Source organism: Archocentrus centrarchus, unplaced genomic scaffold (genome assembly GCF_007364275.1).
Source record: "Archocentrus centrarchus isolate MPI-CPG fArcCen1 unplaced genomic scaffold, fArcCen1 scaffold_29_ctg1, whole genome shotgun sequence".
Lineage (NCBI taxonomy): Eukaryota > Metazoa > Chordata > Actinopteri > Cichliformes > Cichlidae > Archocentrus > Archocentrus centrarchus.
In genome coordinates, this window is record NW_022060258.1 from 2,200,441 (window position 1) to 2,259,381 (window position 58,941).

A 58,941-nucleotide genomic window follows, 5' to 3' on the forward strand; every position below is an offset into this window, starting at 1 on the left:
CATCTCATTAATAACATTCAGAGAATTTTTGTACTATTTTTAGCTCCATTTGTGTGTCCACCTGTTTTGTGGGTCGTCTCATTGTTGCCCTTAGTGCGCTTGTTGTTAATTTCATGAACACCAAAGCAGCTGAACTCGATTAACAGCCCCCTCTGATACTCACCTGACCACATCAATATCACAGGACTTTAACTGACTTGATGCTACATTGTGATTAAAAAGTGTTCCTTTTATTTTTAGTTTTATTATAGATTTATTGTATATATTATTCTTATATAAATATAATATATACTTTTTAATTTATTTGATTTCTATTTTCACCAGTATATATGTCAGGACTCTGTAGGATTCCACGATTTCTTCAAAAAAAATCAAATTTCTATTTGTTCCTTTTTTTTCTCTATGCTCTGGGAAAATAGAAATTATAAATATACTGAAAATAAGTTTTATTTTATGCAAAATAAAAGTATCTGACTTGCCATGTGTTGGGGAAACAAAAACATTTTGAACATTTAAATAACGTGACATTCATCGGGGTTCCAGTTTCACACTCACGGCAGGAATTTCAGAGATCACGGGTCCTAAAGTGATTAAAGTGAGATAAAATATCACCACGTATGATACTTTGAGCGCTCTAGCAAACACACATGAAGACCAGTGTCTGTTACACACAAAGATCATCACAGATCCTGCAAACGGGAAGTAAAGTGAAAACGTGTGATGCAACAGGTCCTAAAAAAACCACCACAGACAAAGGAGAAAAAGAAAACAATGATTAATCCTGTACTGGTTTCCAGCACGGAGTGAAATCATCTGTGTTTCAAGCCTCGAGAGACCGCTGGAAAGAAAGTGAAAGGGGAATGGAAAGGAGGGAGGGAGGAGCTTTACCAGAAGATGTCGTCATTCGAAGAATTTCCATGAAGCAGCAGAAATCTCCCCCACACACACACACACACACACACACACACACTGGAAACATGTAAAACAAAATGCTGAAGAGTGACGTTCTGAACTTTTTAAATAAGATCTCCAAAAGTATTTGGACACAAATATATGGCGTGCTCTCTCATGTGCCATTTGGATAGTCCAAGTGCCGCATCTAAGCCCCCTTTGACATGCAAATTTTAAAGGGCTGTAACTCCTCAATGCTTCAACATACAGTCATCAATGAGGGCTCTAATCAAAGATACTGTCCTGAGGAATCCTGTACTACACACAAAATTACTGAATAAATCATAAATAAAGCCATATTAATCCAATAAAATATGAATGACACTATTGTACATTGTAAAAAAAAAAATAGTCACAAAACAAATCACCATTTCTGTAAATGCTATTTTATTTTTCAGAGTAATGTAAAAAAAAAAACACAGCACAGCAAACTGCAACTATTTACAATTATTCTGCTCTACCCCCACCCCCCCTCACATGGAATTTTCAATGTGCCACTGGTTATTAGCAGTCTCTGTTTGGGACAAAGCACAATGGCTTGTCACATGTGGTGCACTGGCCCTTCTGGCCTGTGCTGTAACAGGCATTAGATCCTCTTCATCAGATGAAGAAGCCTCTTCCACCATCTTCTCTTTGGCTGGCTGCCACTCATGATCAGAGGTTCCCCTAATTTGTAAAAGAAGGAAAATGTCAGGCCTTCATGCACCAAAAACCCAGTCATTTTTCAGTGATTCCCTTACACACACAAATAAATACATTGTATATCAAAAAAAGTTACAGTAAATGCAGACAGTGCATACACACATAAAATAAAACCACACAATCCTCCCAGTAGTCCTTGTCTGATACAAAATGTACAACCTCCTCCCATACAATAACCCCCACCCCCAACTTGTAAAACTTTAGACACTTACTGGTCATCTCCATCGGAAAACAAATCTTCTTCTGATGTTGGATCATCAGTTGAACCCAAAAAGTCTGATGCTGAAATGTCGCTCTCTCTCCGTGTGAGCAATTCCACAACCTCCTGAGCGCTGAACTTGGTCTTGCCGGCGGCCCGCTGTGCCATTTCGCAAAACTCCAAAACAACGATGCGATCACGACGAATCTCAAATGAAGCTCTGAGACGTTGTCCACCTCACCTTGCCCTTTTATCGGGTGATGCTGACGTAATAGAGAAGCCCACGAAACCCCCAATCGATACTTACAGTACACCTTTCCCTACCCCCAAACACCTGGCACATTTCAATACGTAAATCACACCACTATACAGCGCCCACGCAAACACACAATATAAGTGGCGCCACAGCGGCGCACGGTTATATTTTCTGTGTAATGGTGCATGCCAAGCTCAGCATTACATACATATTTACATCAGAACGGCATATAATACGAGGACGAGCTGAGAAAAAAACTTACCTTCTGCCTTCTGAGTAACAGGTGTTCATTTGCAGCGATAAAACTGGTCAAATCAGCGACGACATTCTCTAATACAAAATAATCCACTCTCGTGAGTCATTTAGTCACTTCGTTGAATAAATGTAGTCTGTTTTTGATGCATTCTGACAATCCATTGCCGAGAGAAAACATTGTAAATACTGTTTATGCACGTCAGCGCATAGACTCCTACTTCCTGTTTGGTTTACGCATGGAGGACGCAGCAAATACGCACTGAATACGCAGGGAGTTTATGCCTTCATGTGAAAACACACCCCATAGTGCCATATACCCACGTGTCGGGAATTTTATTGGCTATCCATCTGTGGTTTTAGATTTCAGGTTAGAGTTGACCAATAAGAACGATTGGAGAACATTTGGGGGCATGTCCTTAAATGTCACATGACGCTCTCTGGATATTATTGGCTCTGGAAAATCCATTTCATAACATGATTGGCTAAATGAGGTGTCAATCGAATTCTGAGGGTCTAGTCTGTCATATAAAAGCATCGTGAGGGCGAACGGCAGCGTTACTGTGACGCTATGAGGCTTCAAAGTCGGAAATCGCTACAGAGGGCCCGGGGGCGGGCCCTTGCCAGTTAACAGGTTAAAAAATCAGGCCTTTTGAGTCTCTGTGGCCTCAGCACACTGAGTCAGATAAGATAGGACCCTGTGGTTTTCTGCTGGTGATAAAAGGAGCCATCATTAGCTTCTTAGCATGGAATTAATGAAACCCTTTTTTGATTGATTCAGCACACAGAGATTAATGTTGATTCTCTAAATCTTTTAATGGTGTACTGCAAGGGCCCCAAATGTTTTGTGGTTTTACATTAGAAAGGCTTTTTTAACCTCACAGAGTGGTGACCCCTCCCCATATGTATTTCTGAGAGACTCTGTGATGCTGTTTTTTATTATCAGTGCAGCAGATAACTGGAACAGAAGTGGATAAAAGCAACAGGATGTGTGTATTTCTCCCCTTGGAACCATTAAAAATCCCATTTGCCACTTGAATTTTCAGTATGAACACCAGCTGACGTTTTCTCTTTGGCATCTTTACTTCAAACTTCTGGGCTGTTTCAGAGGTTTAACTTGTGATTCCTCTGTTTGTGACTATGAGGGAGTCACATTAAAACCTTCTTCAGAGCCTCTTTGTGTCATTTTTTAACAACAAATGTTAACAAAAAACACTGGATAACTGCAATGAAACACTTATTAGGGCAATCTACGAACACTGAAGGGACTTAAAAGTTAGTTCCATGATTTATAGATGCACAGTTGATAAATATGAACCTTTATTTCATTTATTTTTACCACATGTAGAAACAGAAAGTTTAGAATACAGTATATGTACAGTTTAGTGGCACCCCGTGAAAAAGATGGTGGTCAGTTAGTATGCAACCCGAGGAACTGAGGAATCCACACAGAAACTCCAGCACACCGTCTTCATTGTAACTGATCACACACTCTTAAATATACTTCTTCAATATGTAAACGTACAAGAAAAAAAGCAGTATTTATAAATCTTATGAAGTTTACTATAAAAATATTTATGTATTTTGCTACGTACTTTATCTCTTTGTTGTTTTTATAATATATTTTTTAAAGTTGTTTTTAATGAAGTTTATCGCGTTCGGGAGCTCTGGGAGGAAAGGGGCGTGGCCAATGCTGAATTTCCAGACGTCACGCCCTGGTGGCTGGTCGCTGATTGGTGGACAGAGTCGGTCCGGATGAACTATAGAGTGGCAGATGAGCCGGTAGAGCTTCATTAAACGAACCAGCAGCGGCGGAGAGAAGCTTTACAGGAGACGATAAAGGTGTCGAAAGGTGGACAACTTTACGGTACATTTGTTGGACTATACTGGAACACAACGACGAGACACTGAAAACGCGTACCGCGCAGTTTTAAAGCTATAAATCACCGTTAAACTACCTGTTAGGGCAATTTTGATCCGTTGTTGTGAAGTACCAAGAAGAACAGCCATGCTCAGCCTGTGCCTCGTGTTGATGTTGTCTGCCGCCTCCGTGCTCTCAGAGTCGGTAAGTAGTTTCACCTGTGAGTGGGCGAAGTTTAAAAACTTATTGCTCTGTTTTGGCAGCGCCAGCTCGCTGAGGTTCACTCTAATTGTGTTTTAGCAGCAGGACCCAGAAAGCTGTGATTTACGCGTCCTATCCCTGTTTAACCCAAATAAGAATTGTTAGCCACTTAGCTTCTCCTGGGATACGGGTGCTATTATCTCGAATGGGGCCCCGGTGGGGGTCGCTTTTTCAGGGTGAATCCCACAGACACTCGGGCTCTTTGATCAAAGAGACAGTTTCCCTGATAATAAAACGGATGCATTTCAGACTGTCTTTTGGTGGCTTTGTAGAGTTTTTATTGTCTTTAACATCGTAAAGTAAGAGTGCAGACTCCTTTGACCTGAGACCTGAATGGGGACTTGTTGTGTTATTAGCACAAAGGTTGACTTTAATTAGTAGGATTTGTGTGTTGTGAGGAGACTCGCTGGGCTGGAAGACGCTAAATCCCCGTTTGTGTGGGATTTTCCATGTCACGCCCCTTCCACGCTGATGATGAGTTCTTATTAACTATCTATGAAATGCCTTCACCAGGGGAGCTGGGACTGGATTATATTTTGCGACAGGTAAACTGACCTGTTGCAAGCGTTTTAAGAAAGCTCCGCAGTGTCTATAGATCTGTATTTACTGGTGATTGATGTTTCCTGCTGTTGCAAACAGAACAGTCCCAACTGGATTTGGGACTGTTAGGCAACGCAAGACATTGTGAAAGTTACAGAGACATTGGATTGAAAGGCTTTTCTTTTTCTGGTAGTTTACTGTTCACAAGCAGTTGTTTTTGGCATAAATTGGAGCAAAGAAGTTATTATATTTTTTTTTTATGTTTTTTCACCCGCACACATTGCTCTTTCAGCTCAGTAACAGAAGACTAAAAGGAGACGATGCGTTGCTTCTGTTTTGTTGCTCTAAGTCATCAATTTTAGTGTCATTAACATCCGCGGCCCACTTGATGCCACCCACATACAAAAACATGCACCCTGCCCCCCTCCAGTCAGCCCAGTTGGCCCATACAAATGGTGAGAATGAGTGAAAAGCAGTAAGAGCAGGTTTAACTACATGCCTGACATACGGCACAGTTTTTTGAAGAAGTGAGGTCCGGGATGCTAATCCAGGACCAGATTGTTATCAACACAGTCTAACTTTAGATTGTGAAATATATCGATTCATGTTTTTGGACATGTAATTAATATTTCACACTTTTAAAGTCCACATTTGTCAGCTGGAGTGGTTTTTGGTTGAGGCTCTGAAAGCTGCTCGGTTGCGGCTGTAGGTGTTGCTGGAGTACATTTTGCTGTGAGGCTGAGCTGGAATGAGACATGGCAGTCTGATTGGGTTTTACAGTCTGTTACATTCCTCAAAGTATCTTCTCTTCTTCTTCCTCCTCCTCCTCCTCTTCTTTCTTTTGGATCCCCTCTGGTATGTGACCTTTGGTGACCTTGACCGGCCCTCTTGGGGATTTTGCACACTTGGAGGGGTCTCAATGGGGCCCCAGGGCCTTTTTATAAGTGACACTCCACTTCTTGAACACAGCTAGCATAGTGTAGTGGCTACACCTTGAGTTTTCCCACCAAAATATTCCCCCTTCCTTCCTGAAACAAACTCCAAATATTTACCTCTTTTCTCCCTCTTGTTTTTTTCTTTTTCTCTTTTGCTGCTCTTTCCTTTAATGCATACTTGGCCTCTGAGCTATCACAGTTCTTCCCTCCTTGTGGCCTTTTCTCTCTACCCACCGAGGTCATTATTGGTATGTGGGTTTGGCGTTCCCCACTAATCAATAACAATGTTCTTCTACCTGACAATAGAACATGCTCTGAATGCAGAAAAGGGTTTTTTGAGAGCCACAGGCATGACAGGAATGTTTTTATCATGGGATTGAGTTGGATTTCATATCAACTGGATGCCAGCAGGAACTGGTTGCCATTTTGCTTTGGTCAGCTTGTCCATTTTTATCAGTTTGTTCAAGATAGAGTGGCATGCCAAACAAATCCTGTTCTCCATGCTTTTTATTTTCCATTGACCTCAGCGTTTTCAGCCCATGTATGGTCCTTCACAGCTGAGGGCGAAGGTGAAAATGATAGGAAAGAAGACCGCGCAGTGTTTGAGCTGGTGTGCAGGGTGTTTCTCTGAAATGTTGAGAAAACTCCAAACACATGACTTTAATTATGATACAAAACAGAGAAAAATAACATCTTGTTTAAGAGGCAGAAAAAAATAGTTTGTTTTACCAAACAATAAAAATGATAGAAAACAGGGTTAACTTTTTCATCGCTTTGTGGCTTTATGCAATTAACAACACCATTTTTATGCTGTAATTTACCAAATGTCCTTAAAGTCATAACTGTGGTTAATCAGGGTAAAAAAAGAAATCATCTTTGCCCTGGAATAATCCTTGTTGCCCCACGAACCCTCAGCTTGTTGCCTTTGAGTCCATTTGTTTTATAGCTTGTTGGAATGAGGCTGGTTTTGCATTTGCCCCCCTTCCCAGTCATTTGCACCAGAATGAAGCAGGTTTTTAAGGCTAGTTTTTTGTCTCCTTTGCATGACTGGGTGTGGGGAGGGAGCATGATAAATACTATGACTAGGATGTAATAATGGTTCCTGCTTTGCTGCCCGCTGGTCTATAAAATCCCCTTGGGCCCAGGAATGTTGGCACACAGAGAGAGGAGGTTTTTGTCCTTCCTGCCCACGATGGAGTGCAGTCGAATCCGATCCCCCGGACTCCCTCCACCCCTTTTCAACCGCTGCATACTCTGGCAGTTGTAACGGGAACTATTTGAATGCATTCAGGGCAGAAGTCGACCATAAAACCCCCTCCTATTCTGCTTATATCACTTTCAGCTGACTCTTAGTTAAGCACAATACAGAAATGGGCAGTTTAAAGATGGCGAGGAGTCTCATATTATAAGCACAAAGGTCTGCTGTGTGCTGTATTGTTACTCTAAAAAAGGTTTTCTTGCAATTAAGCAAAAATCTCACAGGAAAAGTTTCACTGCTTTAATAGAAGTGTTTTTTAAAAAAAAAGTGGTACACTTCATCTCGTTGTCTGGCTTGAGGTTTCAGAGCTGGACTTCACTGTGGCTATGTCAGTCTTTTATACACAGTCCAGGGTTTCCCACAGAATTAGACTGTGGCAGTGCTTTTTAAATTAAATAAGTAATCCCCTGCTTTTTGTCACTAAGTAACAGCGAAGCTGCCTTTCCAGTAAGTTCCTTATCCTGCCAACGAACTCTGACTCCATCATCTTGGACTACAACTGGCAACAGCGTTCCTCGTTCTGTTCTGGAGATTTTGCTACAAACTGCGTGGAAAAGGAATATTGTTACTGTCTGTGGTCCCAAATGGTGGAGTAGGAGTCTGTCCGCCACAACTGCAAGAGACGGGAAGGAGCAAATCTAGCTGGCTGGCTGTAACTTTCAAAATAAGAGTAAGGGTCTATAAGTTGATTCTATTGCTGGGGAGGATGAAAGTGTCTGTGCGGACAACGCTCCAGTCTGGAGCGCTTTTTTGTGTCTTGTTTTGTTTTTTAATATAGAAGTGCAGGGGAATGTGAGCCTCACTGTGGTTCCTCTGGGAAACACATCAGTGTGAGGTTGGAGGGCAGCTCTTTGTCAGCCTCTGCTGTCCCAGTCTGCTTGTCATCCTCTTGCAGATGTTTGTTTCAGGCTTGAAGCCAGACTGTTTGCAGCTATCAGCACCTGTCCACAGCACATGTATTGGGCATGAGAAATGATAAAGCACACCACCCAAAGGCAGAGAGGCAGGCAGTCGGACATCCAGTATCGACCCAGTATTTTTAATGTATCTGTAATGGGGCTGTTTCAGAGATTCACTTGTGGCTGGTTGTAACCATTATTTTCACTATTGATTAGTTTGCCCGTTGTTAGAAAATAGTCATAAATGCCTAAAGCCTGAGGGAACGTCATCGAAATCCAACACAATTGGGTAGTAAAGGCAAATGTGCCAGGTGATCCTGTCAAACAGCTGGATCCATGTTACATTTGGTGTTTTGACAGAAATATATCAAACTGTTTGTATAAACATTACACTGAAGTGTAACTTTGAATTCGCCCTTCATTCACAGGATGATGGGGATTTCTGCAGATTCTCATCTGGAAATTTACTTCCCACAAAAGAAACCCAGTTGATCTAATTTGTGTCCCGTACTCTGTAAACAGTACCTACTCACTCAGCAGAGATCACAGGCTGCTTTAGGGTGCTGTGAGGGTTTTTCCTTCTTCGCATGCATTTCAGCAGTACAGCATCTTTTTGATGTGGTGTGTGTGTGTCTCAGAATTGTGTGTGTGTGAGGTTTACCTCTCGACTGTAGACCGCAACCGTCACATTAACCTTTTAACTGCACAGGATATTACATTTATTTCTAATCCATTAAGTTCAGTAATGATTAACTTTGGAAGTTTTGGTCATTGGAAAGTGTTTTTTAATGAAGCCACAGACCTGAGAAGACCTTTAAGAGAATTTTGTCCATTGTGGGTTTTAGCAAAGTGACTCTGTTGTACAAGTGAAGCGTAAAATAAAAGCAGAGCACTCCCACAGACATTACTAGCATTTCATTTAATTTTTACATATAATTGATACCATCTCTGTGAGAACTAACATAAAATGTGGGCTTTTTTGTCTGGAAACAGGCATAAACTCCTAAAAGTTTTACTTTCAGTCAGTTGGTGTTGTCCTCCTGTGAATAAAGACAAATATTAGTCTGTGAAGTGAGTCATATTGTAGCATTTCATTGTGATGAAGAACCTGTTTTCTCTTAGACTTCCTGGATAAGACAGTGGCTGTACAGTCAGCCAGCTGTGCAACAGACGGGCCGATTTATTCTCAGCCGACAGGCCTAATTGAGCTTTGATGAGCACCTCCTGAGGGTTTGTGGCGATGTTATCTGCACAGATTTTATTGGTCATTTCCTGCCGCCGCCGAGCCCAACCTGTCGTGTTTGTGATTGAATCCTCGACTTCTGGACAAATAAGGCGAACGCCTGCAGCGAGTCGAACTCTTACTGAAGCCCTACGTGCTCCATCTTCCAGCACTTTAATGTCACTCCCTCAGGCAGCGCATCGCCGCCGTGGATCAGAGACATTACAGGCCAGTAGACTACAAGGAAAGGTCATATCTGCTTAAAGATCAGTCTACGAGCAGGAAATAAGAAGAAAACAGGAAATATCAACATTCTATTTATGCACAACGAATATGTCATCTAAGTAAACAACTGGGCTGTTTTTACTTAAGTATGTACAAAACTGTCCTTTTGGCTAAATTTGGACATAAACCTGACCTCAGATTTTGTTTATCATACAGCTCAGTCAAATTAAGCCTCCCTCCCACACCCATTAGCACAGTGTCAACATACAGTCACAGTTGATCAACAGATCTGCTTCCAGTCTCCAGCTTCATCGGTCACCCTGAGTCACAGTATGAATAACGAGAACACAAACGTTAACAAAGCGTGTAGCTCTGTAGCTGATTATTATTAACTCGCAGACAGGGAGCGGCTGTGTACTCTGTCTAAACTACATTTGATTTAAAGCAAGGAGGTAGGCTTAAATGAGACATTTAAGCAAACAGAAAGATGCTTTTACTTTAGACTTTTCTTTGCTTTTATTGTTTTAATAGAAGCAGCAGATTTTTATAAACCCCTGAGAACTCAGGGAAGGACCCAAAGATGTTTACTTGAACATCAAAAAATAGATTTGCAACCCAACCAAAAAAAATTCATCATTTTAAAGCAGCTAAAACAAGGCAAATGGTGACGGACCTTTATGACGGGGGTGTGTGTGTGTGTGTGTGTGTGTGTGTGTGTGTGTGTGTGTGTGTGTGGTGCACTGAGGAATGTATTCCTCCATGTGGGTCGGCTCGGCAGCCAAAACCTCGGCGACTCAGCCACCACATTCCTGCCGTGTCTACAATGAAGCCTAAGTACTCTAAGCACACACAGACGCTCGAATACGAGCTCAGGACAAACTGCTCAGGCCTGCTATCGTGCTTCTTCTAGGTTCATGGGCTTCAGCTGAAGCGGTCTGCAACCAAAAGCAGCAGGTTGCTGTTTCTAACATGTATGCTAACAGGAGTCTGGGTTTTAGAGAGCTTCACAGAAGACGCACAGACAGGGTTAGCAGTGCTTATGGAGATAAAGGGCTAAAGTAATTATTGTGAAAAGGGCTTCTTCCCGTCCCCTCCTTTCCTTCCTTCATATTTTTGGGAAGCGGTGGAATGGAAGTTCTTAGGTATTTCCAGACTTTTAAGCCATGTCTTTGAAAGGATGTGACACTCATCTCAAAGTGCGTTTGTCAGGATGGAGCCTCTGAGTTCAGTGGAGCTGGTAGGTGGAAACGCCGCTATAGATAGATCAGGCGTAGATGGGAAGAATCTGGAGCTCGGCTGTCAAAGCAGAAAGCAAAAGGTAGGTGTGTGTTCGAGGACGACTGAGGATTTTGAAAGACTGCGTTCAGGCCTAAAACTCGAGGACCAGACTTGTTGAAATGGATCAACTTTACGATTTTAATAAAACAGTAACCCCATAATTGTTACTCCTTTGGATTCCTGTAAACTCTCTCCTTTGGCAGTTGCCTCAGGGGTCCGAAGGGCATCTTACCAGCAGATGAGGTGACACAATGCTGGTGCAAATCCTGCTGGCCCAAGTGTCACCAGGCAGTGAGGGGGGGCGAGCTGGAAAACAGGGTGGGAAATGGAGACATGAAGGACGACTAACACTGTTTTGGCCTCCAAGGGGGAAGACTCACTTCTCTGGACAAAGCTCAGGCGAGGCTGGACATGACGAAGAATAAGGAAGCACATTCCTATCCTTTCACGCGTTGTACCTCCATCATTCGGCCGTGTGAATGGACCAGATGCCCCTCTCTTTATTGGCAGATGGAGGAATTGTTTCCAGAGTTTAATGAAGGGAGGCTTAGCCCCAGTTACCTTAGTCATTGATATGCTCACTGGCATTGTTTGGCATCAATAGAAGGGACGGGCCCTAAAGCTGGTTGGCGGGTCTCTTGACAGACTGTCTGTTTTAGTGAATGTGGACAGTCAGAAAGTTTGAGGACCTCCATGCTGGGCAGGATAAACAAGGGTGAGATGAGACCAGAGCTGGGATGGAGGTGTGAGAGAAACAGAGTCTTCACCAGTTACAGGGAGGGGGCGATGGCATGCCGTCCCTCCTTTCATAGGCAAATCTGAAAAAGCGGATGGCTCCAGTCGTTCTGGAGTGATTATCACATTTAAAGCTTTGTCTGTTCTAATAGTGAAGCTTCTTTTTTTATCTTGGGTTTGTTTGTTGTGTGTGATGACGTCTGGGTCACATGGGTGACGTTTCAGGCTGTCACCACGTGGTGAAACGAGCTCTCAATTCAGTTTTATTAAACAAAGGACAGCTCTGTTTTGCTGCTGGATGACTCTGACCTTTGACCTTTGTTTATTTGAGTGATGAGGAAGTTGGAGTTGTAACAGGATGAAGCTGAGGGCGGAGTTTGTTTTTGTTTTTTGTTTTTTTAGTGACTCAAGCTTTGGTGCTGTGGGATGAACAGTGGAGCCTCAAACAGAAATCTTAGCTCATATTTCTTTCCTTTGAATCCATTTGGTTGATTGGTTTGGCTGCCATCCACATCCGGCTGCTTATCAGCTGTTGCACATTAGGCCGAAACATACGAGGCTGTGAATCACTGATGGAGGTCAAAATGGGGATCTGTTAACAGGCTTTAAAATGGCTGGTTGTGATTTTATTTCAGTAAACAGTCTTACAAAACTTCCAGGATTTCTGCTCTTTGGCTTTTACTGAGTTTTCCCGTCTGTGTGCAGATTTTGCAACCTCCGTCTGAACCACAGTGAGCTCTGCGGTGCGGCACGTAGCCGGATTTTGTGTTGCTGAGCCCATTCAGGCTGTTTGTAATGAACACATTCAGCCTAATGTGAAGGAACAATGATAATCTGTCCACTGAGGCTGTTTGTGGCAGAGGTTCCAGGCAGATAAAGTTTTGGTTTAAATTAATTTTTAACTTGAGCTGAAGTGGAGAAAAGGGAAAGTAAAGAGTTTCATACACAAAGACAGGGCAGCCTTCAGCTTTGGTTAGTGCAGTAAACTATCAGTTAATGAAAAGTGTATTTGGGTCGTAATTTTGAACAGCTAATGTGTTTAATTTTAGTCATCCAAAAACAAAAGCAGGCAGGCTTCATCCTCGTCAGGTTGGGGCTCACTTAGATTCACTACATTTTCACATAGTCTATTCATAAAGTACACTATACAGTACTTAAAAACACCATGGCTATACTGTGTAAACTTTTTTGTTTTGAGGTTCTCAAACAGTTTTTTCTTGCATACTGTCTGTGTGCAGTCAGCCCGCACATTACTAATAAACTGCTCTATTCTTACAGATTAGCCTATAAAGTGATTCAGCTGGCTTTTTGTGGGCCAGTAAAAGTCTGATAAAATACAAAGTTAGAAGTAATATTAAACTAATGGGTACTCCTCCTTCCCGAGGGTATGACTGGTGGGTTTAGGAGATCGTGATAATTTTATTATTTTTATTTTAATCATTGCTCCTCAGAACAGCAGCTGCGGCCGTGACAGAGGATCACTCAGTAAAATGAGTGAGAGCTGATTTTCATGTCGACTTTGTTATGTAACCTTAGCTCAGGCGCTCTTCTGTCCTCTCTTTGCCGGTCCCTGCTGCTTTAGAAGATGTTCACACACACACACACACACACACACACACATGTTCCCTGCTGAGCTGTTTCCAGGCTGACGTTGGACAGTTTTTGCAGAAACTGAGACTTCTGGAGGTCGGTCTTGGCTCTGTTGTTGTTTGTTTTTCCTGGATTTGGAACAGTGTGGTTGTTTTTGTTGAGACTCGGCCTGAATCACGTCGCAGCTCCGAAACTATAGTAAAACTGGAATACGTCGCACATGTAATGGTGCGGTGTTAAATTCAGAGGCCTTACATAACGAATCCACAAGCTTTTGATCTTTTCTCCTCTGCTGAATAGATCGGGCCTGCTGGGACAGGCCTCAGTCAGCCTGTGAGACGTATACTTCTAGCTCTCCGGGGACACAAACATCCACGTTTCACCACAGAGGGGTTAAAGGTCAGAGGGACCATGAAGAGGAGCTTTTTATAACTTCCCAGGACACGGAAGGACATGACATACTTTCACCTTTTTGTCTGTGTGGAAATCAAATCTGCAAGAAAAATACTTCCTGCAAAGAGAAACGGTTGCTGCCCGCCCCCAAAAAGACTAAAGTTCAGACCATTAAGGTTCCTGAAGTCTGAGGGGTGGAATATCATTGATGAAACACATAAAACTTGCCAATAAATCACAACAACCCCCCAAGTAAACCAGCAAACTGCTTTTGTAGTAAGAAGCTGAAAAATCATGTTTCCAGGGCTTTTAAAACCATCTGTAACCACAAACTGAAGGAAAATGAGCCTCAGGGGAATGATGTCAAATCCAACAAACATGAAGGGCTGTGAGTCATGCTGGTACACCTGATTGAATCACCCTGACTCATACGAGTCCACACTGAGGTCTGAATGAGCGTAATTCCTCTAATGTGACTCAGAGGACGTGTTCCAGCAGGACTCTGAATGGCTGCGAGGAAATGAAGAGCCAGCAGTCACCACTTTACAGCTCAGGATTACTGACAAAGGCAGGCAGGCATGAATGCACACATACAGGATCACGGCTCCCTGCTGCTCATGTATGGGCTTTAAATGAGAACATAATAGAGCAGTGATCCTCGGCCGGGATACTTTACTCCTGCGCCTCTCAGCACTCGCACAAAAAAGACATGAAAAGAAAAACTAAAGTTTGTGTTGAAATAGATATGCAACACAAACGTCTAATTGCAGTTTCCATTCAAGCCGTTTTCATCAGTTATAAATAATCTTATAATCTAGTTGTTGGTCAAATGTAATGGATTAAAGACAGTAAAACTTAGCTTATACAAAACTAAAGTTTCATTCTGTTCAGATTAAGTTTTATGGCTCATTTCTTCAAAGTCTTTTTCAACCAACAGTCTTCAAAAGATGAAGTTTAAAAACACAAAAATCTGTTCACATTTAAGGAACTGGGAACACCTTAAAATTGGGCTTGTAGCATTTATATTTTACATAAGTGTAAATATTGTAAGTAAAAGCAGGAACGAGGCGCTCAGACATGCAGAGAGAAACAGTAATGAAATGGAACAAAGTGAGAGGGAGTTCAAACACGGGAGGCCCGAGTGTAGGAAACCAGAGTGGAGCCGGGAGTCCTCGTGAGCCCACCTTGTTGCTGAGGAGTCACAGTAAAATGGCTGCCTTTGTTTGAAGCCCCTGTGCAGTCACAATGGGGTCTCCCCTCCCCTTTTTCTCCTCTGCTTTTTAAAGGCAGCGGCTGAGAGGATTACCTTCAAACACATCGTTACCACGCCGAGTATCTGAGAGAACACACACACACAAAGCAGGGAGGCCCCGGGCGTGCTGGGTTAACCCTTAAAACCAAGACTCGGATGGAAGTAATTAAGAACTCATGACGTCAACGCAACTCAATCTGTGTGAGAGACGAGCAGAAAGTGAATGAGGATGTTTGTGGGATATCCGGGAAGGTTTCCAGTGTGATTTGTGGTCAGCTTTTGTTCTCACTAAATGGAAATCTCAATGCAGAGGAAAATAATAGCTTGTTCTTGTTTTCCCCACAACATAATTGTCACTCTTCTTTTCCTGGAAATTCAATTGGCTGCTTCCTATCAGACAAAAACATCACATGGTTTCCTCCCTGTTTGTCGGTTTTCATTATCAGTCAGACATATTTCCTGTGTTCACCTTGCACTGATTTAGAACATAATTTTCAAGCTGTTTTTGAATAATTTCTAAAGTTCAAGTTGGCGTCTTAAAATATCTTGTTTTGTTCAACCAACAGTCCACAGACGCAAATAGGTTCAACTTAAATTATAAAAAGATAACAAAGAAATACGCTTACCCCCGAGGAGCTGGAAACTGGATTTTGACTGTCTTGCTTTTTGGAACATATGTTTGAGCTTTTGTCACCTTGTTTCTCTTGCTCTGCATCTGTTGTTTTAGCCTTAATGCTGATTAACTGTGTGTGTGTGTGTGTGTGTGTGTGTGTGTGTGTGTGCGTGTGCGTGTGCGCACACTTTCATGATAATTAGGCGTGTGTGTGTTAATCCATTCCTGCAGCTTACCGGGCAAATGGTCAATGAAATTAACTCTTGTAATGTGATTAAAGGAGGCTGATGTGCCCTCACCGCGTTAAGCTTCAGTAACTACAGTGACTGCTAGTTGAAGGACGATGGTTGGGCATCCAGCCCCCAGCCCACCCCACCCCCGTACTCTGCACTCCAGTTTCTGTGGAAACGCCTCAGCTGTACTTTTTGTTGATTAGATGAAGTCCCTCTGAGCCTCGTTCTGTGTCTGGTGTCCCAGCAGGTGAGGGAGACGGAGACATGGATGCCCATGAAGACCTCAGAGGCAGTTGGCATGTCGACACGCGGCGGCGACCTGGAGGCGTCCGGACACTCCCCAACCGGCTCAGACTTCGGCTTCACAGATGACGGCGATGACGATTACTTGTATGATGATGATGAAGACTACGAGGAGTTCTCTGGATCTGGTGACAGAGGTCGGTCCTGATGATAAACACTGCAGTGATTTCTAACTTTTTATATAAAATCTGTAAGATTAAAGGAAAGATCTGCTTCTTTCCTCAGAAACGAGCATGCCCACTGAGCCCACGACATCAGTTAAGGTGAGAAGCTTCTACATTTGGAGATTGAAGTCATGCACTTGAATAGTGAGATTTAAACACTTAAACCTGAAATATACAGCAGAAACTTCACTGATGCAGAAAGCATAGCTCATAGCTTTGACCAATATTCCCATGATAGGCATTTTGTTCTTATTCTCGGCCTCCTGTATGCATTTTTATGCTGCTGTGGTCAAATCAGTAGAAACCATTCATTTTCCTGGTTGGTTTATTAACTTTGCTTAGTTCAAATTCTTCTCTCTTCCTTTTCAGCCTGACATAAATGACAATAAGATCCCTGAGCCAGAGCGCCCGGTGCGGCCAACTGTCAACGAGGTGGAAATTGTCAAGAACAGTAACCAGATCCCCCACCTGAGGAATGAGAATCCCGGAGATGACCAGCTATCCAATGTCCTCATGTCCCACACTGGCGAGGATAGCATCTTGAGCAAGACGGAGTTCCTTGCAGGTCAGTACTTGTCTATCTCGTCTTTTAAACATTAATTAACCATAACTGATCTTTTGGTTTTTAAAGAATGCCAAACAATGGATATTGTGCCAGATTTTTAAGACCGGGTGTGATGGCTGCAAATTATGAGATGGATTGCCATTGCAATCTTGACAGCTGCCCGAATGGATGGAGTAGAAGAGTTAAAGGTTTTTGTCACAGTTTAAAAAGTTTCACCTGTTGCTTTCCTTTCTCTCTTCTAGCTCTGATTGCAGCCCTCGCCGTCGGCCTGATGTTTGCTGTTCTTCTCATCCTCTTCCTCATCTACCGCATGAAGAAGAAGGATGAGGGCAGCTACGATTTGTCGAAGAAGCCCATCTACAAGAAGGCCCCCACCACGGAGATCTACGCATAGACCCTGATCTCCTCCCGCTCTTCCACCTCCACTCACAACCACACAAACACACACGTAGTCCCTTAAAAATGCAAGGGTCTGGCCTCACCGTGCCTCATCATACCTCCTCCTCACTTTCCTCCAGTGGAGTGATGTTGGGTAAATCAGGAGAGAAGTCCCAACAATACAATCGATTAACTGATTCCTCCTCCCTGATGTGCATTGATTTACTGGTGCTCTCTGAACCAGTTGGAGACTTTGCTTTGGTCTTCTCAGAAAAAGAAAAGGAGCAACAGGAGTGGACGATCTCAGCTGCCACCAACACGTTTTCTCTCCAACAGAACAGGACTCTTCACCTCTTTCCTTTAAAAACACTAAAACGGTACTTTAATGGTCCAGTTATTTATTCTCTCCTCTGAATCTGCAGCTTCTAAAGACTTTGAAGAGGGTTTTTTTTATTTTTATTTTTTTTTATAATTATTATTTTAAAGAAATGCCATGATCAGAAAAACAAAGTTGAAACTGGTTTTAATCTGAAAGTTGTGCCTCAGTTTTCTGCTGACTTTAACGAATTCAAACCCTGTATAGAAGTGTTGTTTGTGCACTGTACAATGAACCAGTTCATGTTCTGTAAATCTTCAGACGCAACAGAGTTCATTAAAATGACCTTAAAGTACTTTTTTTTTTTTTTTTTTTTTTTTGTCCCCCTCTTTAAACCTCCTGGTATGTTTGGCTTCTCCTCAGCACGTAGCACCAGATAAGTGAGTCAGACTAATCCCTGAAAGGAATTTGTCCATGCTGGATGACCCAGGTCACCTATGAGCACACTGTGCACCTCCGCGGCGAGGAGTTGTTTTACCGCTATAATCCACATTGTGCCTAGAGTCAAAACAGTGAACTCAGTCATTTTGTGATGTTCCCTCATTCGCTTTCCTGCAGAGAGTTCGAGGTTAAGACGTCATATCCGAGCTGTTAATATGAAGCCAGCAGCTTCATGTGGTTAGTTTAGCTTACAACGTGAAAGCAGAGGGAAGCTCACCAGGCTCCAAGCTAACAAAACACACCTGTCACCTTTAAAGACTGTAATGAGACGCGATGTCAAAATGTGGGAAATAAAAGGGCTGCAAACCAACTTTTTAAGCATTGTCAGTTTGACGTTTCCCAGCTAATGTTACACTGATGTTACATTTTGGGATTTTTTTTTTTTTTTTTTTTTTTTTTTGCATGAAAACTGAAATTTCCTCATTGATGGTGAATAGTCTAACAAATTATTTCTTTTTGTTAAATGAAGATTAAGGAGAACTCATGCTCTTCAGTTATTCTGTTAGCTCGGGCTAGCTGCTTCTGCACCTGCCTTTGTGCTAAGCTAGGCTAACTGTAGGCTTATATTTACGAGACATGAGTGGATTATCTGACCTAAAACCACATTTGCCAAGTTCAAACTTTTAATTCCTTCAGTTGTTTCAGCATCGAGGTGCTAATCAGTGTAAACTTTGAGCTCTGCAGAAACTGCTCATTTCCAGTAATTTATATATATAATTTTTTATTTTTTAAAAATCATGGGGTTCATGCTTTTCTCAATAAGCTACACCGACTGTTTGCTGTTTATTTTTTATGTTTTCAATCACAGTTCTCTGAGCAAATGCTGAAGCCGATCTGATGCTCATGTTTCTGGGCTGCAGACGCAGCCTGCAGGCTGGTCTACCAAGGATTTGTACATAGTCATATAAAAATAAAAAAAATGTATATTAACTTGGTACTCAGCTGTGTTCTGGCAACAGAAATATCTACCAAATATTTAAATGCCAAATTGTTATTTTTCTCTTGTTTTCCTCGCAGTAACCTTCATGTGATTTACTGTAAATGTAAGTTTTGATACTACCGATGCTAATACTAACTCCTCTAATGTCCTCCAGTATTTTATTATCCCACCAGTAGATCAGCTTGTTCCCCTCTGTTATGTTTTATTAATTTAACTGTCAAATTATTTTATTGCCTTCTTTCAGGTTTGGGTGTTTTGCCCTTAAGCTGTTGTATATGTGATTTTTTTGAAAAGTTTTATATACACTAGTTTCAGATTTTCAGAGGCAAATAGTTTTGAAACTTTCTGTGTTAATTTTGTAAGAATGTTTATCTTTTAGATTTTTTTTTTTTTTTTGCATTTGTATTTATGGTGTTTTTTTGTGTAGGACTGATTATGTGGTTGTTGTACATCTCGTCATTCAGGGGATGTTGTGTCAATGAGCCATGTTGTTGTCAGCAGACCTCGGGTTGATTATTAGTTACTTATTACTTACATAGTTTGGGACATTTCATGCTTCAAAAATGTTACAGTTACAAAAATGTCTGGATTCTTGTTAAAGGCCTGATAATCAGGAAAATACTGCTGCCCGTGTCCTTCAGTGTGCCGGGACGAGTGAGCTGACCTCAAACCCAGGCGGAGGAATAAATCTGATTAGATTACATGAGAGGAAAAAACTTTTTCAAAAAGCAGCTGGTGGTCGGCCCGGGTCTGGTGCGGCAAACATGGGAGGGTATGTTCTGCTGCTTAATGTCACAAATACCACACGTGAATCATCAGTGAAGCCAATGAATCATTGGTTTCTGAATGCTGGTTCTGATTTATTGAAAATAAAGCTATTTTTATGCACATTAACATTTTAGATGTTTGTCCATTTTTTTTTTCTGTTTCCTGATTGAGAGAATAACTGAAGAGACACGAATCATCTGAGAGCCCATCAAAGAGTAACAATCTTTGTAGATAAGAGCCCAGACAGTACAATTACAAATACACTTTGAGTAAATGTACCTAGCTACTTTTACTGTGAAAAACCAGAGTCCAGGTTTGTGTGTGCGCCTTTTGGTCGGCTCTAACAGACAAGCCGCTGCCTGCCAGCTTCTGCGCAGCAGGGAAAAACACTCGCATTGGACGCCGAAACGTTGTCGAATGCAGCTCTGCTGGGAGGGGCACACATTCCAGCACAAACAAATTCATACATCATCCTGCACTCGTGTTTCTGTGTCTTTCACAATCGAGCACACAGGTCGAGAGGGAAAACTTTGCACTGGACTTGTTTGTTCAAGCGCTGCAGTGCCGAAAATAAGAACAGGCCAAGGTCAAAGTGCCAATTTGAATTTCTCCCAAACACTTTTTTTTTTTTATGACATTTAAAAAAAATTTTCTTTCTTCCAGCTCCACCTGTCTGCGCCTACTAGATGCTGAGCAGGTGAAGTGCAGGTCTCAGTGTGGGGACTTTCCAAAAGTTGGCCTTGATAAAGTTTCCCAGTTTATTCCGTCACGCAGCGACGGCTGGAGGGAGGTTACGTTTTCTCTCCTGTCAGCAATATAACTCAGATTTCTTTGTGTAAATATTCCTTACGCCCAAGGACATTTGGCCTCCAAATTAGGCCAAACTATTTTTGAAGAAGGTAATACGATGTCTGCTGAAGGGTTTTCTGTTATGAAATGGGGCTGTAATGTTATCCTGGCTTCTACATTTATTTTATATTTTCATTAATCACAGCAGGATATCCCTGGCAGTGATGGCTCTTGTTGTATCACGCTGTTTTTTTGTGCTGTAAAGTTGAACATGGAAGTCTAAGGGGACTGAGTCACCTTGGAGTCAGCCTCAAGTGGACATGAGAGGAACTGCAGCTTTTGGTTCTGTTGCAGAGGGTGCCGCTTTGTGTTAGGAGAGGATACTTTAAATTTAAAGGTAATGTACTAACATTTTTTTTTTCACATCTTGCTCACCGGAAATGTTTCTTATATTTATAACAATGTGGGGACTTTTGAGTTATAGCAGCATTTTGGACATTTTCCCATTCTGTAAGAATTGAAACATTCCCACGGGGTTCAGGAAGTCATTTTAGTATCATTTAAAGATTAGTAGGTCTAACTATCTAATAATGAATTACAGTCTTGGGTTTAGAGTCATTCTGGGGTCCTTTCCTTATAAGGTTTTCTGTGGTATTTTAGGAAAAGGTTTCTGGGGAAATGAATGAGGTAGACATGTTTTTGTTTTTATTTTGCCAGCAGTGATTCATAAGCACAGATATAAACTTCTTTGAGGCCACGTATAGGTTCTGAGCTAGGACCAAAGTGGCAGATCAGAGCCACAGAAAAAACAGTCAGTGCATTCTTTTCTTATCTGTTTTGGCAGTCTTTTTCATGTCCACACACCTTCACACACAATCATCAGTGTGTCTTCAGGAACATTTACGGGGACTTCCAGGACGTGTTGCACCAGGCAGGGTGTTAATGGGTGGTTTTTCTTTTCTCTTTGCTCCTCTGAGACTCAGTGCGATGAACCAGCGGTTGCAAAAGAACATTTCAACATCTCTGCGCCTTTATCTGTCTGCATCTCTGCTGTGGTTTCTTTGCTTATATAAGACAAGAGATATCATCTGACACTGACAAATTAAACAAAATAGAAAAAATTAATCTGCACCTTTGGACCTTTTTAAAGGGCTATAACTGCAACACTGACATTTCTGTACATGGCCTTCAGCTCAGTTTGAGACTTTTGTGGAGTAGCTCTGAGGCCCTTTAAGAAGTTACTGTATCAAACAGTTTTTTGTAGTCCATCTTTGGACGCTGCAGACAGACGTCAACAACAGCAGCTGTTCAGGCAGCCTCGTGCAGGTGCTGTCAGCTTCTCATAGCACTGCTTTTCCCAAATACTTACAAATCTTATCCTTGACTTTATGACGTTTTACAGTTATAGAAAACACATAGAACATTTTTTAAACCATTTGACCACAGTGTACATCGACGCCCCCTGGAACAGAAACTCTCAAATAATATGCTGTAATGAAAGCTCAGGTGTGCTGTGGGAATTTGTGACAACCATATATTAGAGCAATATACTGCAGAAAAAGTTATTACATTATTGCATTAAAGCTCTTTAAAGAGGAGAACCTTTGTTGCCTTTGGTCTGGTTCCGGGGGTTTTGAGTTGCTTCTGAGTTTTTGGGTTCTTGTTTATCATTAGAGATCCACTGAGTGCTGATTTTTTGGTAGGTGTGACCTGCTGACAATGGTTTTTGCCAATCCCAGTTTTCTTTCTAAGAAATAACTGACCTTGAGGATTTGGGCTCCCTGCAGTCACTGGGACCTCTTTTCCACCGACGGGGTTCCGGTGCCGGTGCCAGTGCCAGTATTTGAACCCTTATACAATTTTTTCCACCGCAAACGCACTCAGTGCTCGGCCGAAAAACGGGTTCAACTCAGGCCCGGTAAGCTAGCTGGTCTCGAACCAAGAACGTGTGACGAAAGTGGCATAAGGGCGTGACTCTGCCGTCTCAACATAAAGTTTTCTGCCTTTATTTCAGTGTATGGTGTGTATTACTTGAGAAAAGGGATGTGATTTTCACAGCTGTGAATTAGGTTGGGCTCTAAGGCTGAACTTGCTGGTTTGTATCAGTTCATATCACAGATAAAAGGACACAAAGTGCGTACTTGTCGACTTGCTCTAATCGCTGTCTGTGTTTACCTCTGCTGCACACAGATGCTGCAGTAGTTTGGTTTGGAACCTAAAATGTGTTCGCAGCACAAGAAAGGGGAGCGTGTTCTCCCACGTTTGTGCGCTTCGGCTTCCCTGTCCAGATGAGGACCCGCCCACACTCATACGTAAAGGATCAGTTCACAAAGTGCGGTGGAAATGCGGACCCGTTCTTAAGCATTTCGCTGGTTCATTGAAACCGACACCAGCACTGGCACGAGCACCGGCACCTTGGCGGTGGAAAAGCAGTATGAGTGGACCATGAACTCTTCTTTACACCAAAGTATTCTAGAGGCAAATGTGAGGCCGTCTGTCCCACAGCTGAAGCTTGGATCAAACTGGGTCATTGACGGGGCGATGATCCCAAGCCCAGCAGCAAATCTCCAACAGAACGCCTGAAAGAGAATCAATCAGAGTCCAGACCTCAGCCTGACTGACATGCTGCAGAGGGACCTTCAGAGAGCTGTGCATAAACCAGTGCTGCAAACCTCAATGAGCTGAAACAATCTGTGAAGAAGAGTGGACCACAGGTCCTGCACAATGATGTGGGAGACTGATAAAGTCACAGGAAACCATTTCTCCAAGTTATTGCTGCTAAAGGAAGCTGCTGATTCAAGGGGTGTACTTAGTTTTTCCACGCACTGTTTCTGGCTTCATTTTTCTTAAATAAATAGTGACCCTGTGTCAGTCATGTGTTATTGTTCATCTGAGGTTGTATTTAAATCATTGTAAGACCCGCTAAGGACCAGATGATTTTTTTATTACGTTCTGATACGTAGAACCTTAGAACTGACAGAGGGAGCACGTTCCACTACATGTGACTGCAGGTATGATGCTAAAAATAGCTTTATGATAACTGTGGGCACACCTTTGCACCTGTTTTCTGGGTTTTTTGGAACTGGAAACTATGGACAAGTTCATACATGCCAGATGTTCAACTTGAAAAGCACACTTGACCTGGACGTCACCTGAAAACATGTTTCCACCCCTGCTTCATTCTGCTGATTTACATAAATGTCTTCCTTCTTCCTTTTACTCTTATTTGAATGTTGGGAGGAAGTTAAAGGTGAACGTACAGTATAATCCAGATGGGCCAACCGCTTTTGTGTAAAATGGAAATTCTGATGTTGTTCCATTGTTGTTATCACATTCCACTGACGTGCACTCATATTTGCATCATCATATCTGCCTGTTTGCTGCATTGATGGTTTTTTCTTGTATTTGTGTATTAACACTTCCTCATCCTCATATCCGGGTGAAAGTGACATCATTTCACCTGAAACTGGTTCTAGGTTTCTATGTTTACACAATAAACACAACACATCTCTCAGCTGCTGCATGCTCAGCTCGTCCAACTCAGAGTGTTGTTTTCTTCTGAATGGGAACAAATCGCTGGATTTATTTTGCTGCTGATAAATGAAGTGTTCAGTTCATCCACTGCAGGCAGAAAACACAGAAAGCCTTTTTCTCCGTGAGTTTGTGTTGTTCTGTCCACAGTGTTCTGTCCTGGCACTGACTCTCACACATGATTATTAATAGAGTCCTGAAACCACAACAATTTTAACAGCAGTTTATTAGTAGTTTATGATAGTTTGAAGATTATTTTTTTTCTATATTTAGTCTTTTATTTTATCATTTTATTCATGAACATTTATTTCTATTTAATGTGAGTTTATTCTCAGAGTTTCTGAATTTATGAATTTACAGCTTTAGAAAAAGGTTTTTGCCATAACTTTTTTCTTTTTTACATTTTGTTTGTTTGTTTTTTGGGTTCTTTTGGTATTTTGTGAAATTTATCCAACCTCAATTTTTATTTATTTATTTAATCTTGCATTGATTCATTGATTTTATTTCATAATATTTATAATAACACAAAAAAACGAACAAAACCCCCGAGCCTTATTTGATTAAAAAAATACTTGAAATTTTTTTTTACATTTCTTTATTCATCAATTTTTATTTTTATTATTTTTATCTTATTTTTATCTTTTTTATTCTCTTCATGTGTGTGTGTGTGCACGTGTGTGTGCGCGCGCACTCCTGTGTGTGTGCCCGTGTGTGTGTGTGCACATGTGTGCATGTGCGCATGTTTGTGTGTGTGTGTGTGTGTGTGTGTGTGTGTGTGTGTGTGTGTGTGTGTGTGTGTGTGTGTGCGCATGTGTGTGTGTGTGTGTGTGTGTGTGTGCGTATGTGTGTTTGTGCGTGTGTGTGTGTGTGTGTGTGTGTGCACGTGTGTGTGTGAGTGTGTGTGAGTTCTTCAAAAGGCATTTTTACATTTTACTGATTAAAATGTTGCTCAGTTATTAAACTGTGCCTTTAGAGTTGAAGGGTTAGTTCACCTTTATCTGGCACACACACTCTTCAGCACATTGTATACCTTAAATAAAATAACCCAGTGTAAGCAGCTCACGTCACTTGTAAAACATGCAGCCTGCAGGTCACACCAACCAGTGATGTAGGTCAAGCAGGTCGGGTTACACTTTAATTTTCATACAGGAAGTAGTCAAGTTAACGCAGGTAAATTAGTAACTTTAAAAAAATAACTGAGCTAAAATGTAATTTTGATCGCAGAATGACGCAGAATCATCTTCATATTTAACATTTAAAGTGAAAAAAAAAAAAAATCTTACTTCAGACTGAAAATTCTGACGCTGAGCGTCCCCAAACACGAACCTTCCACCTCCTCACGCTCTTTTGAAGGTTATGAAACTCATTTTAAGTTGTAAAGTTGATGTCTTGTACATTTTATGCTGCTAACATCTGGCTGGATGATAGAACGACCTCACCTAGAAACTAGAAATCCTTATTTGTGATGTTTTTACTTCTCAGTTTGATGTAATGGTCTGAAAGTGTCTCTGCTCAGCTCTCGAGTGAGCGAGACCCCCTCCATAAACCAGATCACACAGACTCAGAGGAAGCCGGGGGTCTTAAATCTGTCAACACCCTCACAAAGGGTCAGAGGTCAGGTGACGACGGATTACAGGAAACAAGGTCCTCAGAAAGTGTGTGTGTGTTTGTGTGTGTCTAGGAGTGTGCAGACTGATGGATCGGTGTGTGTGTTTTGTGAGTTGATTACTCCTCTGTAAAAATTAATTTTGTGCACATTAGTCCTCCTCCGGCCAGCTGTGTGTTGTGATCCCATAAAGGTGATAAAAAATGTAAAATATCTTTATAAAAACCCAAGGTCTGATCCATTTCCCCACGAAAAGATTAAAACACAAAAATAAGCAGTTACATGTTTGAAAAGCTATCTGGATGCAAGAAAAAATTCATCTTGTTTTCCAAAAAGTGATTCACAGACAAATTCATATACAGTGAATGAAGAATTGGAGTCCATGTTCAGCCTCTTGTTGATAATAATGAATGACCTGGCTGGGATTTGTTTGCATATAAAGTGCTGTTAACACTCTTCACAGATGCTGAGCAAAGTCTGTATTAGAACAGCTTTAACAGCTGGAGCCTGTGTGACAGGAAACCCCTTAAACATGTCTTGACTTAAAAAAAAAGGTGCAGTGATTTATTGAAACATCTGCAAACATACATGGAAATGTAGCATATAAGGCAAAAACAGAGATTTTACAATTCTAATGAGCTTGAAAGTGAATAAATGCACTAAATGACCAATCAGATGCTTTCCACGTGGCATTTAATGGTGGATCAAAATCTGATGGTATTTTTTTATTTTGACAAGGCCTCCAACTCCATTGGCTGAACTGCGGCCCAAACAATGACAGATGGCTGCAGACACTCATTTTTGATTTTTTTAAATATAATGAATATTATTCAAGACCATCATGAGCATTGCTAGTTTGCGCCTCTTGATTAATTGGACTCCAGAGCGGTCATGAGTTCAACGCTGCAGAGGATCTTTTTTCCCCTTTGCGAGAAAATCCATGAAGGACATTGAGGTGAGGACGTCTTTCAGTCAGTGAGGTAACATTTCCCGATCAGCACAACTTTCTTTTTGGACCTATTTTCCCACCGAAAAACAACAGTTAGCTGATAATGGCTTGCCATGGTATAAATGACAGTAGCACTTTGGACACAATGAAAGCACACAATTATTGTTACCGTTATGAAGACACCCTGAAAATGTTAGAAAAACATAACTTTAATATGTGGCTTATTCTGCTAAAAGGTTTGGAGGTCTGTAATCGTGGCTGAAGATCAAAACTTGACTTTGAGAGTCACCTTTCTTTGGCCAACGCTAACACAGTGTATGCTAACATATCAGCATGGAAATGGAAGCAGCTCCTGCCTTCAGTCTGCTTCTTCCTCTGTTTCCCTCTTGGTGCCTCTTTCTAGCTGCCTCTCTCTCCCAGTCATAGGCCACCTTTTGTCTCCATGCAAAAACTCACATTCCTCATGGCCTCTGCCCACAGACACACAAACACACACACACTTGCAGGCATTCCTTTGCCCAGCAACAATGAGGGCTTTGTGTTGCGCACCGCCCGTGTTTTCATTTCATTTTTTATTGCTTTTGAACTCCTCGCATGGAGAATTTAATCATCTCTCCGTCGGTTCCTGAGGTTGGTTTTGAAAAGATTTTTTTTTGTTTGACGGCTGGTAGTCAGGCAGGCCGGCAGCTGCACTGTGTGTGTGTGTGTGTGTTTGTGAGAGAGAGCTCCCACAATGCACACACATGCAGAAACACACCACCACTTGATCCAAGGACAAAAGGACTACACGTCTTCAGAGGAACCTGACTTATGTTTTGTTTTTTGTTTCAGCTGTTTAAAGCTCAAAGGTTGCAAACTAAAGAGGCAGAGGAGGGCAGGATGTGATGAATTACAGCAGATTTTCTGCAGATTTTCACCAGATTAATGTTAAGACATTTAAGACCTCCTTAATAGATCACAGAATCACATTAAAAAAAAAAACAGTTTAATGGTCGTACCAGTTAAAGAATGACAGCATGAGCCCATCATCACATCTTATTTTTTCAGCACCTCACAGATTTATGTTTGTAGTTACATCATCAATCAGTTACATGGTTACACACACACAAGGACGACAAATGTACTCCTAAAGAACAAAAAAACAAATACAAAGAGGTAAAACATTGTGTATGTCAGCATGCAGTAATATAACATACTTGTTTAAGCCTTAAATGCAGTCCACACAGAATTTGTTCAAACAGACTAATTAAAGTTATTTGAGAAGCAATTCTATTAAAACTGCTTATAAGGTTTGGCCCAAATTAGGGTTTTAAAGGAAGTTGTACTTCTTCCACCACCTGGGCCTGGAAAAAGAGTTTGTTTCTCTATAAAAAAAAGCCCTCCGTAAAGCTAGGACATCTTACTGTTCATCACTGATTGAAGAAAATAAGAACCCCACGTTTGTTTTCAGCACTGTAGCCAGGCTGAGTCAGAGCTCTGTAGAGCCGAGTATTCCTTTCACTTTTACTAGTAGTGACTTCATGGATTTCTTCACAAATACATTTTTAAGAGAAAAAAAATATTCACAACTATCTCAAAGACACATCTTTGTGTACAGCTGCGTTCACTACTGCTGATATTTATTCAAACTCTTTCTCTCCGATTGAGCTTTCTGAGTTAACTTCAATAGTTACTTCCTCCAAACCATCATTCTAAATAACTGCTCAAAGAAATCGTACCATTAATTAATGCTTCAATCTTAAAAATGATCAATCAGTCTTTATTAGTTGGCTGTGTACCACAGACCTTCAAGGTGGCTGTAATTAAACCTCTGCTTAAAAAGCCATCACTGACCCAGCTGTCTTAGCTAATTATAGGCCAATCTCCAACCTTCCTTTTCTCTCAAAGATTCTTGAAAGAGTAGTTGTAAAACAGCTAACTGATCATCTGCAGAGGAACGGTTTATTTGAAGAGTTTCAGTCAGGTTTCAGAATTCATCACAGTACAGAAACAGCATTAGTGAAGGTTACAAATGATCTTTCAGCCTCTGACAGTGGACTCATCTCTGTTCTTGTCCTGTTGGACCTCAGTGCAGCTTTGATACTGTTGACCATAACATTTTATTACAGAGATTAGAGCTTGCTATAGGTATTAAAGGTACTGCACTGCAGTGGTTTGAGTCATATTTATCTAATAGACTCCAATTTGTTCATGTAAATGGGGAGTCTTCTTCACACACTAAGGTTAATTATGGAGTTCCACAGGGTTCTGTGCTAGGACCAATTCTATTTACATTATACATGCTTCCCTTAGGCAGTATTATTAGAAAGCGTTGCATACATTTTCATTGTTATGCAGACCATACCCAGCTTTATCTATCTATGAAGCCAGATGACACACATCAATTAGTTAAACTGCAGGAATGTCTTAAAGACATTAAGGCCTGGATGACCTCTAATCCTGCTTCTAAATTCAGATAAAACTGAAATTCTTACATTCGGCCCCACAAATCTTAGAATCATGGTGTCAAACCAGATACTTACTCTGGATGGCATTACTTTGGCCTCCAGTAACACTGTGAGAAATCTTGGAGTCATTTTTGACCAGGATATGTCCTTCAATGCACATATTAAACAAATATGGAGGACTGCTTTTTTGCATTTGCCACTTCTTAGCTAATTTGCCACTTCCTGTTTTATTTTGTAATCCTTGGTTCTCATGCATCCACATTAAAAAAGTAAGTAAGTAAAAGTAACATTAGTTTTACTTCAGCTCTTTGTGGTTTTCCACATCACTATTTGCCAATCAACTAATTGCTCCCTCTAATATAAATACACCTCCGTGTGGTTTTCCTCAGTGTGTGCGATTGTCTCCTCATAGTCAGACTCAAGCTCAGTGCTCCTGCACAGACAGTGTCTCATATGAGGCTGTATGCCATTTGTTTTTGCGTCTGCAGTGATTAAAAGTGACAGCGCATACTGCCGCCTGCTTACATAAGGCCACGGCTGTAAAATTCCAGTCAGCACTCACACGTTGAGTTTTTACAGCAGCAGAGAACAGTGTGGGCTAGTCTGATGAAGGAACACCTGCAAAGCGTTTGAAATTTTAGCATCGACTCAGGCACAAAAATCCCTCAGAGACACCCCTCAGTCAGTTAACCCAGTTTCTGCAGAGCTGCATACCTGTGTGTATACCTGCTTGGGTTCACCGCAGGCTGCTTCCTGCTCAGTGACACCCTTTATGGTGTTGAGCCTTTAAACTTTTTTCTGCTGGAGAACTCAAAGTACAAAAGCAGGAACATCCTCTGAGGCCATTACTTAGAACCATAGACAGTTTATAAAATATGGATGTCACACGGTGACGTCACCCTTTCGTTTTGTATTGGATTTTGAAGCCTCAGTGTTAAAGGTTTGGCCAGTGCCATGTTGTATTTTGGGGGCCATAAGAGACCACTGCTAAGCCATCAACTAATGCTACCTAGCTTAGTTACCAAGCTACATCCAGAGACTGTACACTGTATGCCAAAATTATTTGCTCGTCTGCCTTCACACACATATGAACTTGAGTGATATCCCATTATTAACCCAGAGGGTTTAATACAGGGAACGTCAACTGGCGGCCCGCGGGCCATGTCTGGCCCGCCACAGCTTTCCATCCGGCACCTCAAATACTATTACCACAGGTACTGTACAGGTACTGACTAGTCTGAATTATCAAAAGCTTCCAAACACCTCTTCCCATTGCCCTTAAATGCCTCCATGTCCCTAGACCAGGGGTCGGCAACCCGTGGCTCCGGAGCCACATGTGGCTCATTCAGGCTTACTCTACGGCTCTGTGCAGCTCGCGGAAGTAAATTATAAGTATCCAGTTGAAGTGCATTTTATTTTTGTCAGTTCGGATTTTGTTGCAGTTTTAAATTGAAACATTATTGTGATCTTGAAATATTAAAATAAAATCATTTTATTTATCTATTTATTTATTTTCATTTCTCAATGTATGCATCACTTGCGGTAGCCGCTACTGGCTTCCGCTAGTATTTGCGGCTCTCACTATTTTGTTTTCCGTGGAAACCGGGTTCAAATGGCTCTTTCCGGATTACAGGTTGCTGACCCCTGGTTTATGGGAATTTTTGACCATTGTTCCAGAAGCGCCTGGCTCACAGTCTCTGCTCTAATTCATCCCAAAGGTGTTGTGGATCGCCTGCAAACGGTCGAGAATGCTGCTGTGATGCTGCTCCTCATGTGACCGATTCTGTCCTCTGCACTGGCTCCACACAAAGTTTAGGGTTCAGTTTAAAGATTTTAGTCATCACTTTCAGAGATCTTCATGGTCAGATGCCTCCATGTTAGTGAATTACTGCATCCATATGTAAAAAAAAATGTAATACAAAAACATGTTAAAACTGTTAGCACCATTTTTCACAAAATACATTCATACAAAGGCACATGAATTATATTTGGCTGATTAAATATTAAAATTTTCTCATCAAAGAAAAATAATCTCATCAAATACTGAATTTCAGAGACCCTCCCCATGATGTGTAGAAAAACTCTAACTTCCATTTCTTCTGCTTTAAATTGACTGACTTTATGGAAGGTGCAGACGTGTGTGAACCGGGTTTAAGGGGCTAGGAAGTGTGTGAAGCATGACTGAGGGTCCTCACGACTATAGAAACACCAGTGTGTGTGTGTGTGTGTGTGTGTGTGTGTGTGTGTGTGTGTGTGTGTGTGTGTGTGTTACTTATCCACTAACAGTGGATGGCTGAGTAAACATGGGACATTTTTCATGCTAAAATCGTGTCTCGGTGGAGTGTGTGTGTAAGGGTGTGAATGCCAGGGTGACTGGTTGCCTCATTGCACAGCGGGTCTCTTTGCAGTTTAACTCCATGATGGTAGAAAGAGTGACGAGGCGTCTGCAATAACACCATTATCCAGGCTGAAATAACACCGCTCCATGAGCTGCTGAGACACCTGAGTGAGTCACACCTGCTCCTCTGTTTGCCTTCACGGGCACATGAAAACCTTTCCATGCTGGTTTCTGTCTGTGAGGCCGCTCAGTGTGAGACATCAAATTTCATTTAATAATTCTCTTATTTTTTCTAAGGAACTCTGTTGGGGCCTTGCTCAATGATAGTTTGCCTTTCGTCACAGTTCTGTGGTTTTCATTCAGTCATCGATTAACTCTGGATGTTTTGTTCTTCATCTCTGTTGTTTCAGAGCCTAACACGCCCACCTTCCTACTTTTTCCCATCAGCAGAGTCACCTGACTTGCCCCTCCTTTCCACTCACCTGGTTACACTCCACCAATTAACCCTTCAGTATTTATACCGACCTGTCACAGGCTGGTTTGGGGTTTCTGTTGAATTACTTCCTTTTTTTATAATGAAGTCTTGCCATGTGGATCTACTTCCAGACTTTGTTCTGTTTCACATCTATGTTAAGTCAGTCACTTATTTTAGTGTTTACTACTCCCTCCCACTTATCAAAGCAAGCCATATAATTTATCACATTTTTTTCTACTTTCTGCTGTTCGCTTATTTCCCACGGAGTTGAATTGCATTAAAAATGTCCAAAAGGCACCAACAACATGAACACAGTGATGTGAAGCCAAGCAGCATCCCTAACCTGAAACCTTTATGCAATCCAAAGAGATGAGTTATAAAAGCACCTTTCATATTTTCCTTTCCAGCCCATCATCCCTTTGTTTCAGCCTTTTCCATAACTGCTCCTCTCTTTCTGCTTTTTTCCTTTGTGTTGTATTTCTTTAGTGGCTCACTGATTAATGGGAGGTGAAAGGGGGAGGAAACATCACACCCACCTGAACTTTGGACTGACTCACCCCACTCTCTCTATTTCTGTCTCCACCCTCTTTCTGTAACCTTGCTAAACACACACAGAACATTGTGTTGGACAATGATGTGCAACTTTTGTCCCACTTCTTTGTTGCTGGACATCATTGTTGATGATCAGCCTGAATGTTTTTTCTGCACAGCAAACAGATGAGCTGCTGCATTGAAGTGCAGTGAAATCAAAGCAGAATGCTCACAGTTTAAATTTCTCTGCAAAATCGTTTTTGTTCTCATGTCTTAGATGAATTATTACAGGTGAGTCAGGCTGTTTTCTGCTAATAGTACTGGCAGGAATTATATAATAATTATAGATTAAGTCATAAAGATAATATAACAAGGGACTGTGTATTATGTACATATGTATATTTCAGATTATATAATCAGAACAGATACAAGGGATTAGCAAGTTAGGGGTATGAATTAATAAGCAGTTGTTTCTTCCTACTCCTTTTCGAACTATATCCTTACTGATTCATTTCATTCTAAAAACAAATGAGACGCAATTTATTGTGCTCAGTCTCTCCTCAGTCCATGAATGTGTCCATGTCTTTGCTTTACAGGTGTGTGCTGCTGCATGTTATTTGTGCAGGCTTAGATATTTGTGTAGTAGCCTGTGAAACCTTTTCTCAGGCTTTCACAGAGGAAAATGTGTTTACTGAAGCAACTTTCACCACCTGGTGTTACATTCGACCTGTGGTGTTCATTTCAATCTCCTTATTTTTATTCTTGGACTCCTGGAAAAGAGTAGCTTGATTCATAGTTCAGAATTCTTCAGAAACATGCACTTTGTGTGTCATGTTTCTGTTCAGATGTTTCTTCAGCTACAGTGTCAAAGTCAGTCTGAACCTCGACTTGAATGCCATAACATCCATCAGGTCACTGTGAACACCTTACAGTCAACTTTTGCTTCAGCCACATGCTAAACAGGCAATCATTTTTTTCATAAACTTGAAACAAAGGTCTCATATTTTCATTTTGACGTTATAATTCTTCTGTAAATGCTTTTCCATTTGGGCATTCCAAATAGACGAAAATGTTGGAAAACGGGTTGGACGTGAACCCCACCCAAACCCTGCTGCTGACCCATGGTGGGGTGCTGGTGACCACGTGAATGTTGTGAAGTCAGTGACTTCTCACAGGAGAAAGCTCACGTCACCTGAAGGCCCAGCTGTTACACATCCAATCGGTCAGCCTCACAGCTGCCATTTGCAGGCTGCTTTGCAACCCATCTTCACCCAGGCCTTTTTCACATCTGGTTTATGATTAATCAGTGTCACATGTTGTTGTCATGTGATTTTGGTGGTGAAAGGAAATGGTCACATAGGTTTAAATGGCAATTACTGATCTTTCACTCAATCAAAATGGATCTTTGGAACATGTTATCATGCACAATGTTGTAATGAAAACAGAAGAAATTTTGGAAGATTCTTCTAAACACTTCAAAAAAACTCAGATTTCACAAATTTGTAGCTTTCAAGTGATTAATAATTCTGAGAGGTGTATTTGTTTGATACAGACTAGAGAAGCACCCACATGCTGCAGAAATGTGTGAATATATTTTTTTAAAATCTGGTCTCTGGTCTTTTCTCTCACTCAGTCACCAAGAATAATGCATGAGTCCAAGTTTAGTTCCATTATTTCGAAAGTCTCCCCTTCAGGAGTGGGATGAATGATCAGTGATAACTGAATGATAAAAAACTGCATCCTGGGGGCTGCAGTGTCTCAGGTTTCACTCCTGTCAATCAAAAAAATGCAGACAACACAGAAACAATACAAAAACACCGTAAACACTCCTTCTGCATTTCAAGTAATGCTTTTATTGAGAAAATCCATAAATTTTCATGTTCAGACTGAAATATTAGGCTGCAATTAATCACCGATGCTGTTATACATAATGCTGATTTTATCAGTTAACTAATGAATAATTTTGTCTGTCGGAAATGAATGAACATTAACTTTGGGAAGGCCAGAGTGAAGTGATGATGTTTGAATGGGACACTTTAAATAAAGGTTTGTTACATCCAGAAGAAAGAAAAGTTCTGCTGTGAGAGGTTTTTTAAGACTTCCTGTCAGTATCTGTGGCTGCACTCGCCTCATTTTTTCCAGCACAACAGGGAGTCGATCACTTCCTGTTATTAAATCTGGCTGAGGGTCGGAGGTGAAGGGTGAGAGGTGGAGGACAGACGTAGTGTTGACAGGCAGGAGGGAAGGAAGAGCAAGAGAGAGACTGCCTTCGGTGTGTGAGACAGGCAGTGATAGCGGGAATTACAGAGGAATGCTGGGAATTTCCTGAGCTGCTGATGAAGGCACGCTGCTTCAGGAGCATTACGGGACCTCATCGCTGCCCTGTCTGATTAATTATCTGATTGCTCTGCCCATAATGAGCATCTGGATCACTTCAAGGAGCAAAACTGAACCAAAACCTCTAAAAAATAGAATCCACGTGTTGTATAAGGAAGATTTTGTGCACTCAGGAATCACTTGGAGTTGATTCATTTTGTAAAATTTAGAATTAAGGACATAGAAGAGGTGGTCTTCATTCCCTTTGGGAGAAGGGATTTAGAGATACTCCTCATCATCTCAGACAACTACAGCCTTCTTCTTGCAGGATTTTTGCTTATCAGACCTCTTTGTTCTTTATTTACTAAATTCTGCATTTGTGACGAAGCTGCTTTTATTTCTCTTAGTGAACAAAACTTGATTACATTCACAAACTGAATGTGAGCGTCTCACACACACAGATTCCTGCTAATCAGTAACAGCCAATCAAAATCCCAGAATTTCACTCACAAAAACTGGAGCTCAGCCTTCTTGGATGGTCTATTAGTCCAATGAAACACAGCAGCCATATTATTGGTCAGATAATTGCATTAAAAATGCTCTTAAAGGCTCCAACAGTACAAACACAGTCTGGAGGTCCAGTTCAGGGACTCAGTTAGCTGAGGTGAAGCCTAGCAGACAGCTAGCAGCTACAGCCACCTGTGTCACCATCCACCTCAAAGAGGCCACGCCCCTACTAATGCAAACTTTAAGCCACACTCCAGTTTAAACAGGTGAGTTCTAAAAACATGAAGCCCACCGACATGCAAACATCCTCTAACTCAAACCTGACTTATGAGAAGAAGCCAGGAACCTCTGTGCCTCTGTTAAAAATAAACTCACAAGCGGCATGGGCGGGATTTTCCTCAGCGAAAAGGTGAAACCCACAGAGAAACCACCAGAGACATGCTTCATACCCTCAGCTGTTCTCTAGAAAACATCCTGCAGCCAGTGCAGCTCATGAGAGTGGGTCTCATTTATGAGAACGGAGGGGAAAGTCCTCAGATCCTGGTTACAAGTGAAAGATGCTGAATTAAAGTCAAATTTCACAGTGGTGCTTTCTGAAGATTCACAAACTTGTGGCTCCAGTTTTGTTGCACACCTTCAAATGCAAACTGGCTGTCAAGACCCAGAATGAAGCAGCTCAGAAATTTTACCAACAATGAATCAACAACAAAGTCCAGTCTCTGTTTTCCAGTTGTTTCATTAAAATTTTTTTTTTAAATTTTCACTGACAGTGCATGAACACATCGATCTCATCAGAGATACGATGTGTTGCAGCTGATTGAGCTACTAGCTAATTTCCATCTGCAGTCACTTGGCAGGTACACACAGTATTAAATCACTTTATAAATAGCAGATATCCAAGATAAAAGTACAATAATATCATTGTGTAAACACACAAATCCTAAAAACCCTACTGTACAATCCCACCTTTGTCCTTGTATGCATATGCAGAGCCCATCCAGTAACCAGTCTATCAAATCAATACATCGACAGAGCACAGCAGAGTGCGGTCGAGCTGTGCAAATCATAGACTGTATATAAAAGATGAACACAGCCACCATGCTTTTGCTCATAGGTTTTGGAATCAGCATCAATGTTAGCATTCTGGTCACTGCCACGTTGGTTATTTGGACCCAGAAGTGGCCACATCTGGTTGAGAGGATCCAGTGCTAAGTTACAGCCGCCTGTGTCACCATCCACCTGTCAGTCAGAGGCCACACCCCTGATGATGCAAACTTTAAGCCTTAATCCAATTTAAACAGGTGAGTTATAAAAACATTCTCCCCTCATTAGCTGTTAAAAACAGGGAAATTAACTACAGAGAACAAATCAGTTTCTGTATGAGGCTGTAAACATGTTTATTTCTGCTGTGAAGTTTTAACACGGGAGTCTATGGGGACTGAGTCGAACCCAACTGATCACTGATTCAGTGGAGGTTGATTTTTCATACTAAAGCATTTCCCTGGTCAGCTGTTACTCTGCTTCTCCTGGATCTGAAGTAGAGCAGCATCTGAAATCTTTCTTCTTGCAGCTTCTTGCATTTTTTTTCTGAATCCTCAAACTTTGTGATTGTTTCCAGATTTATATGAAAATATGGCAATTTTTTTCATGTGGACTCAGACTTTAGTGACATTTAATGTTGTGCAAAGCAAGCAACAAAACCATCAGATTCAATGAACACTGACAGAATGATCAGAAACTCATGTGTAGTCCCATCTTTTAATGATCCCTCTGTGTTTCATCTGGACGTGAGTCCACGTGAGATGTTGGCAGTAATAACGATCATGTTCTCAGGTTCTCCAGCAGCCTGTTCAAGCTGTCAGAAACAATGTGGACATGTTACACCTCCTGCATTGTTCCCCATATCAGCCCAAGCTCCGGGAGGATCTGGTTACATGGCAGCGTGACCTGCCAAGCAACGCACAAAGAGCAAGTGCACAGAAACACACACTCTCAGACACACCTGTACCGACACTATTCTCACCACAACATTAAAAACAAACATGTTTGTTCTGTTGTGAGCAGTTAATTTAAGTCATGCTTCAAAATAAGTGCCCGTGGTTTTTTCCTTTTTTTCTTTGTTGCTTCTTCCTTCCTTCCTGTTGGTGTTTTGAAACTGGATGTGATGAGCCAGGGAGCGATTTCTCCTGGTACAGCATGCTCCGCTTTATCTCCTCCTTTTTGACTCTAATGGGAGCAAATTAGAAAACGAGATTCATATTTTAAAAAATATGACTTGAAACTAGAGACTGAGACTCTGCAACACACGGGGAGTGAAAAGAAGAGAAATACTCAGTGCATAATGGGAAGTCTTCCAGCAGCCTGAGTCTATAGCAGCATAACTAAGGGATGGTTCAGAGTCTCCTGATCCAACACAACTATAAAAGCGATCTATATCTTAAAAGCAGAAAGGCATCCTGCCTCCTCAGTCCAAACCGAGGGGCAGTCTGGGAGTGAATTTTAAGAGGTGTCAAACTTTCCTGCTCATCATTAGAAAGATTGCAGCTTTCTGTTCATGTTCAAATTTATGAAGTTTCAGATACAGTAGCCAAAAAAAAACAAAGAATAAGTACAGGTACATGCATCTTTATTACAATATGGAGTAGATACGCTACACCATCACAAAGCTGAAGCTGCTGTGAACCTGTCATGCATCATGATTTTGTTTTCCAGCACCAACTTTGCCATTTCTGCTCAGGAATCATCATTCTCATCATCATCATTCACTTTAAATGGGGTTGCATCATCTGATGCTGAACTGAACTGCAGTTTGTTGAGGCTGGAACCTGGATGGTTTGCTTTCCATCAAAGAGTTGACACACAAAAAGCTGGTTGGTGTCATTTAGAGATGGTGTTGTTACATTTTGACCAGCCAAACTGAGTTGTGGATCCAGAGATTCGGGTTGCTCGGACTGCTCATCCTGAAAAGTTGTGAAAAGTTCAACCTTTCAGTCGTCAGTGGTGGTGAGGTCGCCTTTATTCCAGTGCTGCTAGCCAGTCAAATCACAGTATGAAAATATTTCAAGAGAGTGATGAGGCTGTTTGAACAGACTGGCATCAAAATGAAGAAGAAAGTGATCTGTGTGCTGACTGCTCATGCAGCAGCTGCAGCGTACGTATTCAGCGTAACGTTTTTCTTTGTTTCTCTTTCAGAGATTTCCCCGAAGCAATCTGTGACAGACTGCTGATTTTATAGAAACGATCTGACCTGACAGCGGGATCTCCTGCAGACAGGAGGTTTTGTGATGTGTTTGACAGGCCGGAGGAGGAATTAGACGTTTGGGATTTTTCCGTGTGGGTCGAGCCAAATCAGCTCCATGTGTGTTTGAAGGTACAGTAAATCCAGCACCCTGCCCCCAGCTTCATTTTAGGGAGGGTTGGGATAAATGTTAAGCTGACTAAAAGCTGTTCAAGAGTCCCCACCCTCAGGGGGGACATCAAGGAGTAAAGTTAGCATACTTTATGTATGGAGTCAAAGTAATACGATTCCCTTTCTTTCTCTCCCGGCCTCGCTGTTACATATGTGCAAACATGTTTCACAGTGTGACAGCCTCGCTTTGTATGTTTCAGATATGATGTGTGCATGACTGTGAAAATGACTGATTTGAATGGTTAATTTTGTGAGCTGATGCAGATTTAATGATTTGGGTTCACGGTGAAGGTTGGTGGTTCGATCAGTTCGAACAGAAAGGAGTGCTTGTATGAATGTGTGAATGAGGCATGTTGTGTAGAGTACTCCAGTAGAAAAGTGCTGTATAATCGTTTGGCTGCACATCTCCCGTTCCACCACATCCCAAAGATGCTCCGTTGGATCGAGAGTTCAGAGATGCTCTTCTGCGTGCTTTGGTTATTTGCCTTTCTATCAGCTGCCCATTTTCCTCTGACACCAACAAGGTAGTCTCCCACTTCAGTTAATTTGAAACAAAATATTCTTTATTAGGATAAATGTGGACGGCAGATAATCCAGCCGTTCTGACAGAACATGGCTGCAGACTTCAGTGACGCATTTGAGACTTTCCCCCATTTTTTCCCCCTTAAAGCAGCAAATTCCTCCAAACTGGGTCGGACTGTGCGGGTGTCTCACTGTTGGACATTTTGCAGTTTTTTATGTCAGTTGAGAAAAACATTACTTAAAGGAAACAGTTGACATTTAAGGAAATGTGCTAGTTCAGTGTCTTCCTGAGACTCGAGAAGATTAATGAAGTTCTTGTATGAGTTCAGCAGGTCTGTGGAGCCTGTTATTAATGGACAGAGTTTGGTAGCCGTGCACCATAAAGCACCTTGAGACTTTTGTAGCTGTGAACTGGTGCTACAAAAATAAAACTGAGTAGAATCATATTGATTTTTTCAGCTAATACAAAATATATAAAAACACGCTGCTCAGTCCAGTCTTTACCCTTTTAACATTCAGCCATCACTGGTGAGCCAGCTTAGGTTAGGATTATTTTGTTGTTCCACCGCATGCTTAAAAGAAAACTTTTCAGAAAATGAAAGATTTTATCTGATGTGTTAACCCCTGTTTCTAATGAGTGACCCTCTAGAAAGACGTTAACCTTTTGCTTCGGTATTTTTTTAGCTTTGGAACATATAAAAATGAAAATGGTTAGGGTGGACACTGAATGGTGGTGTCTGGGCTGTCTGGGCTCAGTCGTAGTGATAGGGTGAGGAACTCGGTTATTCTGGAGGCATTCAGAGGAGAGCTGCTGCTTCTCCACGCTGAAAGGAACCAGTTGAGCTGGTTGAGCTGGTTCAGTCATCTGACTGGGATGCTTCCTGGACACTTCCTAGATGTGAGGATGTGGGCCAACTGGGAGACCCTGTGACACTATTAGGACACACTGGAAAGATCATGTTTCTCTCTCTCTTCTGCTCCTAATGCCAGCAGATGCTAGTGACCTGAAAAACAAGCTTGTCTTCCCAGAAAAGGTGGCACTGACTACATTACAATTCTCCTGGCTAGGTGTACAAAGACCATCTTAGAGGCTGAACTCACCGTGGCCTGGGAGGATGGACTGTTGAAATATGAAGCAGTAATTTGTTCAATGGTTGTTAATGGAGTGGCTGTTGTGCTGCCATCTGTTGCGTCTGCTAAGTACTGCATCCTTGTTGTTCTGTTGTGTTAAATAAAAATGGCTGCTTTCAACAGGTTATGGGCCCAGAGCGTCGCTAAAAAAGCTCTGTAAACTTAGTTGCTGAGTCAGATAAACGGAGTTGTGGAATTCACAATGGATGATAAGACGTTTATTGACAAGCTGAGCGGACCAGAGAACTGGGCAACATGGAAGTTTCAGATGGAGCATTTGCTGAAAGCTAAAGGACTATGGGGTATGCTAACTGAGACGGATATGCTAACTGCGGATGCTAACGCACAAGCTACGGCAGAGTTTGAGAGACGGAGAGAAAGGGCATTTTCCTTGTTAGTGCTGAATGTGAGTACACCACAACTGTATTTGATAACAAGTTGCCAAACACCAAAAGAGGCTTGGGACACGCTAAAAGGACATTTTGAGAGAGACACTTTAGCAAATAAACTGTTTCTAAAGAAGAAATATTTCAGATGTGAAATGAAAGAAAAGGAAAGCTTAAATGATCATTTAAAACGAATGAAGGAACTGACTGATCAGCTAAAGGCAATAGGTGCTGTAATTGAAGAAGAAGATCAGATCGTAACACTCCTGGGTAGCTTACCACCAAGCTACGCTACAATTGTTACAGCTCTGGAGACAAAGATAGACAATTTGACACTGCAGTTTGTTCAGCAAGCTTTAATAAACGAAGAGCAAAAGAGAGCTAATGTTGATGACTACGGTGCTGCTACATCAGGTGGTGCATCAGCCAAGTCAACACAAGTTCACAGAGGAATGCAGATTGATTCAAAAGTAGTGGGAGCTGAAAGACAAAGTTCATGGAGATGTTACAAGTGTGGAAAAGAAGGACACATAAAGCGTAACTGTCCAAGCTGGAAAAAACGACTCAAAAACCACAAAGCCAAAAATGTGATCTGTGAAAATGCAGAAGACTCCTCTGAAAGTGCATTCGTTGCTAAAAATGCGAATCTTACTGAAGGACCAAGACAAATTGAGTGGTTGATCGATTCTGGAGCATCAAAACACATGACGTGTGATAAAGAAATTCTTCAAGATTACCAGCAGTTCTCAAACCCACAGTCTGTAAAACTGGGTGATGGCAGAGTTGTTGAAGCCAAAGGTTTTGGCATTGTTAAACTGAACATGATCTTCAAAGTCAGTGATGCTAAACCTGCCACTATGTATGATGTGTTGTACGTTCCAAAGTTGTCTGGAAATCTCTTTTCAGTGGGAGCTGCTACAAGAAAAGGAAATACAGTGCAGTTCAAAGGATCTCGTTGCTACATACGTGACAAGGATGGAATTCTTCGAGGAATGGGAACACAAAGAGCTGATGGACTGTATCAGTTAGATGTTGAAGGAGCTTCACCGATCTGTTATAGTGCATCAAGTGCATCAGTGACAGCTAATCTGTGGCATCAGCGCTTGGGTCACACTACCAAGCTAAAGGAACTAGAAGGTCTGGTAAATGGAGTGAAATTCTCTACAGACAAAGAGCTTCCCTTCTGCGAAGCATGTGTGGAGGGCAAGCTGACGAGACAGTCATGTAAGACAGTGGGAGAAATCCGTTCCAAACGTACGCTGCAACTGATCCATAGTGATGTCTGTGGACCCATGCAGACTGAGTCAATAGGTGGATCAAAATACTTTGTAACATTCATTGATGACTTCTCTCGCTGCTGTAAGGTTTACTTCATGAAACAAAAAAGTGAAGTCTTAAGCAAATTCAAGGAATTTGAGAAAACATTCTCCAATGAGTGTGGACACAAAGTTGCAAGACTAAGATCAGATAATGGTGGGGAGTACATTTCAAGGGAGTTTCAAGACTATCTGAAGGCTCAAGGTATCCACCATGAAATGTCTGTACCTCATACGCCTCAACAAAATGGAGTTGCAGAAAGGAAAAACAGAACATTGATTGAAGCAGCTAGAAGCATGTTGTTGCATGCTAAGCTACCAAATATGTACTGGGCTGAAGCAGTAGCAACAGCAGCCTACATACAAAACAGGTTGCCCACATCTGTTCTGAAGCAAGAGACACCTTACCAACGATGGTCTGGCAAAAAACCTGACATCAGTCATGTGAGAGTGTTTGGTTGTGTTGCTTATGCACATGTCCCAGATGCTGAAAGGCGAAAACTAGACAAGAAAGCAGTAAAGCTCAGATTTGTGGGCTATGCAAGCAACGCAAAAGGTTATCGTTTGTTCGATGAAGAGAAGAGAAGAATCCTGATTCGAAAAGATGTCATCTTTAGTGAGACAGAATTTGACTGGAAAAATGAGGTGGATGCTTCCTGTCCAGAAAAGGGAGTGACTATCATCACAGAAGAAAAGGAAACAACTGATGATGAAATCACTGTCGATGAAACTGTTAAAAAAGGGAGTAGAATCAGAAGTGCACCAAAGAGATATGGATATGATGAGTTTGCAGATATGGTGACTATTGATCATTGTGCTAATGTGTGTTCTGTCACAGAACCTGGTACACTGAAAGAAGCATTAAAGAGTCCAAATGCAAAAGAATGGCAAGAAGCAGCTGATTTGGAATACGAGTCACTGCTAGAAAATGAAACTTGGGATCTGGTGGAACTACCAAAGGACAAAGTGGTTGTAGGGTCAAGATGGGTGTTCAAAGTCAAGCATCAAAGTGATGGAGAAGTGGAGCGATACAAGTGCAGACTTGTTGCCAAAGGCTACTCACAGCTGTATGGTGCTGACTACAATGAAACCTTTTCACCTGTGATACGTTTTAGCTCAATTCGTACATTATTATCCTTTGCCATCCAGAATAACCTACATGTGCATCAAATGGATGTTGTCACTGCATTCCTAAATGGACACTTGGAGGAAGAAGTATACATGGAACAACCTGAGGGATACATCAAACCAGGTCAGGAGCACCTTGTGTGCAAGCTAAAAAAATCAATCTATGGACTAAAACAGTCTCCTCGTTGTTGGAATAAAGAATTCACACAGTTCATGAAGGATCTTGGATTTAAGCAGAGCACCTCAGATCCTTGTGTGTTTGTGAGGTCATCACAGGAGCTGGAGATCATTGCAGTCTATGTAGATGATCTGATGTTGATTACAGAGTCAACTGAAAGCATGGATGAGTTAAAACTAGCTCTCCAGGAGCACTACAAAATGAAGGACTTGGGTGAGCTGTCCTATATCCTGGGCATCTCAGTTGTTCAAGACAAAGAAGAAAACTGCATCGCTCTTCATCAGAAGCAGTACATTGAAACCATTCTTCAGAAGTATGGGATGGATAAAGCAAAAACTGTTGCAACCCCCGCTGACATCAGTGTAAAGCTGAAAAAGGATGATGGTGTCAGTAATCCTGTCAATCCAAGTATTTACCAGTCCATGGTAGGAAGTCTGCTGTATGCAGCGATGACAACAAGACCAGACATAACACAAGCAGTGAGTACAGTGTCAAAATTCAGTGCAAACCCAAATACTGCACATCTGACTGCTGTAAAGAGAATTTTTCGATACTTAAAGGGCACAGTTAACCTTGCTCTGAAGTATGACTGTACAGGGAACAAAGATCTGATTGGCTTCTCTGATGCTGACTGGGCTGGAGATCAGGATGACCGGCATTCAACAACAGGCAACATATTTCTGCTGGGTGGAGGAGCAGTGAGCTGGCTAAGCAAGAAACAAGCAACAGTTGCACTTTCAACAGCAGAAGCTGAGTATGTTGCTCTCAGTCAAGCAGCTCAAGAGGGTACCTGGCTGAGAAGATTACTAAGTGATCTAGGTATGGTCACAACGCCTACAGTGATTCTGGAGGACAATCAAGGAGCTATTGCAATAGCAAAGAATCCAGTGAACCATTCAAGAACCAAGCACATAGACATTCGCTATCATTACATTCGTGAGTGTGTGCAGAACGGTGAAGTCAAGTTGGAATACTGTCCAACAGATGACATGAAGGCAGATATCTTGACAAAACCTCTTACAAGACAGAAATTTGAGTATCTCAGGAGAGAGATTGGACTTGTCCCGATGTAAATCTGTAATAGAATGTCTTGCTGTGTGGATTTGTTATAAAATGGGCAATATTTTTTTGTTGGATATAGCAAGACAGAAGTAAACTATAAACCGGAAGGAATAATAGGTTAGTTTTTGCAAGTTGAGTTAAATTTATTATTTCAGCATTACCTTGTGTCTTAGAACCATTGTAAAATTAAGTGGGAGTGTTGAAATATGAAGCAGTAATTTGTTCAATGGTTGTTAATGGAGTGGCTGTTGTGCTGCCATCTGTTGCGTCTGCTAAGTACTGCATCCTTGTTGTTCTGTTGTGTTAAATAAAAATGGCTGCTTTCAACATGGACTATCCGTTTTCCGTGACCTGAAGGAAGCCAAGTACCAAGACCTGGTTGATGAGGCCTCATTTCCCACTGAAGTTGGTTGCTGTGGTTTTCCTGCAACATCAATGCACTATTTCCTACAGATCAGTCATTGGAGAGAAAACCACAGCAGCTGAGACCAGTGCTAGGTGGTGATGGTTGATGAGAACATGCAGGTGGAACCCTTCTGCAGATGAAGACTAACCTTATCTTTGCTGGCCCCCTAAGGGCAGGTGTAGAGGTTAAGGGGCAAAACACTGATGACCCTGAGATACCTGTTGAAGATGTGGAACAGCTCCCAACAAAGCGAGCGCTCTGATCACCTTACCACTATCAAGAGAAGGCCTCTATGTCCAGGCAGTTCAGCAGCTTCTGCCTGCAGCGAAGCCTCTCTGAAATTTAGTAATACTTTGACTTTCCATATGTCTTTAATTATTAATAAATTTTACATTATTCTGTGACGTGGTAAATGGGCCAATCATTCACAGTTTTAAAGCAGAGAAAGCTGAACAAATTTAGTATGAATGTTTTCACTTCAAAACTTTAAATCTCTCTCAGTAATCAAATATCTTCCTTCCTCTGACAAGTCATGAATAGGAATAGTAGCTACACATACACAATCTATTTATAGCACAGCAGGCCTCTGTTTTATTCCTGGTAATCTGCATCATAATATTTACTTCTAATTAAGCTGCAGATTAAAGGGAGCGTGCTCAGTTCCTGTATGTGGAGGAAAGATCAGGACCAGCACAGACAGCAGACTGTGGACAGGAAATGGAAAAGTAGCACCACTTTAGTGCTGCATTCAAAGGAAACGTGTCGTTTCACGACCTGAAGAGAGGACAAATTACAGACCCGACAATCAGCAGCAATGAATTTATTTATTGATATACTGTATCAGAGTTCATTTCCCCTAAAAAAAAAAAAAGATCCTGTAAATAACACCTGATGAACTGAACTCCATTCTGTTTGTGGAGTTGAAGGCTGGTGTGACACATCCAGGCCCTGTTTGTCCATATTAGGGAAATCCTCCCTCTATGACTTCATATAGTTCCAAGAGTAGAAAAAAAAGTGAACAGGACGGATATGTCAGGAAATAAGGAAAAACATAACAGGTCCACTTCAACCGCCCAAGTTATGCTAAATATTTAAATATATATGCATAAAAATTTAGTGTGGGAAAAAAACTCATCATTATGCTGAAATGAAATCCCAGTAAAAAAAATGAATTAAAGTCACAGTACCTTCTTTTTGTTTGTTCTACAGTTCACGGTGTGTTTTATTCCAGAAGAACTGGTTTGAATGGACATATTTTATTTCTTGAGACATCTTTAAACCTCAAAAATCCATTCGTTCAGTCGACTTCATTATGAATTTTAAACAAAAAAGTGTTGTGCTTTCAGCTACTTTTTTTTTTTTTGGTTCTTAAAAGTAAATTATTGAGTCCACATCAAATATCTGAAGAACTTTCTGTGTCTTTAAATATTTATGTGTCTTATATTTATTTTCCAATCACTTTAATTAAGATGAATTTTCAGCTCTGGGAATTTCAGAAGCCAGCTTGGTAAATAAATACCACTGAGTGGACGGGAGCAGGATTCTGCTTTTGTGGAGCAGTTTCCCACAGATCTGGCTCTCACACATCCCAAACCCTCACATATACAAGCAGAAGCATGTGGAAGCATTTAGAGCTGGCAGCCCCAAATCACCGTGTCCTCCATCACCCCTAAAACACCACCCTGAGAGGGCTGTGAACCTGGGCAGAGAGGTCAGAGGTCGAAGACAAGGGCTAAACTCCAGGATGGAGTCCAGGCCTCCCACAAACAAACTGAGAATCAGAGGGCAACGTGAGCAACAACAACGCTGAGCTTCACAAGTCTGTAAATGACTTTATGAAATGGATTTGGCTCCATAAAGTGATTAAAAAAGGGATTGGATTAAATGATCCGAGTTGAAGGCAGTTTTTCTGTCTTTCCCTGATTACTCAGCTGAATGTTTCCTTTTGAATCAAGAGTTTTTTTAAAACATTTATGATAAATGTATACAAATAAAATAATTAAAAATTAGAATAATTAAAAGAAAAAAGCAGCAAATCTTCACCTGTCAGAAGCTTTAACCACCAGCTGGAGCTGTAGAAAAAAGTGTTTGTGTTTGTGTGAATGAGGCAGGTTATATAAAGTGCTATATAAGAACGTGTCTGTTATTTAACCACGAAAATAAAATTCTTTGGATAAAAAAGTTTCATTTTCAAGAATCTTTTTTACATCTCTAACAAATGCAGCAGTTCAGTCTGATCACAGATGCTGATACAGAGTAAAGTTACGTTCAGGAGTGACACACAAGCACACCGAGATTATAAACATCAAAGTTCAGGAAAGTGTTTCAGGCCAAAGGGGCACAAGAACAAACTGCCTCCAGGTCAGTCAGAATGATCTGAAACTGATTTAGTGAGGTCAGCTCTTTAAGTTTTGGCTGATTTTGCAGCTGATTTCAATCAGACAGAAAGAATGAGTCTCAGAACTGAAGACAATAACGCTCACACGTTTCTCACAGATGCAGGTCAGTTACATGGGAGCAGACCAAGAACACCCTACGAAATGACCAACCCAACCATCCGTCCTGAGCATCCCACACACAGTGCTGGGTATACGCTATAGGATTGTCATGAGTCTCAGTGCTCCATGATAGAGAGTACCCAGCACATACAAACATATAAACAACAGCATCATAATCCAGCAGTAATACAAAAGTGGAAGCAACAAGCCTCTCTCTTGCCTCAAAGGACAGACCTGATTCTAAAAACCAGCAGAGACAGTATTCAACTGTAATTCCTGAGAGCTCATATTGAGGTACTTCCTCAGTCTCAGAGGGTTGGTGGGCTGGGTTGGTTGGTGAGTCTTTCAGGGCTGTAGTGACCTGAAAGACTCACTGGATTCACTGCATTTGAGAACATCACCAGTTTACTTTTGTCATCAGTGAAAAAAACTTCAGATCCCACAGATTGTGTTGCACTCTGTTAAAAAGTGTTTGTGGCTAGCAGTTTGCAATATTGTTACAATCAAGACTGTTTAAACCTAAAATAAGAAGAAGTGGTCCTGGAGCTGGACCCTGGGGCACACCTTAGTTATGTTAAGGAAGCTGGAGGTGATTCTGTCCACCTGCACACACTGAGATCTGCCTGTATGGACAAGTTTGTGCTTCAGTGCTGTGTGATCCACAGTGTCCAATGCCTCAGAGAGAGATCCAATAAATGAACAGCACAATGTTGCATGTCATCCTTTGAAACTCTAGGTGGGAATCAGAGCATGAATACAAATTTTTATGTTGGTAAAAGTTTACTGCTAGTATTTGTCTTCTGTTTTTGTGTTTCTTTTTGTTGTGTTTCTTTTTATTGTCACTTATGTATTGTCTAGTTTTATGTAACCTGCCCACGGACTATGGATGTAAAGTCCGTGGGCAGGTTACATAAATATCCATCCATAATTATTATTATTATTATTACTATAAAGCTTATTTGTATAGCTGTTATCAAACCAGCTCAAAGTGCTTCTCAGAAAAAAAGCTTCTACCTTAATGAGTTATTTAATGCCACCTTAACTAGGAAATAAATAAATCATGATTATTTGCACCTGAGACTCTATTATACCATGTCCCAAGGCTATATGCACATGTAAACATATACAAATATGTATAAGATAATGCACAAATAAAGACTCTTCAAGACCAGTTAGTGGTTAAAATGTCTCTGACACAGCCACTCGCTGCCTGGAGGGAAGCTCTTTTTGACCCCTCACCTTTCCACAGGCTAACCACATGTCAAAACAGTCCGCGAATTAGCAGAACAAAGTCATGTCAGGCATTGTGTAAACACCTAACAGTCTGAGTCTCACGTCATTATCAAGGTTCAAAGGTCAAGCATAATCATAACCTTTTGTCTTCCTGTTCCATAACGTCTGTCATCTGTTTCTCAGCTGCACCTTGTTTCTCTTTGTTTCTGTCTCTCTTTAACTCGGCTCTGGTAACAGAGCCGGCCTCCCTCTTTTCATCGGTGACATTATAGGAACCCGATCTGACGTCCTGCATTCCTGAAAACAAAGACAGAGCGAGAGGAGGGAGCGAGAAAAACGGAGGGTATGCCGTATGCCGCTAATAATGGTGGGAATTTATGGAAACTTAGATTTCAGCAATGCAATGTTTTTTCTCAATATGTTTGATTGCTAAATCAATTCATTCACGTAGTAACAGACCCAAAACCTCCAGGTGTATTTATGGTGCACACCAGTAGTCATCCAAAGAAACACCATTAGGCGGCCTGAAGAACACTTTCACTGGAACTTTCAGTATTTGATGACTTTCAGTATTTGAAATGACTTTTTGTTGCTGAAGTTGTTTTGCTACAAAAACAGCCGGTCAAACTTTTTATTCAGACAATTTAACCCTTTAACGCTGACCATGTTGTTGCCACCGACACGACGCGTTTCAAATGTCCTGCCGTTCGCAGGCTTCCTGCAAGTGAACTTATCCTAATAACCATATGCTGGCTGTGAAGCGCACTTTCTCAGCTTTCAGAAACCATTTGGATTTTTCAGACAGGACAAACTGTCACGTAATTACGGAAACGCATAGTGTGCTTGCGCAAACATGTTGGCGACAATGGCTCGGTGTTAAAGTTTTAAATTTTATCAACCCATAAAAATCCATCGCAGGCTCTGTGGGCCTCTGCAGGCCCCGGCTGAGGTGAACGGCAGGAATAAGAGCAAAGAATGATGTCTGCATGATGAAAAAGAGTTCAGGCCACACTGAGAGATCAAAGATCTGAAATAACACTTGAAACACTCGGAGTTATTTAAGTGTTTGTTTTATATGTTGGCCTTGATTGCTGTAAACTCAGCACGGTGACGGTCTGTGTTTTCTGTCCACACGTTTGGCAGAACATCCCCACGCACATCAATCAAATGAAGGTCAGCAGGTTAGATAATCAGGTACAGGCCTATAAACACAGCATGTAAGGACTTTCACACTCACAGCAAGTAAACCACCGAATTAAGCATCTGCAGAGAAAGTGACAGACCAACCACTCAATTAATGTCCACTTGAGGCTGGTTCCAGCAGTGACTCAGTCCCCATAGACTCCCGTGTTAAAACTTCACAGCAGAAATAAACATGTTTACAGCCTCATACAAAAACTGATTTGTTCTCTGTAGTTAATTTCCCTGTTTTTAACAGCTAATGAGGGGAGAATGTTTTTATAACTCACCTGTTTAAATTGGATTAAGGCTTAAAGTTTGCATCATCAGGGGTGTGGCCTCTGACTGACAGGTGGATGGTGACACAGGCGGCTGTAACTTAGCACTGGATCCTCTCAACCAGATGTGGCCACTTCTGGGTCCAAATAACCAACGTGGCAGTGACCAGAATGCTAACATTGATGCTGATTCCAAAACCTATGAGCAAAAGCATGGTGGCTGTGTTCATCTTTTATATACAGTCTATGATTTGCACAGCTCGACCGCACTCTGCTGTGCTCTGTCGATGTATTGATTTGATAGACTGGTTATTGGATGGGCTCTGCATATGCATACAAGGACAAAGGTGGGATTGTACAGTAGGGTTTTTAGGATTTGTGTGTTTACACAATGATATTATTGTACTTTTATCTTGGATATTTGCTATTTATAAAGTGATTTAATACTGTGTGTACCTGCCAAGTGACTGCAGATGGAAATTAGCTAGTAGCTCAATCAGCTGCAACACATCGTATCTCTGATGAGATCGATGTTTTCATGCACTGTCAGTGAAAATTTAAAAAAATAAATAAAATGAAACAACTGGAAAACAGAAACTGGACTTTGTTGTTGATTCATTGTTGGTAAAATTTCTGAGCTGCTTCATTCTGGGTCTTGACAGCTTAAAATAGAGCAGCCAGTTTGCATTTGAAGGTGTGCAACAAAACTGGAGCCACAAGTTTGTGAATCTTCAGAAAGCACCACTGTGAAATTTGACTTTAATTCAGCATCTTTCACTTGTAACCAGGATCTGAGGACTTTCCCCTCCGTTCTCATAAATGAGACCCACTCTCATGAGCTGCACTGGCTGCAGGATGTTTTCTAGAGAACAGCTGAGGGTATGAAGCATGTCTCTGGTGGTTTCTCTGTGGTTTTCACCTTTTCGCTGAGGAAAATCCCGCCCATGCCGCTTGTGAGTTTTTTTTTTTTTTTTTTTTTTTTTTTTTTTTTTTTGCCTGTCATGTCTGGCAGATCTTGCAAACAGAACTGTGATCTGAATGCATTGTTGTGCCAAACATATTTGCTATTTCAAGATGAGCTCTATAGGTTCTCTATAGGCTCCTCTTGTTACTGTGTAATCCTTTATTTTATTTGAATTATTTTTAACATGCTATTTATCAAATTGTGCCAGAAATGACAGGCTTAAGAAATAGAAAAGAGAAGAGAAAGAAAAGAGAAAGGGAAAGAGGAAGAAGAAGAAAGGGGAAAAAAAAGGAGAGAAAATAGAAAAAAGAAACAGGAAAGAGTGCAAGTAAGTAAACCAAATAGTTAGCCACTTGTTAAACTTAAGATATTGACAATATCTGCAAAATTAAAGATTGTGTGGGGAAAAAAAAAAAATAAATAAATAAAAATAAAAGAAGAATAGTTATACAAACCAACCATTTTGTGTTATTATGTGGGTATATGTGTTTGTGTCATGAAATGTACTTACCAATGAAGGCAGAAAGCCGCAGCCCCGCCCATCAGAACCCAGAGGCAGGCAAAGAGAATCCCAGGAAGCCCAGGCCACCAGCAGCCCATCAAGACCTACGAAGACCCGCGGCCACTCGTTCCAAAGACAACCGTACACCCCTCCCAGCAGACGGAGGATGGAGGTCTCAGATGGAGTCCCAGCAGCCAAGGAGCAAGGGCACCAGAGCATTCGAGGCAACGAGAAGCCAGCCCCCCCCGAGCGGCCAGCCCCCCGCACGGCCGGCAGCAGGGCCCCAGGGCCCCCGGCACCCAAGGGCCGCCCGAGCCCCCACAGGGCCCCCCCCCACGCCGAAGAAGCCAACGCAGCCCCGCGCCGCAGCCCCCAGGGGAGCAGGTCACCACCCACATCAGAACATCTGGCCCCACCCAGGAACCAGGAGGTACCCACACCCCAGGGGGGCAGGGGGGGAGAGGCAACCAGCAAGGAGCGGTCAGGAGGCAAGCCACCGGCCCAGACCCAGGTCCAGCCAAACATACAACCACACGCACACCGGCAAGCACACCCATGTGCACATTTATACACAAACACACTCTCCCACACACATATAAACATAGATACATCATATTCACTCGCCCACCCATACTCACGAAGACTGTGACAAATACAAAGACACACATTCATCCATAGCTACCCACTCTCTGAAGATGGGAGCAGAAACCACCCCAGGGCCAACAGTGACCCCAAGATGCCGCCAGCCCGGTCCCCAAGGAACCACCCGACCCCGACCCCGGGCGAGGCATAAGAAATCGGGGTGTGAGATGGCCCACCCCCCCTCCCCCCGCCCAACTTATAAGTGTATGTGTTTATGTTGTGAATGAATGAGTTGTATAGGGTGCAGTTAAAATTGAGGGGGCAGTTGTGCCACAAGCACCAACTGCTGGACGTCAGTGCTCGCCCACACTGCCCCCCCAAAAACCCTCCATGTCTAAAATGCAAATAAAATTTGGGGACAGACAGAAATGAGGATCTGAATGGGGCCACCTCAGCGGCCGCCCCTCATCAACCTCTGTGTAACATGCCTGCCCCAAAGGTCCTATATGTATCGTGTAGTATGTGTGCATGTGTTGTGAATTATAATGTCTATAGTGCAATTAAAAAGGAGATGCAAGTGGCCGCGTGACTCTGCACGCAGCCTCTCAACCCTACACCCTACGTGTGTGTGTGTGTGTGTGTGTGTGTGTGTGGGTGGGGGGTGGGGGGGTGGGGGGGGGGGGGGGGGGGGTAAGACCAGGAAGGTGGAAAAAAAAAAAAAAAAAAAAAAAAAAACCCACCCAACCTGGAAGAAGAGAGCCAGCAGTCCACTGGCTCAGTAGGCACCCCGACCTCCCACACCCCAGCACAGGGCAGGGAGGGGTGAGCCCGGGGCCATGGTGACAGCATCCCAGAGCACTGCAGCACCTGAGACTGGTGCCACCGCCCCCATCATAGAGGGTAGCCCACTCTCACTAGATGCCCATTCACTCAACAATAGACACAAACAAGCGACAGGACATGCTGGCCTGAGTTGGAAATACGGTGCCCCGTCCCCACCAACCCCCCCACCGCCGGCCCCCCCCCCCCCCCCACCCCCCGGCAGCGCAGGCACCCCAGGGCCCCAAAAGCGCAGACCGGACGTCCCAACGCAGGTTAGGTCAACCCACCCCACCCGGTGGTGCGCCCGGGACAGCAGAGACCCCCCAGCGCCAGGGGGAACCCACCGGGAGCCGGCACGGCCCCAGGCCCGTGCATTCACACTCTGCTGTACGTCCACAGAGCAAACATGTTAAATATACATTTAAAATAGCAGTGCTGTGCAATGTAATTATAAATTATTTAATAACTTAAATAATAGACTGGGCTACAGGCTATACTTCTGGGTCCAAATAACCAACGTGGCAGTGACCAGAATGCTAACATTGATGCTGATTCCAAAACCTATGAGCAAAAGCATGGTGGCTGTGTTCATCTTTTTTTTTTTTTTTTTTTTCTTTTTAGCCTGTCATGTCTGGCATCTTTCACAATCGGAATGATGATCCGAATGCACTGATGTACCAAACATATTTGCTTTGACAAGAACAGCTCTATATGTTTCCTATAGGCTCTTCTTGTTAATGTTTGCAATTTTATTTTTATTTATTTATCTTTTTATTTAGTTATTCATGCCAAGTCTGACAGGCAACAAGGAAGGGGCAAGAACAAGAGGTGGGGGGGAGAAAAGGGGGGGGGGGGAGAAAAGGAAGAAAGGAGATAGAAAAAAAATAAAAAATAAAAATAAAAAAAAATAAAAGGGGTTGATATACTCACACACACACACACACACACACACACATCCATACACACACCCATATGCACCTACATATACACACACACACAAACACACACACACAAGTTTATTGTTTGTAGTAATGTGTGTGTATGCGCCTTTGTCATGCAATGTATTCGATAATGAGGGCGAGAAACTGCAACCATGCCCCCCGCGATCCAGAGGTAGATAGGGAAGGACCCAGGGGACCCAGGCCATCCACAGCACAGGAGCTCAGAAGACTTGGGGCCACACATCCCGATGGCAACCGCGTACACTCCCCAGAAGAGGAAGGAGGGAGGCTATAGACGGAACCCCCACAATCCAGGGGCTAGAGTCCAGAGAGCCAGAGACGACGGGCAGCCCACCCCCCCCGGCAGGCCGGCACCCCCAGCACGAGCCAGGCATGCGGCCCCCGAGGCCCCAAGCGCCCGAGAGCAGCCCGACACCCGGCAGAGCCCCCCCACGCGCCAAAGATGCCCAAGCCACCCCCAGGTCACGGCCGCCAAGGGAGCAGGCCAAAAACCATGCCGAGACATCCGGCCACACATCCCGGGACCCACGGGCACCCACACCCCAGGGGCGGCAGTGACGACCAGTGGGGAGCAGCGTGGAGCGGTAGGGAGGGGTAACTCCCACCCTCCGTGTCCCACCGGTGCCAAGGCTTGGCAAGCCACCAACCCAGGCCCAGCTGTCCACACACACACACTCTCACAAGCACGCACGTACACACACACACACACGTACCAGTCATTCCCTCATGTACACACACGCACATACACACGCACGCACATTCGCATGCACCAGTCACACACTCATGCATACGCACATGTAACATACATGGACACCTAATGTGGGAGAGCGGGTACCAGCACCAAGCCAGCGGCAACCCAGGGAAGCAGCCAACCCAGCCCCGAACAATGAGCCAGTCCCCATCCCAGGCGGGGTGCATGGAACCGGGGTGTGAGAAGGCCCGCCCGCCCCCTCCTCCCACTCAGCGTGTTGGGGGGGTGATGTGAATGTATGTACTGAGAAGAATGTGTATGGCTGTGTGAAAACTACAGTGCTTTTAAAATTGGAGGGACAGATGTAATATGAGCACTGAATAACAGCGCCCATCCACACCGTCCCCCCAAGGCCCTCAATGTCTAAAATGTAAATAAAATTGAGGTGCAGGCAGCAGTGAACAGACAAGTGGGGCCACCTCAGCAGTGCCACCCACTAACCACTGTGTGACACACCTGCCCCCCAAGGCCCTATATGTACTATGATGTGTTGTGAGCTGTATAATGCAATTAAAAAAGGAGGAGTGGGACATCACGCAGCACAGCGAGCAGAGCCGAGGTGATGGCCCTACTCACTGCAGCACGAGCCCCCCACCCCCGAGAACCTATGTGTGCATAATGTGATGTTAAACTGAGTGGGAGGAGGGGAGGGGCCAGGTTGGTTCTGACTCAGGACCACTGTGTGCGTGTGTGTGTATGTGTGAGTATGTATGTGGGGGTGTGTGTCTGTGTGTGTGTGCGTGTGTGTACGTGCGTGTGTATGTGTGCGTACGTGCGTGTGTGTGTGTGTGCGATATTTGTTGTCCTTTGTATGCATGTGGGGTGTGTGTTGTGTCCTGTTTGCAGTGGGGGCAGTGGGTGCCGGCCTGGAGTACGGTGGCGTCCTGGGGGTGCGGTCACTTCAGGCCCTGGACCTGCCTTCCCTGGGCTGCGGGGGGGTGTAGGGAACTGGGGTGCCTAGTGAGCCAGTAGCTAGCTGGCTCTCTTCCTCCGGGGGGTAGTCCTCTGCCTCCCGGTCATATTTATCCTGGCTGTGTTCATCTTTATATACAGTCTATGATTTGCACAGCTCGACCGCACTCTGCTGTGCTATGTCGATGTATTGATTTGATAGACTGGTTATTGGATGGGCTCTGCATATGCATACAAGGACAAAGGTGGGATTGTACAGTAGGGTTTTTAGGATTTGTGTGTTTACACAATGATATTATTGTACTTTTATCTTGGATATTTGCTATTTATAAAGTGATTTAATACTGTGTGTACCTGCCAAGTGACTGCAGATGGAAATTAGCTAGTAGCTCAATCAGCTGCAACACATCGTATCTCTGATGAGATCGATGTTTTCATGCACTGTCAGTGAAAATTTTAAAAAATAAATAAAATGAAACAACTGGAAAACAGAAACTGGACTTTGATGTTGATTCATTGCTGGTAAAATTTCTGAGCTGCTTCATTCTGGGTCTTGCAGCCAGTTTGCATTTGAAGGTGTGCAACAAAACTGGAGCCACAAGTTTGTGAATCTTCAGAAAGCACCACTGTGAAATTTGACTTTAATTCAGCATCTTTCACTTGTAACCAGGATCTGAGGACTTTCCCCTCCGTTCTCATAAATGAGACCCACTCTCATGAGCTGCACTGGCTGCAGGATGTTTTCTAGAGAACAGCTGAGGGTATGAAGCATGTCTCTGGTGGTTTCTCTGTGGTTTTCACCTTTTCGCTGAGGAAAATCCCGCCCATGCCGCTTGTGAGTTTATTTTTAAGCTACGTGACAGAGGCACAGAGGTTCCTGGCTTCTTCTCATAAGTCAGGTTTGAGTTAGAGGATGTTTGCATGTCGGTGGGCTTCAGTGTGGAGTTCCCCTCCTATTCTTGTTTTAGTGAGAAAAGCGGCACAGCAGGAGGAAATGGGCTGCAGCAACAGACATCAGATTATCAGCATTTACAGTCAGACTTCCTGTCTCCACTCTGTGTTAATAGGAAAATACCTGACTGTAAATGCTGCCTTGCAGTCTGCCAGGTGCAAGGTGATTTACTGTAAAATGTTTTTAATGATGATAAAGAAACGACCACATCACGTTTTGGCTTTTTATGATAGAAACAAAAATGCATGCTGTGCATTCTTTTTGCTGTTTCAGAAACTTGCCTGTTGTCAGTGTCTGCATTATGGACGAGTCCTGGGGGTCCAGGCCTATCCAAAAACTTCAATAAGCCCCCCTCATCTGAATTCTACTGGCATACTTTTACCATTACTGTAAGTAGTCATATGGTTTGGTAATAAAAAAAGGTAAACACCCACATTATTGATAAGTTATTGCAGCAACAACCAAGCTCAAGTGGATTATTGGGTAGTTTAGTGCTTCTGCAGCATTTGGGGGACCCAGCATGACTGGGCAGGACACTGTGAGCATGTGGGCCTGTGGGAGTCACACTTTGGGAAGTCTGGTTGGAAGTAAAAGGAGGCGGTTCTTCAGCTTGCTTTAAATTGCAATCCAGATGGAAATGTGCTGAGGATATTCTGCACTGTGTGATGAGTTCATAAATTACTCCAGCACAGAGAGAAAATTGTCTGTCCTGTTCTGTGCGCTATGGCATCAAAGACAGATATTTTTGCACTTTCATAACTGTGGCTACATTTCTCTGTGATCCGTGTATGGCTGTAATCACGTGCAGTGTTTCACGATGTGATTTAAATTAGGTTGTTTGTGCTTGAATTTGTTGTATAGCCTGTAGCCCAGTCTATTATTTAAGTTATTAAATAATTTATAATTACATTGCACAGCACTGCTATTTTAAATGTATATTTAACATGTTTGCTCTGTGGACGTACAGCAGAGTGTGAATGCAAGCAGAACTGCGAGTGACAGTACGGTGCGCTCTCTCCTCATTTATTTATTTTTAATGAAGTGAGTGGAACCCTCTCAGTGTTCTCTTCATATGTTCTCTGTTCTTGGATTTCACAGATGTGAAAGGCTGTCCCTGAACAAACTGTTATTGATCCCTGATAATCCCGACCACCCTCTGCAGCTCTGAGTGGACAGGCAGCTGAGCTCACTCTCTGAAAGACTTATTCAGCTCAGCTGCCCCGAGGACTCATGCAGGCATTGCCCAGAGGCGACTGTTGTTGTGAATTTGGCACTATATAAATAAAATTTAATTGAACTGAATACCAAGTTTGACCAGGGAGGTAACATCAGTGTTCATGAAAACACACCCTGCTTTATTTTTCTGGGACACTCTGTAAGTGCATACAAGAGGCAAATTGTCAGTCACAAGATGGGCCCTCCCCAAACCACATTGTACTTTGTTTTCTTTTTGACTCAAAATAATTGAGGATAATTTAGAAAACTGGCATCATGTTGTATTGATTAAGACTGAAAACTAGAGCTTAAGACCATAACTCATCTGGAAAGTGTTCACCAAGGTCACAAATCAACTTAGAAGCAGGGCCATGTAATCACAGAAATCTCATAGTTACCGTCTGACTTCACAGAAGTCGCCCCCTGCTGGCTTTTATAAAGAACGCATGTTAAAGGCAGTTCTGCAGTGGCTCCGTTTCTTAATTTCTCAGACCGCAATTCTGTTCCCATTGAGTTTACACAGACTGTTTGAGAACACGATGAAACCAGGTCTCCAAACTGTTTTATTTCTCAGTAAACTCTGAGAAAAGCTGGCTGTAAAGTAGCTCTGAATGCCAGGGGGAGAGCTGCATGTTTGGGAGCTGCAGTGGTTTCACGAGGATGTTTGTTTCAGCCTTCTGTGCTTGTTGTTTACAGACTTTGTTTGCTGATCGGGCTGAGGTCACAGCAGCTTTCCAAACCCCGGAGTCCAACGCACACCACAAATTAGTCTCATTTCCAGGCAGAAGTTTGTGTTCCCACAGGCTGGTTTTTAGGAAGGTGACCCTGCTCAAGTGAATGCACTTTGGCCCTTTCCACCACAGCATGTTGGAACAGCCTCTGTTTAGTAAATTTTTTCCCAATTTATTCATACATTAGTGTGTTATTCACCACCCTGATGGTGCAATTCCTGATAAAAATCCAACAGTCAGCCTGTGTTAGCCACACACATACATACTGTAAGTGACGACATGGAAGAGAAAAACAGATTGAGAAATCACTGCAAATAGGCTGCCCTGAAAACAGATGTGTTTTCCCCTCTTTTGTTTCCTTTGGTCCAGAACAGGTTTGATTGCTTTACTTCACAATCCTTTTCATCCCCCGGGCACTGAAGAGAAGACACACCCAGCTGAATAATTCCAGGTCATGCAGAAAGTCAACTCTACAGCCCTGCGGAGCAAACACTGGGCTGCGATTCAGGCAGGGAAACCAAAGCTGATGCTGCCTCTTAGTGGGCGCTTTCACTGATGCACTCAGCTCAGCATTTGCAGGCCTGCTGTTACCAAACTGTCGACTTCATAAAAGATAGTACATAACTGTTTATTAAGAACACACCGTGTTATGACAAATGGATAATTGCAGTACTGTGCAAGATTCTAAGGACACCTGGCATTTCTTTATGTTTTGCTAGGAGAATGAGAAATAGGTGCAGCGA

General features: G+C 42.4%; 1 protein-coding gene across 2 annotated transcripts; it reads left to right on the top strand.

Moving 5' to 3' along the window:
• Positions 1-4,080: 4,080 nt before the first annotated feature.
• On the top strand, positions 4,081-19,723 carry sdc4 (syndecan 4). 2 transcript variants are annotated; one of them, XM_030723865.1, is made up of 5 exons: positions 4,081-4,425; positions 15,900-16,095; positions 16,184-16,221; positions 16,492-16,687; positions 16,930-19,723. In XM_030723865.1, exons 1-5 carry the CDS (start codon positions 4,369-4,371, stop codon positions 17,079-17,081), a joined length of 639 nt encoding a protein of 212 aa, XP_030579725.1. In that variant the 5' UTR covers positions 4,081-4,368; the 3' UTR covers positions 17,082-19,723. The 2 variants fall into 2 exon arrangements, with proteins under 2 accessions (XP_030579725.1, XP_030579726.1); XM_030723866.1 differs by having other exon boundaries at positions 4,084-4,425; positions 15,903-16,095.
• The last annotated feature ends 39,218 nt before the right edge of the window (positions 19,724-58,941 follow it).

What these genes read in the sequence shown, in the direction of transcription:
- sdc4 (XM_030723865.1), top strand. Translation starts at nt 4,369, where the DNA reads ATGCTCAGCCTGTGCCTCGTGTTGATGTTGTCTGCCGCCTCCGTGCTC. An exon ending in CTCTGGATCTGGTGACAGAG is followed by an intron (nt 16,096 to 16,183) that starts GTCGGTCCTGAT and finishes TTCTTTCCTCAG; the next exon opens with AAACGAGCATGCCCACTGAG. An exon ending in AGCCCACGACATCAGTTAAG is followed by an intron (nt 16,222 to 16,491) that starts GTGAGAAGCTTC and finishes CTTCCTTTTCAG; the next exon opens with CCTGACATAAATGACAATAA.